Source organism: Lagenorhynchus albirostris, chromosome 11 (assembly GCF_949774975.1).
Source record: "Lagenorhynchus albirostris chromosome 11, mLagAlb1.1, whole genome shotgun sequence".
Lineage (NCBI taxonomy): Eukaryota > Metazoa > Chordata > Mammalia > Artiodactyla > Delphinidae > Lagenorhynchus > Lagenorhynchus albirostris.
In genome coordinates, this window is record NC_083105.1 from 25,595,473 (window position 1) to 25,667,561 (window position 72,089).

Here is a 72,089-nt window from a genome sequence, read left to right on the forward strand (position 1 = left end):
CAGATTCTGACGACAACGAGATTGGCGCGCGTTTCTGTCAACCAATTCGGCGCTGAGTGGCAGAAATTCTATGAAGGAGTAAGGACGCCCAGGGGATATTGTGCATCTCACTGGCTGGGAGGAAACACTGGATGCCCCCTCCCAGGCCCCGACGGCTACGACAGGTGCGAAGCCCGCCCCGGAGGAGCTTCTACTGCCCGCGCAGAGCCACAAGCGGCGCCGGGGGACGTCCATCCCCGGACGCCCAGTCGGAGCCCGGGCGCGGGTTTCCCCCTCAGGCCGGCAACCCACGGGTCCGCAGTCGCCACGCAGCGCGGCCCGCCCCCTTGGGCCCTCCGAAGGCTTGTGAGGGGAGGGAGGCGGGGTCAGCCGCGGCGTCACCGCTGACGTAGCCGCCCGACCGGGCCGCCGCCGCCGCCGCTGCTGCTGTAGCCGCGGCACCGGGGAGCGGGGAAGGGGGGCGTGGGAGACGAGCGCTAAGATGGCCGCTCCGGCTCGGGCTGGTGAGTGTGCGTGAGAGGCGGCTGCGGCGGTTGGCGGAGCGAGGCTCCCTGCTGGAGCAGAGATGCGACGGGAGCCCCCAGGGCCGGGAGGCACTTAGCGGCGTTTTCCCGCCGCGCAGGGCGCAGGGGTCCTGAGGGAGGGAGAGGGGGCTGCCGACGGACTGAGGGGAGCGAGCCTAGGGGCGCGTGGAGGAGGAGGTGGCGGCAGCGGCGGCGGGTCCGGCGAATTTAGAATTGGCGCCTCTGGGAAGTTAAGATGGGTCGAGCGATGCCCTGGCGGGTGCCGGCACCTCATGAGTCCCCAGAGATGCTGCCAGGAGCGGCGTCCCCTGTGGCCAGGGGCACCGCGTAACCACCCTGCGCTCGGCTGGGGGCGGGGGACGAGTTGGGAGAAGGGGCAAAATTGGGGGACTTGAGGGGATGCAGAGGGGGAGTTGTGCCCCGACCCGCGTGCCGGAGCGTGGAGGAGGTGTAATCGCGAATCTGATCGCGTATCTGATGCGGGCTGGGGCGCTCTGTAGAGCTGACACTGTCGAGATAAAACCGCATCCTCCTCCTGGCTCTGAGTGCCGCCAAGTGATGCTCGAAGCGCCCCTGGGATGCTTTGGAAGGGCGGTTCTAGTCCTCCATTTAGAAGGAATGTCTTGCCTTCCCTCCATTGATCGGGTCCCGGCACTGCCAGCACCTGCTGCCACTTAGAGACACTTGGGATTTTTGAATACCAGCTTTCTAAACCATTCCCGCTGGCCTTCGGGGAAGGAATGCTAATAGGCTAAACTTATTTGGGGGGCATAAAGAAATGTGTCAGCATAGGGAGAAGAAAATGACTGCTCAAGTTTACGAAATAGTAGGACTCGTCCTCTCCCCCACCCCCGCAATAAAAAAGAAAGTGAAACGTGGTAATTGTTTCGACTTCAAGTTTGAGCTGTTGTAAATTCTACTGGTAACTGGATAATTTCTTGCAGTTTTAATTTTGGAAGTTAAAAAATAAGCAAGCCTTGAGAGAGCCGCTTTATCCTCAAACCCCCGCTCCCCATTTTTAAGCCTTGTCAGATCCTGCGAGTAACGGGGTTGTGAAATTAGCATAGAAATACGACTTTCAGGCCCTGCACTTGAATTCCTTATTATCTGTTAAGTAGCTGCCTGTGGGGTAAAAGTAGGGGGGTGGTAATGTTGGGCCTGGAATTCCATTTTGAGTTGTCTTTAAAACCAGCTTTAGGTATAAACAAGGAAAAAGAATTGGCTGTTCACTGTGATCAAATTAGGAAAGCCAAGCATAAGTTAAGCACATGTTTATAGAATATTTCATAATCACAGTGAGATTCAGTACTTAGTTGTCTTGAAAGACATGAACACTTTGTATTCTTGGAACCCTAATCTTTTTAACCTTAATTTAGTGTCTCAGGCCATTTGAAAGAGATTTAATACATTTTGTCTCATTTAGCCTCTCTCCCCCGAACTGCCATTTCTCTAGCTTTTTGTGTCCTAGCCATTAATTTTGCAATGGGTAGCAGATTTTTCATTCCAGTATTTATCATTGTAGACTATTCATATTGAAATTTAGACACATTCTGATATTGAACAGAGAGTTCAATACATATACATGGTAGAAAGTTGAAGTGTTTTGACTGGTTTGATTGTGCATAAGTCTTATTTTTCGTTGAAAACATTAATGTCCCACATTTTTTTTAAGCTTAAAAAAATTTAAGTGATTGGTGAATCCACGTTTAGTGTAATATACAATGATAAACTTTTTGGAATATTTAAAATGGGAAATCCGTTGAAGATTTGGGTTAAATGTTTGAAGTATATTGTTTCTACCCAATTGTCTTTACCCCCCTTTTTCACATATTTTTTTTCTTGCACTCCAAAAAGAAAGAAATAAGGTATCATATATACCTCTACCAAACTTTTCCTCTACACACTTGAATCTTACTGAGTGTTATAGCATTGGTAGTACATAAGAGGATTTTCTGCTTGTTGGATTGTTTGAAGGCAGAGTCTGATTGTATTTTATTTGTAACCCTAGCACCTGACTTACTGCTTAACATGGAGGAAAAACCTCTGTAAATGTTCGCTCAATTGGGTTTTTGGATCATACAGAAGTACAGGGAAAGGCAACATTTTGGCATCTTGGTAGCAGAAAAAAACATGCTTTGAAGTTTTTCTCCCTCCTGGCAATGTTAGCCAGAAGGAACATTGCCAGATTCTAATGGAGTTGTCTAGTTGAGGGAGATTAGAGAGAGGCTGAGAGCATGGGCTTAGGAGTCTAATCAAGATAGGAAATGTATGCCCAATCATTTCCTGAGTTCAGTAATGGGGACAGTTTTGCCATTAGGCCCTGCCCAAACAGGTGACAAGTAACTAAAATATAAAAGGATTCTACCAATACTGGCTTCTGACAAAGATTACTATAAGAAGTACAATTGATTTTTCATAGCACTTTCAGACATCATAAACACTTTATTATAAGAAATTCATTTTTAATGGAGTTTTACATGCCATAGAAAACTAATTTATAGTCCAAGAATATACTTGTTAGGCCAAGTCATATATGTACTAGAATAACAGTCTGGCCATTTCACACAAAGTATTTGAGCTCAATTTACTAGACCCATGGTAGAATGGTCAATCTTTTTATGAATGTTTCCCCTATTGTTATGAAGTTAGCTGCAGTGGGTTGATGTAATGATAAATATTTTGGAACAAAATTGCCTGTGAATGAAATACTTGTAAGTTGTGGTGGGTGAGGAAATCAAATAATCTGGCAGCAGAACTTGCTTTTCCTTAAATGGTCGGTACTAGATACAATCTCTGTGCCTCAGGAGAGGCATGCAAGACTTGAAGAAGGCCCAGGGAAAGAGTATCCTTTATTGTTTAATGAGTTTCAAGCAAGATCCGGGTAATTATAGATTCTAGATCTCTAGAGGAAGAAAGAATAACCAGAGCCTTTCTAAGGATAAAGGAAAGGAAATACATCATGATTGACAAGGAGAGGTGCCAAAACACATAATAGGCATAATAGCATACCTAAGACGGAGGAGAGGGATTTTGAGAGCCCATTGTGTTTATTCATTCAATAATTTGTTCATTCAAAAATATTGAATCCCTTTATATGTACCAGGCACTATGCTTGACCCTTGGCATTTTATAAACATCTCTTAAAAGAGAACGGGGTACTATGGTGGTTCCGTGAAATAAATGGAAAATTGAAAACTGCTTATAAGGAGTGGGTAAGGTTTGCCGTAATTACTGTGGATAGTTATTTTCATTCTTATCCAAATGCATGTAAGGATTGTGGTGGTTAGTAATTCCTAAGGCCTACTTCCTACTGAAATTGCCATTTCCTCCTATCTTTTATCATGGAAAATAACAAATCTTCGTACTTTTAATAGCTTCTAGAGGATCTGTTTAGGTTATTTGGTATTGTTAAAAGAAAATAAGTTTTGTTACAAAAATTATCTTTGTTAAATAAAGGTTCAACATATGCCATCCCTCTTGGGAAGTCTCGGGAGAATTTTCTTTAATGAGATAAAGATAGTTACTGTGACAATTTTATTTAAATATTCTACTTTATGCCCAGTGGTACATGTTTTTTTCTTCAATAAGTATGTAATTTATGTAAGTATTTATATAAAATGTGCATACCCATTTCCTATGAAACAAGAGTTCATATCCCAGTTATGAAATGTTTAAAAATTGAACTTATTCACCATGTGGTCATTGGTATATAAAAACATTTTAACAAAAGATGTGTGGGAAGTGGCTGGTCATAGATAAAAGTAGAAAAGTACATATTGTGCCACAATTTGAAAACTCTTACATGCCATGTTCAGGAGTTTGAATTTATCATGTGGTCTTATAAGAGTTTTAACAATCCTTTGATAGTTGTAAAAACTGTGCCTATAAGACACACTAGGCATTATATAAAATGTAAATCTTATATGATGATTATTTGACTAAGTATAAACTATGAAAGAGGGAAGTTTCTTAATAGAGCATGATGATGTTATATTAGTGACTATTCAGATTTTAAAATACTCTTTCTAGAAATGTATATTAGCCATTTCCCTCATTTTATGTCACTTTTTAAAATAGTAATGTAGTTTGGCTATTTTTGTGTTTGTTTTTCATGGTAACTTCCAGACTTCCATAAAAACATTTTTAATGAGAAAAATCTGAAAACTATGCTACTAATTGCACTGATTAGAAAATCTAAATTACTTTCATATAACTGATCTCTGGTACCTAACCTCTTGTAGTTTCTATGCTTTCTTTCTAAGTGTCTTCTAAAGAAACTGAGGTGGAAAGTGAGTGGTCACCTGAGAAGGATCATTATATTAAAGATAACTAAAAGTTTATAGTGGAATGTTCATTTTCGAAGTAAAAAATTAGTTACCCTTCTAATTTTTCAGTGATTCTTATAGCTTTTAGTAATACTTATATTTGGAGCACAAATATTTATTTAAAGGGTCACTACATGTCATACCAAAATTTAAAATACCCCAATTAGGGTTGGGGAAGTATTTCTCAGTCTGCTTTTGTGTAAGATCTATTTTGGGCGTCTGGAAGCACGTAGGATGGGACAAGACACATGGTAGGCTTCGTTTAAGAACAGAGGAAGTAGGATAATGACATCACAAACTATCAGGAAACTGCCTTAGCTGGGCAAAACGGCCACTTGGTTAAGAGGAGGGGACAGTTTTGGTCACTGGTGATCAATGACTTTCTATTCTTAACCACTGATTTAAAAGACACAAAGAAAACTGAAGTGGGCCTGCAGTTAATACTAGTTGACTGTGCCAAGAATTTGGTAGCCTGAAACAGTATGGCTATAGAACCTAGAGGATCTTCATAAAGCCCTTACCTTTTCTTACTAAGGAGATAAAAGATGCTTGAGTAGTCCCTCCCTTACCACAGGGAACCTACCCAGCAGGTAGTTGGCAGAGTAAGGATGTGCACACAGATAAACCCAAGAATTCACATTTGGCACAATTCAAGCCTTTTAGGAAGTTAGGAGAGAAGATTTTCTTAACTAGAAATACTTTATGAAGGAGTTGGGCCTTGGAGGATAGATAAAATTTTTTAAAGGTGGAAGTGAGGGAATGAGGAAGATGAGTTTAGGAAATGAACTGGAGATTATTCCTTTTGTCTGGAGTGCTCATGACAGAGGGGTAATAAGATGAGATGAAGAAGATAGGCTGGAATCTGGAGAATTTTGAAAGCACGACTGTCAAATGTAAAGTATTTTTTTATTGCAGTATTTGAAAAACTGCCGTTTAGTGATTTGTGACCAGCATTTTCTTTTTAAATGAAATAGAATAGGAAATATCAGAATACATTATTTTTATAAGGATTGTTTGTGAAACTTTTGCTCCAGGTATGTGTGTTACATGTATACACACATTCACTGGAACCTGATGTAAAGTTTCTAAAGGAGTCTTAGTCGAAGTTAGAAATCCACTGCTTTACTTGACTATGAGGAACAGAGGATTTTAAGTACAAGCATTAAAGGCTCAAAGCAAACTTGAAGATTAATTTGGCGGGATAGTACTATGAAGGAAAGCGAGAGTCCGGATGATGAGAGACCAGGTTGGAGGTTACTGCTGTGCTTCAGAATGATTTGTCCATAATGAGAATGATAGTTCTGGAAATGGAAAGGAATCAAGACTTGGGGAATGATAGCCCTGCTATATATGACAAATTGAATGTTCGCATGGAAAAGATGGGAGGGAGGAATCAAAAAAAAAGTGTAAGATTTGTAGCCTGGGTACTTGAATGATAATGCAGTATCTTTAATAAGAGAATATTGGAAAAGCTAATTCTGTGAAGGCAAGATGTATAGGTAAGCTGAGTTGAAGTGTGCCTGGCACTGGTTCAGAAGGGCTAGGTCTGAAGATAAAGACTTGGTAGATGGCTATCTACATCTGACCATTGAACCTCTGCTGGTAGAAAGGGTTCATTACAAGAAGAGGTTTGAAGAGCCATTAAAATAGATTCTACAGTCCTCACTGTGTGGTAAGTATAAGCAGTTTTGTGCTGTCGAACCGTAACAAGTTAAATATTTTACCTGTAATCTTATTTGATGTTTGTGTGGATATAAACCTTTGACTATAAATACCATATCTAATAAGATCTTATGTTTTATTTCTCTTCTAGTCATTTTAGCTTTCTATTTTATAATTGCTTTAATGGTATGCTAACTCTGTAAAATAATTAGGTTTCAACAAGTCAAATACAATTATTTTGTAAACTTTAGAGATTTGCTGAAGGGAATTGTAAAAATAAAGATGCTTGCTCATTTATATGGCATGAAAAGTTTGAGTAGCTTGAATGGTTTTCTTTGAACAAATTAAATTTTTTATTGTCTTTAAGCAGTGAAGAATGACAAAGTGAAGCTTTCAGAATATTTATAAATCCATCTGTATTTAAAGTAAAGATAGCATATCTGGTTTTTAAAAAAGCCATTTCGTAGCTGTTAAGTGAAATTTAAAGTGTGAAACTTTTTAAAAATATGAGAAAATGATATAGGTAATTTTAATCTTTATATATAGATTTCATTCAAAACATCTTGACTATTTGTATATTGCTATTATATATAGATACAGGTAATATTTTACCAGAATCTACATGGGGGGGTACAAAAATATTTTGTTAACTCTCTATAAAATGAATATACTGCCCCAAATCACTTATCCTATCTGCTGGAGCCAAACAGAGCTAATATATAGCTTCTCAGCAGTGGATTAGCAAATGAAAAGAAGTGCTCTGAACCCAGTAGAGGAAAATAGGAAGTGTCAAGAAGTACTCCCATCCCCCTTTCTTCTCTTCCAAGCTTGTAGATCTTTGTGTGACGAGGCCCCTTTGGGGTACGCTAGTAACTGTCTCCGAGCTGTGGCCAGGCTTTTAGATCTTTGTGTGACCAGGCCCCTTTGGGGTACTCTAGTAACTGTCTCCGAGCTGTGGCCAGGCTTTTAGATCTTTGTGTGACCAGGCCCCTTTGGGGTACTCTAGTAACTGTCTCCGAGCTGTGGCCAGGCTTTTAGATCTTTGTGTGACCAGGCCCCTTTGGGGTACTCTAGTAACTGTCTCCGAGCTGTGGCCAGGCTTTTAGATCTTTGTGTGACCAGGCCCCTTTGGGGTACTCTAGTAACTGTCTCCGAGCTGTGGCCAGGCTTTTAGATCTTTGTGTGACCAGGCCCCTTTGGGGTACTCTAGTAACTGTCTCCGAGCTGTGGCCAGGCTTTTAGATCTTTGTGTGACCAGGCCCCTTTGGGGTACTCTAGTAACTGTCTCCGAGCTGTGGCCAGGCTTTTAGATCTTTGTGTGACCAGGCCCCTTTGGGGTACTCTAGTAACTGTCTCCGAGCTGTGGCCAGGCTTTTAGATCTTTGTGTGACCAGGCCCCTTTGGGGTACGCTAGTAACTGTCTCTGAGCTGTGGCCAGGCTTTTAGATCTTTGTGTGACCAGGCCCCTTTGGGGTACTCTAGTAACTGTCTCCGAGCTGTGGCCAGGCTTTTAGATCTTTGTGTGACCAGGCCCCTTTGGGGTACGCTAGTAACTGTCTCTGAGCTGTGGCTCCAGGCAGCAGAGCAAACTGGAGGTCTCTGGTGGCAGCAGCCTGGCTCTCTAGCTCCTTCTTCATTCTTCCCTGCCCTTCGCTTGGTCGTCCACCCCCTACTGGTTTCTTTCATAAATAGACTGAGCAAGTGGGCCCCCTACTCTAAAATATTAATCTCATGATCTGTCATTCCACCATTCTGGTTTCACTTCTTTGGATTTTTAAAAAGATTTTATCTGAAAGATCGCCTTTTAAAATGCAAATACCCCTGGGAGAGGTCTGACCTTAGTCCTCAGCTAACATCTTAATTATCAGTTAGTACCTAAGTTTGCCTTAGTACACATTTGCCTGAGGAGAACCCCTGGCTAAAAGTGATAAAACTAGAGGGAAGCTAGCATTTATAATATTAATATTAATAGTAGTAGTAGTAATACTATTATTATTATTATTATTATTGGAAGGTAAGATGTACTAAGGGCCATATTATTAAGTGCCAGGAATTGTTGTAAGTGCTTTACAAATATAAATTTCCCTAATTCCCTCATCAACCCTATTGATGTTATTACTACTGTTATTTTACAGATAAGAAAACTGAGGTATGTGGAACATAAGTAATTGTCTATGTCACGTAATAAATGCAGCCGAGTGTTAGACTCAGGCATTTGGATTCCTTAGGTCTGTTTTGCTGTGAGACCTCTTCCCTGCTATATTGCCTCTCAGAGAGATGGCATCTGATCAACATTTCACCCTTTTTACAATTTTGCATCAAATGGAATTATGCTATTTGATTATAGGCCACTTCCTGTTGAAGGTCAGGGCCTTGCCATCATCTAAATAGATTTTTTAGTAACAACTGTAATGAAATAGGAAAATTCCTTATAACTAAGGGAATGTATTTGCAGGATATAGAGAAGAAGGAAGTAAAGAGACTAGTCTATAATCGAGCACTATCTTTCCTATTTAAAACTTATTTTGGGGAATTTAAAAATATGGATTAATAAAATAATTTGTAGTCCTAGTACCCCGAGATAACACACACACACACACACACGTATGTATATATGTATATATCACATGTATGTATATATACATATACACATACGTGTGTGTGTGTTTGTATTCTTTCTAGGTTTTTTTTCTTTTGAGCCTTATTTTCTGAATGTTCTGCAAGGTGTCAACTCATACCACCTCTTTAAAATTTTAGAATGAAATAATTTCCCTTGAGTATAAATAAACAGCATTTCCCACTTCATCTCTACGAGAAGTTGAATTAATAATTATTGTCTATGACTTGCCAGAAACAAATGTTTAACTAAATTATCTCTGTGTTCTTTGTATGATCCTTTTTAAGTAAAAGTAGATAGAAGAGAACCCTAGATTCTTCACTTAATCTCCATATTGAGTCAGTTCTTTCAACCAGTGTTTGGTCAGCACTAATCTACCTCTACTCCTGTCTTTGCTACAGCTTTAATTTCCTTGTAATATCTGGAGCAGTAGAGTCTCCTTTAATTACTCATCCCTCCTCTAGATCTGCCGTTCAGGTCCCTCTGTAACCTACATATCTGATTGTGTCATTCTCCTTTATAGAATTCTTCAGTGGCTTCTTATTGCTGGTATGCCCTGGAAGCAGGATTTGAGGATGACTGGGGCAGGGAATTCTCCAGGTCCCAAGTAGCAGTTTAAAAGGGGAGTTTGGGATGTATGCTTGTTCCAGATGGCCACATCCCTTGACTCTGCTGACTCCACATAATGAGGGCCAGGCAGGGGCCCTCTAACGTGTCAGGTCTGGGCCCTCATTGTCTGGGTCTAAAGGCAGAGTGTGCTGCTGCTGTGTGAACAGTAAACTTTTGGTGGCAGCAAGGATCAAAGCTGGTAGAACATTTAGGAGCCTAATTGCAGTAATCCACTTGATTGTGGCTTGGTCCAGGGTGGTAGCAGTAGAGATAATAAGTAGTCAGATTCTAGATATATTTTGAAGGTAGAGCCAAACATTCTTCCTAAAGGATTGATGTGGGGAGAGAGAAAGAGAGGAGACAAGTATGATTCCAAGATTATTAACCTCAGTACCTGGAAGGATTTAGGGTAATGGAGCATATTAATCACTGATGTCTTACTTTTGCCATTGCAGCTATTGTTGAATGCTGGTTCTAATAAAATACTATATTTGACCAGATTTTGGGCCTCAGGAAATTTTGAGGGAAGAGAAGTGAAGTGTGTGCAGTTGTGAGGGCTGGGGCTGGCAGTCTTAAATCTTTATTCAGGAAACCCTGTATTTAAGAGTTAAGAAATTGGTGGTGGGCAGGAGTATCTCTGATTGCTAGGAGATTTTACAAAAAAGAGGTGGGAAAACCCAAAAATCAACCTTACCTTTGCAGTTTTCTTAGGGCCTTGGGCAGCATCTGCAAGTAACATTGAAATTCATACTGTCTTGCTGTCCTAAAAAATGGAAAGCATTGATCATGCTACACACAATGTTGTGAGTGCTCTGTATCTAGGTCCTCAGCTGCAACATAAAATTTGTGTTCAATTTATGTTAAATCAATGAAGAAAATGTTTTGTGATTCCCTACTTTTTAACTAGATTTCGTTTCACTCTTTTTAGGTTCAGGTAGCAGATGTGTTTCTTTAACTGATAAAGGAACAAGTTTCTGGGTCAGAATCACATTTGTTTTATTATGTTAAGTTTCTTTGGTGTGTGGGGTTTTTTGTTTTTGTTTTTGTTTTTTTACGGTATGCGGGCCTCTCACTGTTGTGGCCTCTCCCGTTGCGGAGCACAGGCTCCGGACGCGCAGGCTCAGTGGCCATGGCTCATGGGCCCAGCCGCTCCGCGGCATGTGGGATCCTCCTGGACCGGGGCACGAACCCGTGTCCCCCGCATCAGCAGGCGGACTCTCAACCACTGCGCCACCAGGGAAGCCCTGTGGGTTTGTTTTTTGAAATAAGCTTCTAATTTCAGATAATGCTTAGCCTGCCAGAATGTAGAAGTTCATTATATTGCCACTCACTTCATATTTTTCCTCTTTTTTCTTAATTTGCTTATACATCCTTGCACATTCCTGAGAGTCTATTCAAATACAAAGACAGAATGGGAGAATGCTTTTCTCTTTCCTTAAGGCAAACTGTCAAGTCTATCAAATCAGAGTCTATCGTTACAGAGCCATGAATTAAAGGTCATTATTGATTTACTAGTGGAAAGCCAAATTTTAAATGGTAGTTAATTAGACTATTTAGTATTTTTATTTAGTATCATTTAAATAAATAGAATGTAATATTGATTTGTTCACTATAGCTATGTGTAGATATTTATTGTTTACTGAGCATTTATATATCTCACAAAATATCTGAGCATACTATGTGCCAGATATTTTGTTATCTCAGTCCTTTAACAATTCTGTGAAGGTGGTATGATTTTCCCTGTTTTACAGATGAAGTTTAGAGAAGTTAGAATATTTGATCAAATCAGACATATAAACAGTGTGTGGCAGAGGTAGCTTCAAACCTAAGTGCTTCTACTTCAAAACCCATGCTTTTAACTATGATTATATTTTAGTAACTCCACTTAGGGCTCTCAGAATATAGACACTAATGAGATGTATTTGGGTCTTGCCAGTCCCAATTTTTAAGAAAATGAATATTTTTGTAAACTGCCTTCAGACTATTGGATAAAAGGGGATGTGAAAAGGGATTGCTACCCATTCTTTACCAGTAGATGGTGGCATAAAATTAAAAACAAAGTTTTTAAAAGGAACCATCAGAGAAAGTTAGGTGATGTGTGTGTGCTTTCAGAGCAAGGTGGATGAAAGATTAGTGAAGTCTAGAGTAAATGAAAAGTGAGAACTGCCTATGGTATTATGACAGGCAGCCCAAGTACTGGGAGCAGAGAGAGCAATTTTATTAAATTATTCCTGGAAAAATAAAATAATTCCTGGAAAAAATACCTTGTGAAAAAGAAAAATATTGGCTTTTTGTTTTTCTTTTATTAAAAATTGACATTGTTCTGCTTAGTTTTCAGATGCTTCAAATGTTATGAACAGAGACTTGTTTGGATTATGTGTTTCTCAGCTAGACTAAATAAATGCTAACAATGGATAAGTGCAAACACATTGGGCAGTTGCGGCTTGCTCAAGACCATTCCATCCTCAACCCTCAGAAATGGCATTGTGTGGACTGCAATACAACTGAGTCTATTTGGGCTTGCCTTAGCTGTTCCCATGTGGCCTGTGGAAGATATATTGAAGAACATGCACTCAGGCACTTTCAAGAAAGCAGTCATCCTGTTGCATTGGAGGTGAACGAGATGTATGTTTTTTGTTACCTTTGTGATGATTATGTTCTTAATGATAATGCAATTGGAGACCTGAAGTTACTACGAAGTACATTAAGTGCAATCAAAAGTCAGAATTATCACTGCACCACTCGTAGTGGAAGGGTTTTACGGTCTGTGGGTACAAGTGATGATTCTTATTTCTTACATGATGGCACCCAATCTCTGCTTCAAAATGAAGATCAAATGTATACTGCTCTTTGGCACAGGAGAAGGATACTAATGGGTAAAATCTTTCGAACTTGGTTTGAACAGTCACCCACTGGAAGAAGAAGGCAAGAACAATTTCAGGAAAAAATAGCAAAAAGAGAAGTGAAGAAAAGACGGCAAGAATTAGAGTATCAAGTTAAAGCAGAATTGGAAAGTATGCCTCCAAGAAAGAGTTTACGTTTGCAAGGTCTAGCTGAGTCCACCACAGTAGAAATAGTTCCTGTTCAAGTACCACTGCAAGCCTCAGCATCACCAGCAAAAGATAAAGTAGTATCTACCTCAGAAGATGTAAGACTAAAAGAAGCCAGTGACTCCTCTGTTAAACGAAGACCAATAGTAACTCCTGGTGTAACAGGATTGAGAAATTTGGGAAATACTTGCTATATGAATTCTGTTCTTCAAGTGTTAAGTCATTTACTTATTTTTCGACAATGTTTTTTAAAACTTGATCTGAACCAATGGCTAGCTGTGACAGCTAGTGATAAAACAAGATCATCTCATAAGCATCCTCCAATCACAGATACAGTATATCAAATGAATGAATGCCAAGAAAAAGAAACATGCTCTGTTCGCTCCAGACATCCAAGTTTATCATCAGGACTAAGCGGTGGAGCATCAAAGAGTAGAAAGATGGAACTTATTCAGCCAAGGGAGCCAAGTTCACAATACATTTCTCTCTGTCATGAATTGCATACTTTGTTCCAAGTCATGTGGTCTGGAAAGTGGGCCTTGGTCTCACCATTTGCTATGCTACACTCAGTATGGAGACTAATTCCTGCTTTTCGTGGTTATGCCCAACAAGATGCTCAGGAATTTCTTTGTGAGCTTTTGGATAAAATACAACATGAACTAGAGACAACTGGTACCAGGTTACCAGCTCTTATCCCCACTTCTCAAAGGAAACTTATCAAGCAGGTTCTGAATGTTGTAAATAACATCTTTCATGGACAACTTCTTAGTCAGGTATGGATTTTTAAAAATCTTATTTTCATCTTGGGGAATTCATAAAGTGAAGCCTAAAAAAATGCATATTCTCTGTATATCGAGTATGTTAGCACTAGTACTGTTGTCAGGTCAAAATTGGTCACTTTTACAATGTATGAAGAAGTCAGCTCACTCTTATAGTTGCTTCCTTCATGAATCATTGGAAGTAGTTTTACATCCATGGTATATTAAAGCTTTTTGATGGGGAGAGGGAATCAGGAAACAGAGCTTCTTAGGTTAATGATATTGCATTCGTTCTCTGAGGGATTGAGAAGAGTTTAATCCCACAAGGAACAGATTTGAAGATACTTTTTTTGCGATACGCAGGCCTCTCACTGTTGTGGCCTCTCCCGTTGCGGAGCACAGGCTCCGGACGCGCAGGCTCAGCGGCCATGGCTCACGGGCTCAGCCGCTCCGCGGCACGTGGGATCTTCCCAGACCGGGGCACGAACCCGTGTCCCCTGCATCGGCAGGCGGACTCTCAACCACTGCGCCACCAGGGAAGCCCTGAAGATACTTTTGTACTGGGAATGGATTTGGTGTACACTTGAGAAATTTCAGGGACCAAGGAGTAGCCCTGGAGGATTTCCTATAGAACCAAAGGGGGCAAGGTTTGAAAACTTTTAACAAGTAGGTAGCAAAATTTTAAGGTAAATAAATGTGATTTCATCTAGAAAGATCCTAAATGGTTTTCCTTTATTTTAATTACACCCGCAAAAATTTCCCTGTGAAAGTCAGAAAACCAGAATCTTCCATCTAATTAATGATTCTCTAGAATGAGTGGACTTGTTGGTAGACTATTACTAGACATCGGCTCTCTACTTTTCCAGAGCATAGAGCTTTAAAAAAAGTTTATTCAAAATTGAGTTATTTGTAGTGAAGTGGATGGACCTGGAGTCTGTCATACAGAGTGAAGTAAGTCAATATGCGTATGGCTGATACGCTTTGTTGTGCAACAGAAACTAACACAGTATTGTGAAGTAATTATACTCCAATAAAGATCTATTAAAAAGTTTATTTGCAAGAGGGATGAGATATGGGGATATATGTATATGTATAGCTGATTCACTTTGTTATAAAGCAGAAACTAACACACCATTTTATAGCAATTATATTCCAATAAAGATGTTAAAAAAAAAAGTTTATTTTTTAACTGAGGCAATTAGGCCCCTATACACATGCTTCTGTTCCTCAGTTCAACTTTCATGGTAATAATACCACCTTTTGTTTTTATAGCATACTTTTCTGGAATGTAGTTTAAATATTTCAAATGTATTTCTTAGGGAATATCTATGAAGTTTATTTCCCTTCATATTTCAGAAATGTATAGATTCTACATTGTGTCAATTAGCACATAAGAGTTGTGCTTCTTGTGTTGCATGCAATTTTATTTTTCCACCATCTTTCTCTGTCATTTTAAACTTTTTATGCAAAAGTTAAAATACACAATTATAAAGAAAATAATATATACCATATAGAAAATCTATATGGTATAGTAAATCTATGTAGAAGAAAAATCATCCCTTAGTACTATAACTCCACATAACCCACACATAAAACTATTAATATTTTGGTATATTTCCATCTAGGCTTTTTTTTTTCTTCTGAATATTTATACATATTTTTCCCGCTAATTGTATGGTCATGTTGAATTTACCTGCTTTTTTTCACTTTTTCATTTAATAATGTAAGGATTTTTCATAGTCATCAAAATATTTGATCATTCTTTTCACAACATTTCAGTGTCCATCATATGTATATACCATAATTTATTTAATCATTTCCATATTGTTGACTTGTAAACTGTTTCCAGACATCATTATAATGTCACGATCAATTAATACAGTTTTTCTAATGATTTCCTTAGGACAGAGTCCTAGAAGTAGAATTACTTTGTCAAAGATTAGGACTTTTGATACTTGGCTGCAAATTTCTTTCCAGAAAGTTGCCATTTTATATTTTGAATAGTGCGAGAGGGGTTATGTGCTTGTTTTTTCCTTTATGGATGAATTTTGAAATTAATAAAAATTGTTGTGCTAGCATTTTGCTTTCTTCGTTTCAATGTGTAATAAACACTTAGGAAACTGGTCATCTCAGGAGATTCAGAGGTTGGAATGCCCCGCCCCGCCCCACCCCCACACCAAATTCAAGAAACTGTTCTCAAAAGGTCAGACCATGGTCCTAGTGAGTCCCCAAACTAAACACCAGGAGTATTATTTTCTTTGTGTCATTGTGTTAAATCTAAAATCTACATTAAAATTGGCCTCTTTATTTTTGTTTGTTCCAGGAATATAGCTTTTATGAAAGAGTTTAGTGATATTTCGTATCACGTGTGGATTTTTAGATCTACAGAGTCTGTCTTCAGTTATGGGCAGTGTTTGTTGGCATTAAATCCTGCTGAATGCTTTACTGAAATTATTATTCTTTCCTTTTCCAGTTACTCTGTTTCCTACATAAGTTGTTAGAAAGGCCTCATATTCTATATGGTTCCTATATTTTGATGAGGATTTTAATGTAGTGATGTTTGCTTTAAGTGGGAGTATTTATATTATATGTATAATATTTATATTATATGTATATTTATGTTATATGTACTATCCTTTGAAATTATTAGTTGGTAGGGCTTCAAAATATATACTAAATATACCATATATAAAAATATACTATATTTTAAAATCTGTATATAAAAATATACTAGTAGTATTTTACTTGTATCATGGTTAAGAGGTTATAGGGATTTGGGGAGAGAAAATCAATCAGTGAAAGATGAGGAAGGAAAAGGGGCAAAGAACCTCAAGTCTAATAATCTAAACACATTAAATTAAATTTATATAAATATATATCATATATATTATATATGTATAGACGCACATACACACACACATATATATACACACAATGGGTATATAACTGAGTCCATGGTTTGGTTTTCTACTAAATTCAGACTTGACTAATGCCGTTGGAGCTTTTCGAATGCCTAGTAGTTAAAGCCCATCAATGCATGATGGGTTTACGGAAGAAAAAAATTATTCCCTGAAAATAATATAAAACAGATTATTCAGAATTCTGATAGTGCATCTTCAGAAGAAGAGCTAATTTACTGGCAGTGGCTTCTAGTGAAAGGAATAAATATTTTGACAGAAGGATTGTAATCTGAGAAACTAATATTTTTATTTGCAGGTTACATGTCTTGCATGTGACAACAAATCAAACACCATAGAACCTTTCTGGGACTTGTCACTGGAATTTCCAGAAAGATACCAATGCAGTGGAAAAGATATTGCTTCCCAGCCATGTCTGGTTACTGAAATGTTGGCCAAATTCACAGAAACCGAAGCTTTAGAAGGAAAAATCTACATATGTGACCAGTGCAATTGTAAGTAGAAGCTGTATATTCTCTTTGCTTTTCTAAGGTTAGCAAAGAGAAACACAAATGAAGGAAGCTGGAATAAATTCCTTTAGTAGCAGGTATAGAAATAAACTGTTAGTTTATCAAAAGAAACTTGGCTGGATAGTTCTACTTTTTAATTGGCATTTGTGAACTATGTGTTTGTTTTCCCTTATTGATGACATTAAAAATGTTTTGATCCTATAGTAAATTATAGAAAGAATTCGTAAAATAAGATTTAAATTTAATATGTGAGGGCAGAATAAAGTAGCAAATGGGAATAGTAAAAGGTAACCATGTTATTTAGTACTGAGTGAAATGTTTGCTTTATGAGTCTTTTTGCTACATATCAAAACATTGATATATAGATAATGTGTGTGTGTGTGTGTGTGTGTGTGTGTGTGTGTGTGTGTGTGTCTGCGTACTTATATAATAGGAAATAAGACATATAGTTGGACTGCTGCTATGGACTTTGGCTTCATAAAAACAAAAATTTATTCAAAAACCATCTACTGACTGTCTCTTCTATATTAGTAATTGTTCTAGTTGCTGTGGATAGACGTAAGACACTTTCAAGATGTTCACATACCTAATGGAGGAAACAGACAATTAAGATCTACTATGATAAGCTCTCTGATAGAGGCGAGCATAGGAACCCAGCACTGGGGGATGAAATAGCCATTTCAATTAAAGAAGCATCATCCTCCAGGCAACGGTATACGAAACTACATCGGATCTTCTGTGTCTTTATCCAGTTTCTTTATCTCTGTCGATGTGTACATGGCATTTTAGTGTTTATACTTTATATTTGCAGATATTCTCCTTAAGCTCCATGTCTGAAAAAATGATTCTAGGGCTTTAGATACTAAACTTATAAGGTAAATATAAAAGAAACATGGCTGTTCCAGCATTGAAAAAATGGCACATCAGTTGATCGTATTCTAGAACAACTTATACTAACATTGTTTTCTGTGTGCTGCCTAATATAAAATCTGTTAATTTATAGGAGCCTAAGATTTATAAGGTTAAAAGAAAATAAACCTTTATCAGATTTGTTAGTGAAGTGTTTTTTTTCTTGGACATAAATGTGAATGGTCCTAGATGCTTCCATCACCAAATCTGGGAGTAGAAAGATATGAATAAATGCAGAATATGGCTTTATAACATGTTTGTGTGTGTCTCCTCGGTCCACCAAATAAGGGCCTAAAAGAGCTGCCTTAATTTAATACATAATGTCAAATGTTTAAAATTATAATTCAAGGAGTTAACATCGTTTGTGTAGCTACACTTGGACCATATATTTCTGGATGACAATCCAAAGGTAGGTCTTTGACATTCAGCAGCAGCCTGATACCTGGATCTCAGGGGCATAGACCTGGAGGAAAGGCTTCTGGTAGCAAGAGGAGATGGGTTAGAGGACAGCCTCATGGTGGACTGATTCTACTTCCTACATAAGAAGCAGCTGCTGCTACGGCTGGAGTCGCAGTTGTTGTACAAGTTGAAGAATAGCTCCTGGACATCAAGAGCAAATTTTGGTAGCCAATGGCCCAGCCAGGACAAGGTCCATAGGTGGACCTCTAGAGAAGCAGGGGGGTAAACAAAAAGAATCCTCAGTTCCACTTGTTTAAGATTTGGTACTAAAATAGCAAGATACTGAGGGAGACCTCAGATGCTGAGCTAGTAAAGGCTTGCTTTCTTGGGCAGTGCTGGGGTGGATCCCCAGGAAGCAGGGATGGGTGTTCTTGGAAGGAAGGTCCCATGCCCCGGGGATCCTGATTAGCCTCAAGAAATGAACTGACCATGAAACTTTTTAATTAGACTCAGAGTATATTCAAGTATGTTTAGGGAGAGTTTTAACTTTTCCTGTTAGTTGGCATGGCCAAATCCATTTAAAAATATTATAGCACAGTATCATTCTGTTGCCTTATTTTCAGGATTATATTAAATCATGTACAGTATATATGGGGGATTGGTTCCAGGAGCGCCCACTTTTATACCAAAATCTACCGATGCTCAAATTCCATAGTAGGTCATCTATATCTGCAGATTTCACATCAGCGGATTCAACCAACTGCAGATGTAAATTTCGATCCATGGTTGAATCTGTGCATGTGAAACCTGCAGAGGGCCAACTGTACATGTATTGAAAAAAATAATAATCTGCATGTAAGTGGACCCGTGTAATCCAAGCCTTTATTGTTCAAGAGTCAATGTGCTTATTTGTTTACATGTCTGTATACCTTGACTAGCTCATAAGTTTTGTGTGTTTACATGATTCTAAGTGTCTTGAGGGCAAGGCCATGCCTTTATCTCTAACACAGTAAAATGCCTGTAATGCAGTAGATGTTTAATTGATAATGCATGTCTGAATTATTTTGAGTTTACTCAGCTTTTCCTTGTATCCTTAAATTTGCATCTCATTCTGTCTTTAATATCACAGCAAAGCGTAGAAGGTTTTCCTCAAAACCAGTTGTACTCACAGAAGCCCAGAAACAGCTTATGATTTGCCACCTACCTCAGGTTCTCAGACTACATCTCAAACGATTCAGGTTAGTAGTAGAATAAATTTTAATACTTGGCTAGATGACTTATCTACTTGTTTTTTTTTTTTTTAAGGGAAAAAAATTCTGTCATTGTCTCTAGCCCTAATCATAGACACCATGTTCAGTAACTCTCCTTGATTATCTTCCCTTGCAGAATGTATTGCTGACCCCTCGCATTTCGGTCTGCTAGTATCATTCTCCTTGTAAGTCTCTGCTTATAGTGTTTAATATTCAGCATATTTTAGGTATAAAATTTTTAAGATTTAAAAAAAAAATTTTAAGATTTAAATCTATAACTTGAGAGTATTTGATTTGAGAGTATACAGCATATTTTAGGTATAAAATTTTTAAAATTTAAATCTATAACTTGAGAGTATTTGACCCAATTGCTTCATGCTTGGAAAATATTTGAACAATGGTATAGCAGTTCAGTTCCAAGCAGTTAAAAACAAAAACAAAAAGCTTCAGTTTTCAGAAATATATTTAGATAAATTAGTTGGCAAATCTGTTGGTTAATCAAAGCATATGGATTCATACCTTGTAATAACCATGTTAACTTGAGAGTTTATTTTTCTCTTAAGAAATGAGAAGTTACTTTATGTGCTATGATTTGGAAACTATTGAGATCATGTTTCTTGTACATATTAGTTGTTGCCAGTTTCTTTCTTTTTTAAATTAAAGGAATACATGTTAAAAAAAAATTCAAACATTACAGAAGGTAATGTAAAAGCCCAAACTAAAAGTACCTCTTTCTCTCAGTCCCACTTCCCAGAGATAATCACTGTTAATGGAAATAATTGACTAAAGTTATTTATTTAAGCTGTTAAAAGTACAGTCAGCAGATACCATGTGAGTGCTTTTTAATGCCAGATGTTGTTTCATATTCTTTGGGGAATATAAGGTTGGATTCTTTTCTCAACAAGATTATAATCAGGCATGCACAGAAATAATGGTGAAGTAGAAATACCAAGTATCACAAACTGTATACAAAATGATTTATCAGCGCCTTGGAGGAGGGAGTTAGGCAAAATCTAAACATTCCCAAAGCCTCTCTAATGGCATAGAGGACTTTGTATAATTTAAATCTCAGTTCATATTTCATCTCTTTAGAGGACTTCCCTGACCATCCTATTTAAAAGTAGCACCACCCAACCTTCAGTGTCACGTTACCTACCCTATTTTTGCTTCATGGCAAAAACCACTATCTGCAATAGTTTATTATTTCTCTCCCCACGAACAGAAACTCAGTAATGACATGGATCTTGTCTTTTTCATTCCTATATTCCAAAGCCTAGAACTGAGTACATAGTAGATGCCCCAAAATATTAAGTGAATGAATGGGGTGTATACAGGAGGAGGACTTTAGCCTGAGAGCAACCTGAACAAAGGTATGAAGGAAGGAAAGGGTATATAACAAAAGTTTAGTGAAAAGTCTGGTGAGACCTGCCATGGTGTGTAAAATCAAGTGGAATGAAAACAGGAAGATTGTTAGGAGGTGAATATTGTTCAGGGCCAGGTAGCATGGAGAGGTGAGAACATATAAGATTCCATAAAGACAGCATTGAAAGGACTTAAATTTATGGTACTTAAATTGGTACTTAATTGGCTACTATAAATTGTTGAAGAACCTCCTGTTCTTCATAATTGACTCTTTAATCTGCCATTTAAAGCTCACCTTAATTTAAACCTATTTGACCCCCTTCCATCTTCTGCCCAAAACATTTTTGACGCTTCATGCCATATTTCTGATTCAGAGACCATTTTTATGCAGCCATTACCACCACATTTATCTCTTTCCTTTCTCTTCATCTATTCAAAAAGTACTATTGTATTTGCCAGTGTATACAATACATAGGGTATGTAAGATAAAAGGGAGAATGGGATTGGGGAGGGGCGCCCAAGAGCTTTTAAAAAGCATAAGAAACATTTCTAATACCTTAGAAGTTCCGATGTGTGTGCCTCCTAGTCCTATTCCTGCACCCTCTCAGAAGTAAACCATTATGAATTTTGGATATAGTGTTATCTTTTTCTTTATCATTTTACTGTATTTTTATCAGCAGAAAATAATGGGTACCCACCTATTGATAGAAATGAATTTTTTTTCTTTAATTTTTATTTTATATTGGAGTATAGTTGATTTACAATGTTGTGCTAGTTTTAGGTGTACAGCAAAGTGATTCAGTTATACATACACATATATCTATTGTTTTTCAGATTCTTTTCCCACATAGGTTATTACAGAGTATTGAGTAGAGTTCCCTGTGCTATATAGTAGGTCCTTGTTGATTATCTATTTTATATATAGTGGTGTGTATAGGTTAATCCCAACCTCCTAATTTCTCCCTCCCCCATATCTTTCCCCTTTGGTAACAATAAGTTTGTTTTCAAAGTCTGTGAGTCTGTTTCTCTTTTGTAAATAAGTTCATTTGTATCATTTTAGATTCCACATGTAAGTGATGTCATATGATATTTGTCTTTCTCTGACTTCACTTAGTATGATGATCTCTAGGTCCATCCATGTTGCTGCAAATGGCAGAAATGAATATTTTCTAATTAGATAACTTTTAGCATAATTAAATAATTTAAGGTTTGAATTTTATGGTAAAATAAAAGGGAGATAAAGTGAGAATGACAGGAACTTAGGTTAAGCAAGTCCCATTATTTTCCATGCTTGGTCTTCCATCTTTACTAAGATTAAAGGTACACTGGATACAGGATTTTTTTATACATTTAATAGGGAAAGATTGGGATATGACTTCTAGTCCAGCAGATGACATAATTTGCAAGTCTCACGTGACTTTAGTTCCATACCACATTTTACATCATACTAATAAGCATTTTCACATTTTTTTCCTTCATAAAACCTGTCTATATGCCCTTCTCCCTTCTCTACCTCCTGCTGTCTTAACCTCATGTTTTAATACTTTTTTAAAAAATTTATTTATTTTTGGCTGCATTGGGTCTTTGTTGCTGCGCACAGGCTTTCTCTAGTTGTGGCGAGAGGGGACTACTCTTCGTTGCGGTGCACGGGCTTCTCATTGTGGTGGCTTCTCTTGTTGCGGAGCACGGGCTCTAGGTGCGCGGGCTTCAGTAGTTGTGGCACGTGGGCTCAGTAGTTGTGGTTTGCGGGCTCTAGAGCGCAGGCTCAGTAGTTGTGGCACATGGGCTTAGTTGCTCTGCAGCATGTGGGATCTGCCCTGATCAGGGCTCAAACCCGTGTCCCCTGCATTGGCAGGCAGATTCTTAACCCCTGTGCCACCAGGGAAGCCCCAATACTTTAATACTATATTTTCATCTGTCTCTCTTTTGTCTCTGCACCATAACACCCCAAGTTGGATTATAATCTCTTGAAAGAACTAACATATATTACATTATTTTTCTCCTGTAGCACCAATTCATACTATGCATAAGATGCAAATATTGCTTTACATGCATAGACCCCCGTACTGGGAAGCATGACCAACAGATTGAGAAACTGACAGTATAGGGACATTATTTGAGTTTTGTCACTAACAGGTGTTATACTGATTTACACACAGGGAAGGGTCACAGTTTCTATTTTTTTAGTATGAAGAGCTCTGAAATGTTCTGAGGAATTAGAGGTGCCCTGTTTTGTTTTTTCTCCACCCCTGGCCAAGAAAGGTCCAGGTTATGTCTCCCAGGAACAAACTCTAGGTTCTGGAACATCCTCCTCAAAGTATGGACAAGACAGTAAGAATTAAAAACCCTTTGGTGTGTTGAATTTCTCTCTTCAAAGGGGGAAAATGCCATAGTGCCATATTTTTCTGAAAGTTAATTTTCTTCCTATACTGTCATCTAATTACAGAAGCCAAATAATTTATTTTACAACCTGACTGTACCTGTTTGGTAAATAAGCCTACATTCCTCTATTTATAGCCAACTTTAGCATTGAAAGGATTTTCTGTTTACACTATTTATTATATATGGTTGTACTCTACGCTGAGGCCTTCTATTATTATGAGTTTGGACCTAGTACGTGGTTATTTTCCCTTGATTTTGTTGATAATTTTACCCTGATTTGTTCGTAGGTGGTCAGGACATAATAACCGAGAGAAGATTGGTGTTCATGTTGGCTTTGAAGAAATCTTAAACATGGAGCCCTATTGCTGCAGGGAATCCCTGAAATCCCTCAGACCAGAATGTTTTATCTATGATTTATCTGCTGTAGTAATGCACCACGGGAAAGGATTTGGCTCAGGACACTACACTGCCTACTGTTATAATTCCGAAGGAGGTAGAGACGAGAAAAAGTGTTTTATCTTGGGTTAGACTTTTGGAAGCCAGAGTTCAGGCTTTCAGGGTTTCTAAACTGACCACTAAGTAATCTTAAGCAAAGCCACTTGACCTCTGTTTTCTTTCAAGAAGAATGCTTCTGCAGTATTGTTCATAAAAAACAGGGGGTTTTGTGCAGAAAATGGGATATTTTATGCAGGATTGTGGTAGTTTTGACTTATAAGAGCTGAAGGGATAAAATAGTAAGGATGGTCTCAGTAATTAAAGGTCAGAGAGTGGTAAAGGCACACTTCCAAAAGTAGATCCTCTGTTTTAACTGGTTTAATTCAGTTACTTTCGTTAAAGAACAAAGCATCTAACGAACTGGCAGATCACAGATATTTGGAACAAACTTTGAGTTCAAGTTCTAACATATAAAACTTTTACTTAATGCCTCCATGAACCTTAGAAAAAAGAGGTATGGACAAAAGGCCCCAAATAACCCATGAAGGCAATTAATTTAACACTACCATGAGTTGTACACTATTTGCTTTACAGTATAATTACCAGCAAAGCATGAACTGGTAAGATTATACCAGGAATTAAAGCTAGTGTCAAGTGAACCAATCGGTCAGATTCTGTAACTTCAAATTACTTCTAGGATAAAGGTAGATAATTCCAGAGTAACATACTGCCCAAGCTGTATTTCTAATTAAAAGAAATAAATTGGCTAGACTATTATTTTCCCTTTGAAAAAAGCTTAGCTCTCACTGAAACTGTCTTTAAATCCATGTTTTCATTTATACTAGAAACTTCTAAAGTTCCTTTGTAAACATTAAGATGTATTTCTGTGCTTCACTCTAGGGTTCTGGGTACACTGCAATGATTCCAAGCTAAGCATGTGCACTATGGATGAAGTATGCAAGGCCCAAGCTTATATCTTGTTTTATACCCAGCGAGTTACTGAGAATGGACATTCTAAACTCTTGCCTCCAGAACTCCTGTCTGGTAGCCAACATCCCAGTGAAGCTGATGCCTCTTCTAATGAAATCCTTAGCTGATCCAAAGACAGTGGGGCTTTCTTCTTGTGATTTGTATATATACTTTTTAAAGGGCTGACTTAATTTTGAGCTTCATTGTTTTTATTTTTACTTACTAATCAGTGCACACTATGTTTACATATTTTGTATCTAACTACAACAAATCTCTTTTTTACAGAGGAAGTTAGCGTAAGTATATGTGTATCAATGTCAGCAGGTAACTAAACGTTTTTCAAGTACTTGGGAGTTTTAAACTTTTAGTGTTTACCTCAGACTGGTGTTACCTCTTTTATATTTCGATGTCTTAATTGGCTCAGATCATGAATTTGTGCAATCTTCTACTGAAGAAGTTCAGGTGGCATCATTTTATACATTTCTTATTTATCTTTTATAGCTATTTTCTATACAAATTCTTATCAGACAGAATATTAGACTTTTTTCACTAATAGTCTTACCAAAAAAAAAAAAGGCATTTCTTTCAGATTTGTATACTGAAGTCACCTTTGCCCTCTAAAGGGAGTTAAACTACTACAAAGTGAAATATCAAGGTACCACTTAAATACTCACTGATCACACTCATTAATATTCCTGAGGCTTTGTGTGTTACAGGGCTCAGAACAGACATTATTTTGGTTATTGGAACTTCCTTTTTTCAAAAATTTATTAAGTTTTAATAATTGTTCTTTATTTGGCATAGTCAAACTGTATACAAATGAAGATGACAGCTTTATAAATAGCATGTTTAAATGACTTCAGTACTATGGACATGAAAACAATGCTGGCCAAGATTTATAATGATTGTCTGGCAGTAAATAGGTTTGTCCAGATTCTAATAAAGCAGTCATAAAAAAACTGAATGTAGCAAACAGTATATTATGATATAATACAAGTACAGTTCAACTTGGATATGAGTTCATTTTATATATTTAACATTAGATCTCTTAAAGCTTTGTACTATATTGTATCTTGAAATTTTTAGTTTAAAGGGATAAAAATAAGTCGAGGAGAAAAAATTGCATAGGACACACAAGATATTGGCATCTGGGCAAAATATTCAGTATCTCATTTTTCTAAATAACTAAAGCCTGGATTAAGTTACTCTTGCTAGGATTATGTGAATACTAAGAGCCTCTTAGATATTCAAACACTGGGCCCTTTTTTAAAATTAAAAAAAATTACACTTGCATTTTATTAAAAATATAGTATGTAATACTCTTTGCTCTTCCCTAACAACCTTATTAGATCTCTTTAAAGTCCTACAGCTGCTAATTTAATTTTATTCAGAAAGGTGAGAATCCATTAACCTCTATAGAAGAGCTATGTAATATCTTAGCTAAGTGTTAACCACTGAAAGATGATTTATCTTTTTTCTCAAGTGGGTTTTGCTTGCAGGTTGAAATCATTTCAGGCAGCTGATCGTGAAGTACAATGAGAATTTATCACTGAACAAATCATTCATGCCAAAACTACAGCTCGAGTATTAAATGGCTAAGGTTTAAAATCATTCATCTATTAAATACCTATGCAAGTTGTTACCTCAACTGTTAACATTATTATACCTCATTAAAGATTTACTGTGGTCAAGATACCTGAGTCTAGCGTTTCTTAATGTCAAGGATTACTTTATACTTAAACTGCTACACTTTTTAGTACCTAGTTTTAGTGGAACAGTTAAAAAACAACTCTGGAAGCTATGTTGTTTACAATGGTATAGTTGCTTGTTTCAGTACTTACTTCAATGTAAATACATACGAGAAAGTAGTAAGTGACTTAGCCCTTTACTTTTTAAATCCTTAAAACTAAAACCTATGGGGAGGCTCTGTGTTTCTGAAGTCGAGGAAGGGGGTACATGGGAACTCTGTACTTTATGCTCAGTTTTGCTACAAACCTAAAACTGATCTAAAAAAATGAAGGCTATTAAAATAACAAAACTAAAACCTAGTCAATGAACAGAAACTTAGATTTCTTACAGTACATCTCCTTGTGGACTTATACATTCTGCTAAGTTGATCTAACAAAAAACAACGTGTTTTGGTTGTAAAATAATTTACTAAAGGCACTATTGTTAAACATCAAGCTAATAATTTGTTACCAATAAGGTACATCATTGTAAACATGACAAAATGATTTCAAGAGATACATGGCTAGTAGGTGAACAATACAATTTTTAAGTAACAGCTTTCCTATTTACAAGATCATATCCCTTGCCATTCCGGGGCATGCAGTGATGCCACTGCTCCCAACTTGGGAAGGGAGCTTCAAGCTTATAATTGGTTTGAGATCACTACTGCTGAAGAGGTTTTACAAAGCTACAAATTCTTGACTCAATTCGAAAGTTCTTGGGTTTAGAAATCAAGATACTTTATACCTCCCACCAAAGCACATCAGAAAGGTATGGACTCAAAGCCCCAAAAGAGCTAGCTGGAGGGCGCAAGCCCTGTAACATGTCCAGGCGTGAACTGGTGAGCTCTGCTACTTGCACATCATCAGAGGAAATGGAGAGATTATTCAAAGGTAGCTACTGAACATTAGCACCATAATAAACATGGCTCATATAGCTAAAAACTACACTGTTTATCCCACAAGATAACATTTATAGCTCTAATATGAAAGAGCAACTTTTTAATGTATAATAAATGATTTAGTACACAAGTCAGGTTTCTTAGGAGAAAAATGTTAAACAAAATACAAACTAAACAGCATCCCAGAGGCAATCTTATTGTGCTAAAGCATATACAAATTAAGGCTTTACCCTGGTACATAACAATTTTGAAATTACGTGGGAACATTCCCAACGAATCATTTACACGAAATTCAAGCAATCTGCTCAAGAACTGTGGGGCTCAGTTCAAACAAGTATTAGGCATCTCACATTTAACTTCTGCACTTAGCTGCTATGAGCATCATTGTAACCTCACTTCCTGAAATACCGCCCATGTTGTTATGAATTCAAGCCAGTACAGGGACAGGGTGTTAAGAGAATTTGGTTCACTAATGAAAAAGCCTAAAAATTAACTAGAACAAGATCCAAACATGGGAAGTTCTCCTGTTTTTATTTGTGTGGTTTTAAGCGCCCTTTTCACTTACTAAGCTGAATACATTTCTCAATAAATAACTACCACTGGACAAAGGATCTAAAGGTTGAGATTTTAGTAAATCAAGGTTTTAAGTTGGTACAATGTTCCTACTAATATGTTTTAATTAGATCTTTCCAATGTCAGGAGAAAAATGAGACGAGGACTAATATGGTCCTAAAAAGAAAATAAAGGTAAAATATGCCTAAAGCTGTATATTAATTTATGAAGATTCTCCTCCCACTTTATGCATGTATAGATCTTGTTTTAGCCACTACGTCAGAAGAAAAGTTTCAGTGTGGAGGTCTACAATCCAGATAAAAGGCTCTACATTTTCCTACATTAAGCTAAACTATTTCCTGTACAGAATTATAACCACAGACATTGAAATATAGCTCTCAGATCTGAAAATGTCTTTATTTTTTAGAAAATGGATTCCAGGAAGGTTAAAAAGCAATACCAGAGGGTATAGGTGCAGAACTGGATGTAGTCATTCAAAGCATTCAATTAAGAATATGGCAATATAAATATCTGAAAAGCATCTCTTAGGTGTTTGAAACAAAATGTATTAGGTCATTCCTAATTAATTGGAGCTTTATAGCATTTCCTAGACAGAAGGAAAACAGTTAACAGTTCAAAGTCCTGAAAGCTTTTTCCTTGGTTAATTACATTAAATGGTTTGCCTTTGATCAAATTCCTTCCTTTTTAAACATGGATAAAAGTATTACATAGGTCCACTGTTAAAGACAACAGGTTGCAAATTAATTCTGGTATAATGTATTCCAACAAAGCTTAGAAAATAAAAGGTGTTGCGGTGGCTCTGGACTAAGTTTAATAGTCATCTCCTCTGCTGACAACTTCTTTACATGTTGGACGCAAAAGTATGGTATGTTCAAACTGCGCTGTATATGATCCTTTAATGTCACATAATGGTGGATATGGATCTACAATACCCAAGTCACACAGATTCTTCAGAGCCATCAAGTATTTACTTTCTCCCAAACGATCCAGCCATCTGCGGCAGAAGGCAAGGGTGCCAAAGTTTTCATTGATGACATTTAACAAGTGTTTTGTTCTTGGAAGCCTAAGACAAGAAAATCCAAGATTAATAGTTGGCTAAAAAGTTAGCAACTCATTTCCCTCATTAAGGAAAACTCAAACCAAAGCTATGACTTCACTTAGTAATTAAAGTTCAAAAAACTTTTTGCTGCCTCTTTCAACATTCAAAAACCAGAATGTATAACACCCAATTATAGATGGCAGATGAATAGGAGACCAGATGAAGGCTACCTTATATTTATGTGTCTATGCGTGTGTGTGTTAAATTCCAAGTACAGACTCATCAATAGTATGAAAGTGGGAATTTCCCTTTTGGGGGAAATTTCGGCAGTAAACTGAAAGACCTGAACAAAAAGTAGACACTTCAACCATCTCCAAAAAGTAAAAAAAAAAAAAAGTAAATAAAAATATAATATAGCAGAGGGAGGAACACTCCCAAATTCCTTCTACGAGGCCACCATCACCTTGATACCAAAACCAGACAAGGATGGCACAAAGAAAGAAAAATACAGGCCAATATCACTGATGAACATAGATGCAAAAATCCTCAACAAAATACTAGCAAACAGAATCCAACAGCACATTAAAAGGATCATACACCATGATCAAGTGGGGTTTATTCCAGCAATGCAAGGATACTTCAATATACGCAAATCTATCAATGTGATAAACCATACTAACAAATTGAAGGAGAAAAACCATATGATCATCTCAATAGATGCAGAGAAAGCTTTTGACAAAATTCAACACCCATTTATGATAAAAACCCTGCAGAAAGTAGGCATAGAGGGAACTTTCCTCAACATAATAAAGGCCATATATGACAAGCCCACAGCCAACATCATCCTCAATGGTGAAAAACTGAAAGCATTTCCACTAAGATCAGGAACAAGACAAGGTTGCCCACTCTCACCACTATTATTCAACATAATTTTGGAAGTTTTAGCCACAGCAATCAGAGAAGAAAAGGAAATAAAAGGAATCCAAATCGGAAAAGAAGAAGTAAAGCTGTCACCCTTTGCAGATGACATGATACTATACATAGAGAATCCTAAAGATGCTACCAGAAAACTACTAGAGCTAATCAATGAATTTGGTAAAGTAGCAGGATACAAAATTAATGCACAGAAATCTCTGGCATTCCTATATACTAATGATGAAAAATTTGAAAGTGAAATCAAGAAAACACTCCCATTTACCATTGCAACAAAAAGAATACAATATCTAGGAATAAACCTACCTAAGGAGACAAAAGACCTGTATGCAGAAAATTATAAGACACTGATGAAAGAAATTAAAGATGATACAAATAGATGGAGAGATATACCATGTTCTTGGATTGGAAGAATCAACATTGTGAAAATGACTCTACTACCCAAAGCAATCTATAGATTCAATGCAATCCCTATCAAACTACCACTGGCATTTTTCACAGAACTAGAACAAAAAATTTCACAATTTGTATGGAAACACAAAAGACCCCAAATATCCAAAGCAATCTTGAGAACAAAAAACAGAGCTGGAGGAATCAGGCTCCCTGACTTCAGACTATACTACAAAGCTACAGTAATCAAGACAGTATGGTACTGGCACAAAAACAGAAATATAGATCAATGGAACAGGATAGAAAGCCCAGAGATAAACCCATGCACATATGGACACCTTATCTTTGATAAAGGTGGCAGGAATGTACAGTGGAGAAAGGACAGCCTCTTCAGTAAGTGGTGCTGGGAAAACTGGACAGGTACATGTAAAAGTATGAGATTAGATCACTCCCTAACACCATATACAAAAATAAGTTCAAAATTGATTAAAGACCTAAATGTAAGGCCAGAAACTATCAAACTCTTAGAGGAAAACATAGGCAGAACACTATGACATAAATCACAGCAAGATCCTTTCTGACCCACCTCCTAGAGAAATGGAAATAAAAACAAAAATAAACAAATGGGACCTAATGAAACTTCAAAGCTTTTGCACAGCAAAGGAAACCATAAACAAGACCAAAAGACAACCCTCACAATGGGAGAAAATATTTGCAAATGAAGCAACTGACAAAGGATTAATCTCCAAAATATATAAGCAGCACATGCAGCTCAATAACAAAAAGCAAACAACCCAATCCAAAAATGGGCAGAAGACCTAAATAGACATTTCTCCAAAGAAGATATACAGACTGCCAACAAACACATGAAAGAATGCTCAACATCATTAATCATTAGAGAAATGCAAATCAAAACTAGAATGAGATATCATCTCACACCAGTCAGAATGGCCATCATCAAAAAATCTAGAAACAATAAATGCTGGAGAGAGTGTGGAGAAAAGGGAACACTCTTGCACTGCTGGTGGGAATGTGAATTGGTTCAACCACTATGGAGAACAGTATGGAGGTTCCTTAAAAAAGTACAAATAGAACTACCATACGACCCAGCAATCCCACTACTGGGCATATACCCTGAGAAAACCAAAATTCAAAATGAGTCATGTACCAAAATGTTCACTGCAGCTCTATTTACAATAGCCCAGAGATGGAAACAACCTAAGTGCCCATCATCGGATGAATGGATAAAGAAGATGTGGCACATATATACAATGGAATATTACTCAGCCATAAAAAGAAACGAAATTGAGATATTTGTAATGAGGTGGATAGACCTAGAGTCTGTCATACAGAGTGAAGTAAGTCAGAAAGAAAAAGACAAATACCGTATGCTAACACATATATATGGAATTTAAGAAAAAAAAAGTCATGAAGAACCTAGGGGTAAGACAGGAATAAAGACACAGACCTACTGGAGAACGGACTTGAGGATAAGGGGAGGGGGAAGGGTGGGCTGTGACAGGGCGAGAGAGAGGCATGGACATATACACACCAGCAAACGTAAGGTAGATAGCTAGTGGGAAGCAGCCGCATGGCACAGGGATATTGGCTCGGTGCTTTGTGACCACCTGGAGAGGTGGGATACGGAGGGAGACGCAAGAGGGAAGAGATATGGGAACATATGTATATGTATAACTGATTCACTTTGTTATAAAGCAAAAACTAATACACCGTTGCAAAGCAATTATACCCCAATAAAGATGTTAAAAAAAATAAAAATAAATAAAAAAATATAAAGTTTACCAATGGGAAAATACTAAGAACAAAAACCTAGGAATGCCAGCAAAATGATAATCTCTGAAATTATTACGCTTGTTGGAAACTGGATATGAAGTGAATACTTACATCATTCTCATCTCAGTTAAAATTTTTAACAGGACAATTTTTCTGCTGAATTATAGAAATCCACAGAACTTAATTTAGGCCATAGAACTGTGCATTTATGAATGTGCCACTGTGGATGTCCGTCACACTTTTTAAAATGCTATTAACTGGGAAGAGAAACTCATCAGTCATATAAAAACTATAGTCTCTCACCTTATTGGCACGTGTCCAACATCAAAATTTTTCATGTAATGTGAACATTCCATATCATCATGAACCACGCCTTTTCCTGTGCTACCAAAGGTTTCAATGGCATATACTTCTCCTTCCTAAAAATATATATAAGGGTCAAGCGTAGAGAAGAAAAATTCAGAAATTCAGAACTAATTAAAATTCCCATCTCAACTTCAGGCTGAAGTAGTCCCATACCTGGCAGTCCTTATCTACCTTTTCCTGCTTTATCTCCTTAGCACTTTTGGTCTTTGTGTCATCTATTAAAATGTTAAGTTTTACATGAGCAGGGAGTTTTGTTTGCTACTAGTGAATACATTCCAGTGCCTACTAAAGAGACGGGCACCTACGAGATGCTCAGTAAATATTCACGAAGTGTTGAATGAACCTTTGACATGCCTCACTTCCACAGCTGACTGAGCCCCAGTCTGACCAGACACAATCTGCACACTCACACAGCCCAATTCCTGTCGGGGTGAGAATGGATGGCAAGTTAATTTTGCTCAACATACTATATACTCAACTACTACTAGCTTCATAGTTTGGTAGGAAAAAAAAAGTCAAAATGCTTCACAAAAGAACAGTGTTAATGGCATACATACCTCCATTCTTGTTGCCTCTCCTCCTTTCACAATGGGCACGGTTTTCCCAGCATGTATTCTATATGGTCCAATTGAATGGCCATTTAGATTACGGATTGGTTTCACTGGCATAACAGGGAAAAAAAAAGTTATTCAGGGTCTCTAAAAGCACAAACAGGTATGGCTCTATTAAATAACCCCACATTAAGATAATTAAATACAAACTGGAAAACTACTGGGATACTGCAATGTTACTGATTAAAAACTAGAAGGAGTAGGGAAAATGATGGGAAAAGAATAAACTATGTGATGAGGACATGATGGGTGGGGGTCCATCTAGGGAGTTATTGTTAATAAAAATAGTCATAAAATATCATGTATATAAGCATTACAAACATGAAAAATATGTATTTTCATGGTTATGGACCAAAAGGTAATTTGAAAATGAGGATTCTGTGTCAAAATAATAGAAATAAAAAACCTTAAATTTTATTATTACATCAACATTTCAAATGTTAAAAAAGAAAATCTAAACAATCCCAAGGTCCTGGGATCACTGACAGAATAAACAAATTGTTGAATACATTCACACAGTGGAACACTTACTCAACAATAAAAATGAAAAGCTACAGATACACTGACCTGAAATAAACCAAATGAGCAAAAGAAGGCACAATTATATACATACGGTGCAATTCCATACACACACACACACACACACACACACACACAGAGTTCAAAATTAAGCATAATTAAACTAATGTTTAGGGATGCATAACAGATGGTAAAGACAAAGAAAAGGAAATGCCAATCCTTAGTACTGAAGATAGTGGCTTATTAGAAGAAGGCTTCTGTAATGTAACTGAGAAGGAGTATATAGAATAGGGGGGGCTTCTGTAATGCTGGCAGTATTCTATTTGTCAAGAGGTAAGGTTAGGGCTTCCCTGGTGGCGCAGTGGTTGAGAGTCCGCCTGCCGAGGCAGGGGACGTGGGTTCGTGCCCCGGCCCGGGAAGATCCCACATGCCGCGGAGCAGCTGGGCCCGTGAGCCATGGCCGCTGAGCCTGCGCGTCCGGAGCCTGTGCTCCACAACTGGAGAGGCCACAACAGTGAGACGCCCACGTACCGCAAAAAAAAAAAAAAAAAAAATCTAGCCTACATTTCAGCCATCCTGAAATAAATCCCCAGGTGTCTTCTTATCAGCTACCAGGGTAGATGACAACAATTCCCACCAGCTAGCTACCACAGAATTCCTACCATGAACAGGTCATTTCCCTTGTTTTTCCTCTTTATGTTCCCAATTCCCAAGAGATAAAGATGAAGCAGCTGATCTAAAGAAAGAACTCAACACTATCTTGCAAAATTATTTCTGCCAAGGTCACAGACATTTCAAAATAAGATGCATTTTTAGAGAACATACCTTGATATGTCTTCCCATCTATTTCAACTTCGTAGGATTCCATAACTTCTTGGATGGCCTCACCAACATCACATAGACGGACATCGATTCCAGCACACTAAAAACAGAATCATGTATACTCTGTTATTCAAAGTGCAGAATTTTACAGCAACTTAACTTCTTAATATCTTAAAATAAGGGACAAGCAGAAATGACTTCCTCTATAAAAGCCTTCCATACACTGTATTACAATAACCCACTTAAAACCCTAAGGGTGGTGGACCAGTCTTACATAACCCAAACAGGCTATAAAGTGCTCAAAATATGTTGAATGAAATGGCGCTTACAGTTCACATACCTTTATTCCAGTGTTAGTGGCATCTTTTACAGCTTTTAATAATGTATCATATTTGGGATTAAAAGTGACAGTAAAAGCGCAGTCAATAATCCTACCTGAAAGAGAAAATTTGTCTTTAAGTTTACTTATCAGCTAGTCAAATGATCTACTTTATAGTATCTACTCTATTAATTAACCTTGCTAGTTAACAGCAACATAAAATGATGGGCTCAGGGGCTTTCCTGGTGGCGCAGTGGTTGAGAGTCCGCCTGCCGATGCAGGGGACACAGGTTCGTGCCCCAGTCCGGGAAGATCCCACATGCCGCGGAGCAGCTAGGCCCGTGAGCCATGGCCGCTGAGCCTGCGCATCCAGAGCCTGTGCTCCGCAACGGGAGAGGCCACAACAGTGAGAGGCCCGCGTACCACAAAAAAAAAAGAAAAAAAAAAAAAAAGATGGGCTCAAATGAAGGCAGCACATCAAGTACCCAGACAGCAATCGTAATCAAAGGGGAAAAAAGTGTAAATAAGTTATACAAAGGTTTTGAAATGAAAAAATTAATTCCAGGGTTGGTATATACTACTTCAAGACAGCACCAATTCAATATTCACCCAGGCAGTTATAAAAAATATATAAACAGAAACAAATCAAAGTGAGAAAAGCCTGGGGAACTAAGGAACAGCACGGTGGACAGAGAAAATGTATAGGTCCACAGGACACTAACCATCAGACTAGCTTCTCCAATTTAGTAAAACCTCAGGTAAGTATTTAAATCTAAGCTTTGCTTTCTCACCTGTTAAGTGAAAGTAAAAGGTACTTACCTAACAGGGTTTGGGAGAGAATATAGAAAAGTTAACCATTATATATAAAGGTTGGTAAACTCAAAGGTTCTAAGTAAATGCTTTTTGTTGTTATATGAATAAAAAATGTCTACAACAATGAACTGAATGAGATGTAAGATTCTATTTTTCATGCCTTGATACAATAGGTAATAAACCTCAATTACCCAACAGTTTTCACTGTACTCCACTAAGTAGGATGCTTCAAAGTAAATCTCAAAATCTACCTCAACATAGCTCTACTGAAAAGTGAGGCATCAAGAAGAAAACGTGAGAGTTCAGTATCTACAGCCCCACCCAACAGGGACAAGACTAGAGTTTTCAGGAGGAGGGTGGAGTGGGAATTATTTCTAACAACTCACCACTTATATGTGTTCCAAAGTCTATCTTACAGATGTCATCATACTGTAATACTGTTGTGTCACCAGCATTGGGAGTATAATGGGCAGCACAGTTATTCAGAGAACACCCAGTAGGAAATGCCAGGCCTGCATTTAATCCATTCTCTTTTATTAACTTCCGTGAACAGTCTTCCAACTTTTCACTTAAAAAAAAAAAGGAATTTGTTTACTTTTATGTTCCTACCCGTATATACCTTACAGTTCATCAACTCCAAAAAGTTTACTACAACTCTTAAATTACTTTCTGGGAGTGATCTGAGTACTTTCTGCATGTGACTAAATAACAGTCCTTTGACGTTATGAACACAGTAGGTTCATCTCTAAAAAATAAAGAGAATTTAATTCCACTAGAAATCTGGAGAAACAGAAAAACACGATCCACTTTCAACCTGATTTACCAGGAAATAAGACTCTTGACTTAGACTAATTTAAATGCTGATTACGTTTTATTTTCTCAATGCTGCATGTTTTGAATATTCTTGGGATCAGAGTATTAAGTTGCCCTATAGCTTATTATTTCTCAAGGGGAAAGCTGGAGAAATAATTACTTTTATTGATTTCTTCATTGCATTATAAATGTTTTGTGTCCCAGAATTTTAATTTAATACGATTTACTGGATAGCAAAGTAACAGATTTCCAAACAGAAAATAAGAATCAGTAATGTGTACATTTGTACACATGAGAGTACATGAGTACAAAATAGGGTGAATGAAGTTGCAAATGTCCTCTTATGGTTTCCTCATTACATCGACACTACAAGAATTTAGAAGGTTATTTCTAGAACCTTCACTTAAAGTTTTTTGGCAAAGCATTATATAATGAAAGCCATACATTACAATTGGAGAGTTAGCTCTAAACAATTTCTTTTATCATGTTCTTACAAAAACATATCCCTTTTACCAGATTTCTATCATTGTCATCCCAGGCTTGATCCAGCTCATGACATATTTTCTAACTTGTCGATGTGCTTCTGCAGCTTCTCGAAAATCGTTCCAAATCTCTTCACTAGCTTGATCTAATGCTTTCTTTTCTTCACTTGTAGTTCTCCAAGCAGCTGTTCGCCTTTATAGTATGCATAGTATAGCATTAGTCATTTAATAAACAGCAAAATAAGCATAACAGCTGAGAGATAAAAATACACTATTTTGGACAAAAAAATTACATACTCAGTTTCTTTTATTAAAAGTCGGCAAAGTTTCTGAAATACAAGTACCCACACAGGTACAACCAAACCTAATCAAGTTAAACCTTTTGTAAGACTCTTAGAAAAAAAACAATCCTCAAGTGAGATTTTATTCACAGTCAGAGGGACTAATAGCCTACACCACATAAAATAACACAAAAGTAGAGAACCAGAAAAATCAGAAAAGAGTCCTAGAAACAAAGCAGAGGGGAGGAAAAAAAGTCATCCTTCTCCTTGAGGTAATATAAATTTTAAGGATGCACCAAATATTAACATTTAACTTCACCAACAGGGCAAGTACTAATCCAAAGACTTGACCTGGCAACCTGCATATACCTTTCTCAAAACATAAAATATTATGTGCTTTCACAGGATTTTTCTAATTGTATATATATTAGAGGTAATCTTCCTTGAAGGAGATGGCTCATATTTTAAAACTGCCAAGGATAACAAAGATTTTTATATTCAGTATTTGCAAATGAGAAGATCTACTAAGTCCCTTTTTAAGCAGTACATTTCAAAAATAATAACTGCTTCAAGTGAAAATCTTTTTTGAAGTTATAGCTTTCACAGATTCTTAAGCAATACTGAATACAGAATTCACAAGTCAGTGATCACGGAAGTATAAATTACACTTAGTATAAAAGTGATGCCTTCAAGAAATAACTCTCATTTGCCTCAAAGACAGTGGTCAGCAAACTACAGCCTGCAGGCAAATCCAGCCTGGCACTTGTTTTGTAAATAAAATTTTTTTGCAACAGGACTTCCCTGGTGGCACAGTGGTTAAGAATCCACCTGCCAGGCTTCCCTGATGGCGCAGTGGTTAAGAATCCACCTGCCAATGCAGGGGACTCGGGCTCGAGCCCTGGTCCGGGAAGATCCCACATGCTGCAGAGCAACTTTAGCCTGTGCGCCACAACTACTGAGCCTGCGCTCTAGAGCCCACGAGCCACAACTACTGAAGCTCGCGTGCCTACAGCCCGTGCTCTGCAACAGGAGAAGCCACCGCAATGAGAAGCCTGCACACTGCAAGGAAGAGTAACCCCTGCTCGCCACAACCAGAGAAAGCCCACATACAGCAACGAAGACCCAACACAGCCAAAAATAAATAAAATAAAATTAATTAATTAATTAAACAAAAAAAGAATCCGCCTGCCAATGCAGGGGACAGGGGTTCAATCCCTGGTCCAGGAAGATCCCACATGCCGTGCAGCAGCTAAGCCCGTGAGCCACATCTACTGAGCCCACGTGCCACAACTACTGAAGCCCGCACACCTAGAGCCCATGCTCCGCAACAAGAGAAGCCACCGCAATAAGAAGCCCGTGCACCGCAACAAAAACTAGCCCCCACTCGTTGCAACCAGATAAAGCCTGTGCGCAGCAACGAAAACCCAATGCAACCAAAAATAAATAAACAAAAATAAAACTAAAATATAAAAAGTCAAAAACAATTTTTTTTGCAACATAGCTATGCTCATTCATTTATATACCATCTATACCTACTTTCATGCTACAACAGCAGAAGTGAATTAATATTCAAGACCTGAAATATTTACAATATGACCCTCTATAAAAAAGAGTTTACCCAACTGCTTTAAACTACAGCCCCTCAAGTTAATGCCCCAAAATGCTTTCAGAGTTTCTCTGCGTGTCAGCATCAAGTTCATCATTATTACTTCTTATTGCAGCAGCTACCTGTGCCAACATCTACTTCCTCTGATTTGCTACAAAGGCCCAAAGGAGCTGTCCTATGTGAAATTGAGGGTATTTAAGAGTCACAGAGGCTTCTATAGCTTATTTACTGTTTAGAAATATATTTTGGATCTATCTACTGCTGTTATTAGAAAACTGAAATATTATCAGTTTAAGGTCAATTTTAAACCCCTTACATACTTAAATGTGTTATCAATTACTTTTATAGGAATAGTAAAAACTAAGAGGCAACTTGTAATCAAAGTATTCAAACAAATACCCTCAGAGCAGAAAATAACAGGATAAGATCCTTTAAAAAGTATATTCCAGGGCTTCCCTGGTGGTGCAGTGGTTGAGAGTCCGCCTGCCGATGCAGGGGACACGGGTTCGTGCCCCGGTCCAGGAAGATCCCACATGCCGTGGAGCGGCTGGGCCCGTGAGCCATAGCCGCTGAGCCTGCGCGTCCGGAGCCTGTGCTCCGCAACGGGAGAGGCCACAACAGTGAGAGGCCCACATACAGAAAAAAAAAAAAGAAAGAAAGAAAAAAAAAAAGTATATTCTAAAGATGTGACTCAACCTTTTTCAGCTGCAGTACACTTATAGTTGCTCGCTCCATGCTCGGACAGACAAGCCATAATCTCCTGACCTCTAGTTGTAACTCTAGCCCTGTCTCTCCCAAAAGTCCAAAAATCTTTCCTGAAAACCAGGAATCCAAACATTCTAAGAATAAATCATCTTAGGCACAAGAGTACTAGCTTTATTCTCAGATCAACCTTTAAGCAAAATAAATCACAATTCTTCATCTTTTACATGGTCCATAATCCTGGCACATATACCTACAGCCACACTGACAGTAAAGTCTGAAAGCACCTTCTGCTTCAAAAGCCAAAGATTTCTGTGGAAAGTAAAAATACCAGCTAATATTTACTCTAGGGTAGTAAGATAAAAGACTATGTCCACAGGGAACTGATGGATATTATGCATGTAGGGATGTGAAAAGGGAATTGGTCATTATCAATTCCCATTTCTTCTCCTCAGTCTAAACCTTAAGATTCTTCAAATCGACTTCTTATAGGTTAAAACATAAATGTAGGGCTTCCCTGGTGGTGCAGTGGTTGGGAGTCCGCCTGCCAATGCAGGGTACACGGGTTCGTGCCCCGGTCCGGGAAGATCCCACATGCCGCGGAGCGGCTAGACCCATGAGCCATGGCTGCTGAGCCTGCGCGTCCAGAGCCTCTGCTCCGCAGCGGGAGAGGCCACAACAGTGAAAGGCCCGCGAACCCAAAAAAAAAAAAAAAAAAACCATAAGTGTAATTAAATTTCAAATGCTATTTGACATTTTAGAATCAGAACATAATAAAGATCCCCAATACTAAAATCAATAGATCTCATGACTATCTTACACTCCTGAAGGTTGAATGGCTCTTTTTTTTTTTTTGGCCTCAGGGTGGCATGTGGGATCTTAGTTCCCTGACCAGGGATCGAATCCACACCCCTTGCAGTGGAAGCAGGGAGTCTTAACCATTGGACTGCCAGGAAAGTCCCTGGCTAACTCTTAGAAGCAGTGGATTCTTCAAAAGATTATGGAATGTTCTGCATTGTTAGTAAAGAACTATCAATCAACTGAATTAAATAAATTATTTTGCTAAGTCTTGAGTTCAAGTTGAAAATCATTAGTGATATTCAAGAGCTTACTGTCAGGGTCTTTAATTATAATTACAGGCCCAAATGAAAGATTTTGAAGGAGTCTTCCCTTTACCTAAATTTGAATTTTTGACAGTCTATTTAACAAAAATTTATAAATAAGATGAAAAAAATCATTCTAAGTCATACCAATTATTCCAAAAGGCAGTTAAACTGAGAGTCAGGTGAGGCATGCTTTAAAAAAAAATTATGTCTGCAAAACAAAACTATCAAAACAACTGCTTGAAAAAGAATCTTTATAGGAAGTGTTTATAGAATATATAGGGACTTCCTTGGTGGTCCAGTGGTGAAGAATCCACCTTCCAACGCAAGGGACATGGGTTCGATCCCTGGTCAGGGAACTAAGATCCCACATGCTGTGGGACAACTAAGAGCACACGCTATACTAGAGTGCCCACGCGCCGCAATGAAGAGCCTGCATGCCACAATGAAAGATCCCATGTGCCACAACTAAGACCCAATGCAGCCAAAAGTAAATAATTAAATATTTTAAAATAATAATAATATAGAGTATGTAAATTCTTTGCACCTCTTTGATATTTCTGAGTCTTTTTAATATTTCGTCTTTACTGGTGGATGTATTAAAAGCAGGAAAATATAAGTAAAATCAAAAGATACAAAGGTATCTATTAATTTCTAATAGTCATAAATGTTTCTGAACTCATTGCACAGATAACTTAAAAGTGATTATAAGTGCATTCCTAAAGCACTATATGACACATTTACAAAAACCATTTAAAATGCATACCTATAAAAAAAATACATATCTTTAGCCCAGAAATAATTAAGAATGAGGCAGATATGACACCAATTCCTTCCTCTGGAAACTGGTATTTAAAGAGAAAAAAAAGGGAACTCCCTGGCGGTCCAGGGGTTAGGACTCTGGGCTCTCACTGCCAAAGGCCTGGGTCCAATCCCTCATTGGGGAACTAAGATCCCACAAGCCACGAAGCACGGCCCAAAAAAGAAAAAAAGAGAGAGAGAGAGAAAGCATGTTTAACTGCCTATAAGAAAAAATTATAGTTGATCCCCAGCTGGTAAAGGAAAATTCTTTTTATAGAATAATGTCAGCAAATAAATGTAGAAGGCATGACAGAATTAGAAATTCACCATTATTAAGTCCTCACAAAATAACTGATAAAGCAAGGATCATCAATGGATATTAAAATAATTAAGTGAAAGGTTGTTAAAAAAAGGATTTTCCAACAGTACCAAAGTATCCCACAGATTACCTGGAAACTGCAAAAAGAACAAAGTACCTTTAAAAAAGAAACAGCTGGCTGTCACCACATTAACCAAGTGATCAAATACAGTAAAATAGTAGACAGTAAACAGTGGTTTTAAATCACAGGCAGAATTAAGGAAATTTTTACTTTCTTCTTTTTGCTTATCTGTGTTTCCTAACTGTCCTATAATGAACATGCATTGCTTGTAAAATTAACAAGTATCTCAAAAAATTGCCTACTGAATTTAGAAATATATATCAAGAATTTCAAAATAATTCTTTGTTCTATTTCTAGAGATCTAGAAAAAAGGAAAAATCAGATTCAATTAACATACCAAGATGTTCATCACAGAAATTTTTCTAGTGGCAAAAAATTGAAAACAGTACTAATGTTCAAAAATAGGGAAATAGCTAATAAAGTTATGCTAGATACAGAACAGCATTATAGCTATTAAAATTGGTTTCAAAAAATTTTAATGACACAGGAAATGCACACAGAATGTTAAATTTTTTTAAAGAGCAACAACCATCCTAGTAAAAACTGATTAAAAAAATCATGGATTTCCACACGTAAGGAAGATGTTCCTAAGGAATGAGATATTTACATTCTCAAAATAATTTCCCACAAATTACTAATTACAAGAGGAAAAACAATAACGATATAATAGAGAAACTGGTTAATACCTTATCCAAGTGAAAGAAATTGACATCATGTGCCTTAATATTTGACAACCCTGAAAAGGACACAGTATCTACTTATCTAGTAACCCACCCCAAAATGCACAACCTACTCTCAAATACTTCAGAAAAACAGTATGTGTACAGATTCACCAATATAACATTTTTCCACATTTGCCTTCTATCTTTCTATCTCCCAAGGAGAAAATGGAGTGTTATTTGTATATTATACATAATATAAGTGTCATATTCCATTGAGATTAAGAACGATAAAGCAAATGTGACAAAATGTTAAAGATACTCTGAGAAAGGTATGCAGGAGTTCTGTGTACTAGTCTCACAGAATGGAATTACTTCTGTTAAGTATGAAATTACTTCAAAATAAAAAGTTAATAAAAAGTTAACATAATGTACTCAACCTGGGTGGCAGTTACACAGGTAAGTTCTATGTAATAATTCATGTAATTTTCAATCAAGGAAGGCAAGATACAAAACTATATTTAATACTTTACCAAATCCATAAGAATATTGATTGTAATCTATTTGCAAGTAGTCAAAACTGATTATATGAATCTCAAAAAAATTGAGATTTATTAAAGAACAAACATAACAACAGTATCTTAATTTCTTTTGTATTTCTCCAGGACAGCACACAACATTGCTTTCAATATTTAAGAAAAGTATTATCCCAAGAGATATTATAATATATAATTAATATCTTCCTGTATTGTTTCAAAAATGGAACTTATTCCACCTATACAATGTTCAGTTTGCATTAGAAAATGATAGCAAAAAGGAAAACGTAGTTTCTAAGATTTACAAAATCTCAATTATTTTTTCTTGTATTAAACATTACTTCAAGTGTTCCACCATATTCATGTTGTTAAAAATATTAACAATGGGGCTTCCCTGGTGGCACAGTGGTTGAGAGTCCACCTGCCAATGCAGGGGACACGGGTTCGTGCCCCGGTCCGGGAGGATCCCACATGCCGCGGCTGGGCCCGTGGGCCATGGCTGCTGGGCCTGCACGTCCGGAGCCTGTGCTCCACAACGGGAGAGGCCACAACAGTGAGAGGCCCACGTACGGCAAAAAAAAAAAAAAAAAAAAAAAAAAGTTAAAAAAATATATATATTAACAATGTGTTAACAAGTATAGGAAATCTATGGCTTTCTTCCCCTTTAGCAATAAGAAAACAGAAATGGAAATGGGAATAAAAATCTCGTTCACATCAGTAACAAAACAATAGAACACTTAAGAACAAACTTAACAAAAAAGGGACAGGACCTACATTTAAAAAAAAAATCAGAATAAGGTGGAAAATATACGACGACAATGGAGAAGTCAATGTGATACAACTGTCAGTTTTCTGAAACATACATAAATATGATGTGACTCCAATAAGAAAGGCATTTTTCTGTGGATATGTGTATTAAAACTAAAAATATGACCAAAAGTATCTGAGAAAAATAAAAAAAGAACTGTTTGGTTGGGTTGTGTGGCAGAGAAGAAACAACTGATTTATCAAACTATCAAAATAAACAGTATTAGTATAGAAATAGACAAATAGATGAGTGGAACAGAATAAATAATACAGAAATTGGTTCCATTATATAAGGTAACAGAGTTCCATTATATAAGAATAGTATATGGCAAAAGTGGTCATTCAATTAAATAGAATGAACTACTTAAGAAACAATTCTAGCACAACTAGCTATCCATTTGAAAGAAAGTAAAATTAGCACCCCCAACCTTAGACAAAAAATTCTAGACCAATTAAAGATGTAATAAAACAAAAAATAAGAGTTTGAGAAAACAGAAGAGACTGCTAGGAACCCAGAAGTACAAAATATGAATATATACTGTTATATAAAATCTTTAAATGTCCATCAACAGAAAAATGGATAAAGAATATGTGGTACATATATACAACGGAACATTACTCAGCCATAGAAAGGAACGAAATTCGCTCATTTGTAGAGACATGAATGGACCTAGAGACTGTCATACAGAGTGAAGTAAGTCAGAAAAACAAATATTGTATATTAACACATATATGTGGAATCTAGAAAAATGGTACAGATGAACCAGTTTGCAGGGCCGAAACAGAGACACAGATGTAGAGAACAAATGTATGGACACCAAGGAGGGAAAGTGGCGGGTGGGGGTGGGATGAATTGGGATATTGGGATTGACATGTATACACTAATATGTATAAACAGATAACTAATAAGAACCTGCTATATATAGCACAGGGAACTCCACTTCGCTGTACAGCAGAAACTAACACAACATTGTAAAACAACTATACCCCAATAAAAAATAAAATAAAAGTATAATCTTTAAACTTCTGCAAGAGCAAAAGAATAAAGACAATAATCAAAAGATGCTCAAAAATCACTAGCAATCTGGGAATCATAAAGTATTAATATATTCTTTGATTCAGCAATCCCACTCCTGGAGAACTATCACATAATAAAACTGCCAGCACATAAGGAGATATATATGTGTATTCCCAGACACATATATGTATTTATACATATATATGTATATACTTAAGAGAGACCTTTATTGCAAATGCTTTATAACAGCAAAAAAAACAACTGGAGGCAAAGTGAATGCTCATCAATTACAAAATGGTGGAATAAAGTACGGTATATTCATGCCACAGATTATGAAGCCATTCAAAAGAATAACAGAGCTATTCTGATTAACTTAGAGGGACTTCCAAGATGCAGCCCTGATGAGAAAGGCATGGAGGAGGAAAGTGCGCCTACGATTCTGTTTTTGTAAACAAATAATGACCAAAACACTCTCCTTACACAAACAGAGATAGATGTACACATACATGAGCATAAAACATATGGAAGGCTACCTGCTAGGTGGTTACATGGGTCGGGAAGGAAGAGGAAACAAGCAAAAAAAAAAAAAAAGATTATATTAAAAAATAAGTGTCATCACATCATATGTACTATGAAAATTTATGTAATTAATATAAAACTGCATGTTTGTAACACTTTAAAAATAAATGTTTTAAGACAGGGATAGTGACTGATGTATTCAAATTCAAACAAAAGATGCCCATGCCATAAAATATAACATCATGTTCCTTTCTAAGTTTAAAGAAAAACAACGATGTCTTTACAGGTCAAAGAAATAGTGCTACAGTAGAAGCTTTCTTAACCAACTATTGCAACCACTGGATTAACCAATGCTCCTGATCCCTCTGTAAACCATATAGACCAATGCCCACTGTAGTCTGAATACTAGTGGCTAGGTTCCTGTTTTGAATAATAATAATAATAGCAGTTAACACTTACCTAATGCTTACTATGTGTCTATCACTCTTCTAAATGCTTTACATATATTATTCCTCACAACAACCCTATGAAGAGCTCATTTTATGGATGAGGAAATGAAAGCACAGACATGATAAATTACTTGCCCAAGTCACAAAGCTAATAAGTGTTAGAACTGGGATTCAAATGCGGAGAGTTAGGTCCCAGCTTCCAGGCTCTTAACTAGTCTACATAATGCCACTTCAAGTGTCTGCTAACCAAATAAAATGCATTCTTTCAGAACACTTCCAAGAATCAGGTTATCTGTGCCCAAACCTGTGTAAGTCATCTGTACTTGTTATTGTAATTATGTAGTTTAATTATACATTACATAAAAAGAATTGTTTCTATGAAAACTAAATTGACTACTCAGAGGAGTTTCAATAAAGGCAAGTCGTCAAAAAATACTTCTGTCAAATGGAACTGTAAATGATTTCAGGAAAAAAAACAATGTAGGTATAGGCATCAGCCACAGATTACTTAGTTCTTACTGTTCACAGAAACTCAAAATGGAACAGACCAGACAATGCATTATGGATTCAGCCCATGGAAAAAAAAAAAAGTGGAGTTCAATGCAATCCATGCTCAAAGATCAAGAATGATGAAAAACAAATGTTTGTTTTAAGTTAACTTTTATCAATAAAGATTAACCAACTACTGGTCCCAATCATTTTGGATAAGAGGGCTTCTACTGTATCTTCTCTGCAACAAATTCATAAGCTTTTTTATTAAGGTAGTGGAGCAAAGTCCTAAGAAAAATCAAATCTGCTTTATTGCTAAACTACAACTTTCAAAAGTCAAACTGGAAGTTATTTTATGATCCTTACCCATCTTGTGTGGGTGGGTACTCGCATTCTTGTCCTTTGGGAAATACACCATTAGGATACAGGTCACATATTGGAACTGAGGGAGGGTCTGTTTGAACTTTTGCTGTGAGATACAAATAAAGCATTAACTTCTGTAGTTAAAAACAAAATTAAGCAGTTAGCATTAGTTTTTCTCAGTTCCTAATTGTTATTATATGTCCTGACTTTAAGGAACCTCCCTGGTATCAATTTACAGTTCAAAACAGAAGATACTTCACCACAATAGCCACCTCCTGATTTATAATTAATTACTTGGGAATAAAAATATTCAACTCCTCAGAACTCCATTATGTATTTAAACAGTATATGCCTTGGCACAAAGAACACTTCTAATGTTTTTGTCTTCATTTACTATACTGGAAATGGAATAACATACAGAGGCTGGCTTTCGCAAATAAAAATCAAAGAAGCAACAAGAAAATAAAAAAGAAATCCTATAGCGATAAAGTAAAAATATAAAGCTATTATGTTTAATAAAATAGGTAAAAAACTTATTCCAAGGGTATATTATGTATAAAAGTTAGTATACATAGTATGTATATTATGTATACATACATACTTAGTATGTTAGTATGTATACATACCCCAGGGCTAAAAGACTTTAGGTAGCCATATACAAATTTCCAGATACTTGAAAAAAGTTACAGTACTTAGCATATGTTTTTTTTTTTTAGCATATGTTTTAAGGACACATTATTTCCCAAACTACATTCTAAGACACCAGTGTTCCAAAATGCTTTTTAAAAATATTTAGAGATGTGTCTTCTAAAAATCCGTTTAAATGCGTAAGAACTAGTTCTTATATAGTTCTTATTCTACAAAGAACTTTCTTTTAGTAACAAGTGCTGTATCCAAGGAATGTCAGGAGGTTACATAAGACTTAATTTATGCAATAATATATGACTTTCAATGTATACCTGCAGCATGTAACAACTACTGAGTTGAAGTGTGTGGTTTTCTTTTGATTTTTACCAGTCTTATGGGTTTTTATCTGAAATTTTAACACATATTTTAGATTTTTTTGTTCTGCAATGGGAAATAAAAGGATGCATATAAAGAAAAATTTGACAATTTACTGAGCCAAATCATTTATCTACAGAACCATTTTTTGGTTCCCTCTTTTAATCTGAATATTCAATATTTCACAAACACCCACCGTTTTCCTCTTTTTTATGTAATGCTTAGAAGTGTTCTACGGACAAATAAACTTGGGGAATGCTGTTTTAGGTTCCTCCGAAGAGGGAACGTTTAGAATTTGAAATCAAAAATGACCTTAGAGGTCATCTAATTTAGTTTCACACTCAAATCCAGGAATCCTCTAACACCCCTGACGGATGGCACTAAGTGCCTTACAGCGGAGGCAATCACTATTCCCAAGCTAAAATACATTCACTTGGGGAGAACTGTAACTGTTAGAAAGCTCTTCCAACACTAATTCCCTGTTACTTTCATCTGTTAGTTCTACTTTACTCTTTGCAGTTAAAAAAAATTTACTTTTCATTTCTACTGCTTCCTTCCTCTCTATGATGAGAAACCACTTTAAGGGATGCGGTTCTTAACACTTTCACTCATATTCATCAACCTTGTCAGTGATCCTTTTAAGTTGGTACTAGAATTGACTTCTATTAATAGTTCAAATAAGGTACAATTAGTATAATACACTGTTGATTCTAAAAATCCTACTGCTACTGAAAGGTTAAGATTCCTAGCTTTTTGGTTCTCACTGTATAAGCACTCAAAATCCTTAGGATTCTATCACCTTATACTAACTTTATATATGCTTATTTAAATTTCAGCTTGTTAATATTAGCCTATTGTCTCAGTTTTCTTTTGAAATCTTGATTTCTGTCAACCAAAGTATTATCATCCTCAGCTTTATATTTCATCTACAAATCTAATAAAGATGCCTTTTATATTGTCCACAAATTATTAAGACAAAATAGTTAAAGGACTCAAGAAGTTCATTAGAGAAAAAATAAAGAATTTGTCATTGAAATAAATTGAAGCCTAGCCTTTACCACTTATTAGCTGTGACTTGGACAAATGCCTAAATGTGCCAAGCCTCAGTTTCCTCATCTACAAAATGAGGAACTAGATGAAATCTTGGATAACCTTTGAAACTTATAACGTACTATGTCCAAGTTATTATCTAAAACTATGAATAATTATAAATATCTGTATTGCAGTTATTGTTAACTATCACTTACAATTCTCTCACTTTATAGATGAGGAAAATGAGGGCAGTAAACTGCCCCTGATTACAGTATTTGGTTTATTTCATAAGTGATTTATGACAGCCTACACAAATAAGAGACATTCAAAGCAAATCAGAGAGCAAAAATCAAAACACAGAAAGAACCTAAAATAGAACCTGAAATAAGGCCAATACAAAACCAGATTTGGCTCTAAATCCTCTAGTAGCCAATATCCAAAAAAAAGGCTAGGTTATTTGCATAGTTCATGGTGCTTCTGCAATAAAACACATTAACTACTCAGGAAAAGCACAATTATTCTTGATACTAAGACCAGAAAAAAAAGGGTCTCTCAAGACTGCTCATAAAGAAATATAATGAACAGTAAGTTCAACAACATCCTCAGAGGAGGCACAACAAAGGCTGATGGCATCATAATAAAACATCTGTCAGTGGAAGAATTCTACCAAGGGCAAATACAAAGCAGCCTCTTAATGCTCCTCCCTGCTTATCTACCTTCATTAGGAAGCAATTTTAGAGTATTTGGAGAAATAGATCTTTCTCAAGCCGATCTCAGGTAAGACGTCTCACAAGCACACTATGAACAATTTTTGAATGGAAGGAACATGACATCATAATACCTGGAGATTCCTGGAATGCAAGTAATCTGTGCTCATTAAATACAGATTATGCTAGGGGCAGAACTGACATCCTGAGTAGAAGGATCTAACCAGGATAGATGCCTGACTAGAAAGAAGGCTATTCCATCTCCACCTAGAGACATATCAGGGGAATGGCTGGCAGAGCCAATAGCTTTCTTAAAAAATAATTTAAGTATTTCAACCCAGAGATAAAAATGAAAGTCAAACCCTCAATATTCTCATTCATAAAATTTCAGCCTAAAGATTTTAAAGGAAGGTTTAGCCAGACACTCAATGGACCCCAATAACCAAAGGGCATCCAAGATTAGAACTTGTTCTGATTCTCAACCCAAACTTTATTCCCCTTAGTCTATATACAGTCTCCTTAGTCTATGCTATACAGTCTCCCCTTAGTCTCCCTAAGAGCTTCAGGTCTATGAAGATGTTTGGTTATATCGTTTATAGAAATAAAATACAAGTAGGATCATATATTAAGTGAATCTGAAATACTACAATACATGTTATTAATAAAAATTCACCATACACACAAATTTTGAATAATGGGACTCCTCATTAAATATTCGCCAAGAATCTCATACTATCAAAACTGGCAGGTGAACTGCAAACTATGTTTATCCTATTACCACTTGGTGGCATTACTTTAGTCATCACTGACAAAACTATTTGAATTATTCAAATTTTAAATTATAAAGTTTTTAGGAACTCATCCCTAACATGCAGTAAAATACAACAAATTTATTATTAACATCCCCTGGCTGAATACAGCTAAAGAAAATAACAAGACTCTTAAACCAAAGTACTTGCCAAATAGCTGTGAGTTTCACTAAATTCTACCTCCATTAAGCCTATATTTATTTCCCTAACATATACCAGGATCTTAAGCAACTTCAAATCTACTCTTCAAACCTGCTGGTTAATAAACCACTTCTAATTTGGCAAGTAGGATTAACTAAAGACACTAACGTCCTCTCTTCTTCTTCTTCTTTTTCTTCTTCTTTCCAGTTGCTGCATCTCCATCACCATCTCCATCTAAGAAAAGACATGTCAAGTTCACTTAAGCCTTATAAGCAGAGGGACGAAACAAGCACAAGCAGACAAGTACACAAACACACAGTGCATCTTAAATAGCATACGACAAAGCTGACCCAATACTCTTAGAATTTTGTATACTGTTAGCTTTAAGTATCAGAATTAGACTTGTGCAATCAAAAGCACTAGTAAACTTTACTTTGACTTACTCTATTAAAAGAATTGAGATATTTTTAAGAATAAAACATGTATTAAATAACATCTTTTTTTTTAAAGCAAAGAAAAATAACTAGTGTTACTGAAATACCTGTAATAATGATTATATGACTTCATCTGAAATAATAATAGTTTATATATGCTTTGCAGTTAAACACCTGTATTTCATGACCTCATGTGATCCTAAAGCAACCCTATGAGGTAACAAGGAATGTTTAAGGACATGCCCAAGATAATCCTAACAGATAAATAGCAAAATTGAACCAAGAATATCACCTGATTCCTAATCCAGTGAGAGGTAAATGGGGTCTCATATTTTAAAATATCTTTTCCTGGGACTTCCCTGGTGGTCCAGTGGTAAAGAATCCGCCTTCCAGTGCAGGGGACGCAGGTTCGATCCCTGATTGGGGAACTAAGATCCCACATGCCGCGGGGCAACTAAACCCGTGCGCCACAACTAGAGAGAAGCCCACACGCCCACACGCTGCAACGAAGGGCCCATGCGCCACAATGAAAGATCCTGCATGCCTCAAAGAAAGAAGATCCCGTGTGCCGCAACTAAGACCAGTCGCAGCCAATATAAATAAATAAATAAAATATCTTTTCCTGCATAGTTGTTATTAGAGAAAAAGAGTTCTCCTTCTTTCTGGATCAAATTGTATACAAAAAAATTTCTACTTCTCCTAGGTTCATAGTTTTCAGATTTTCAAAAGAACCTGATGACCAAAAATAAGAACTATTTTAAAAAAACAGCTGGCAAAAGAATATACAAAATAGCCATGATCTGCCTGTCGGTTTTCATAACAACTCTGCTTGAAGCTTAATGACCATACACTTAAACTTTGAGAAAAAATAAAGAATACGATTATGACCAAGATTAAACAGTGAGTTAAAGTATTTTAAATAAAGGTATCAAAAATAGACATAAGTGTCTGAATTTCTAAAAATGTTGCTCAATAAATTTCAACAATCATTTCTGAAGTATGCTAATCTACCCACAAATAACTAAAATAACTAAGAGCAAATAACTAGGATATTCACTAAGCTTATTTTGGTAATCATTTTATGATGTATCTAAGTCAAATCATTATGCTGTATACGTTAAACTCACACAGAACTGTATACCAGTTATATCTCAATAAAACCGGAAGGAAACGAATGAATAAACAAACGAAAGACGGGAAAAAAACTGCTCAAAAGCTCCCTCAATGAATCATCTTATGAGGCCAGTTTGCACTGTTCACTTCACTTTGTCCTGCCCCAAAATGGTCTCTTTTGTTTGGTTTTAAGTCCCATTCCTTCCAATGAGCTTTCCATCAGCATTCAGCCCACAATTCCACCTCCAAATTTCAATAAATTTTATTGCAGATACCAGTATATCTTTCCAACTCTATATTTTGTCTCTCCACAATAATCAGTTTTCCTTTAGAAAAAAGATATTGAAATATTAGCTTTCCATCCTCTCAAAGACTTCTCACAACAGTTTATTTTATTTTTTTTGCGGTACGCAGGCCTCTCACTGTTGTGGCCTCTCCCGTTACGGAGCACAGGCTCCAGATGCACAGGCTCAGCGGCCATGGCTCACTGGCCCAGCCGCTCTGCGGCATGTGGGATCTTCCCGGATTGGGGCACAAACCCGTGTCCCCTGCATCGGCAGGTGGACTCTCAACCACCGCACCACCAGGGAAGCCCACAACAGTTTAATAGTACTGGTTGATCCTGATTATCAAAATGAATTAGGAAAACAATGAACCCAAACTGGAGAAAACTAAATTCCTAAATATTTGATATTCCTAAAATCTTCTTTAGTACACTGAAGATTCCCATTCTGACAAGCAAAATTTCCTCCTTCAATGTCAAGAGATTCATATAACTTTGCAGAGGTGTAATGAAACAAGGCAGGCACTGTCTTCAAATTAGCACTGTGATTGATATTCTACACACAGTGGGTCAACAGCAACCTATTATATTACCTTGAATTTACAAATACCTTTCTTGTTAAGAGTTCAAAATATGTTTATAATCTGAAGCATAAACCAAGGCAGAATGGACAAGAGATTTGCTTAAGGAAAAGGAAAAGCTAACTATTCCCTTGAATCTGAAACCAAGCAGGACCCTGTAGGGCCTTCTCAGGGACAGACCCCAAGTCTCCCACCTCTTTTGTAAAAAAGCTTTAGACTCTTAGGCTTTCCCTGAGTTCCAAAGAGCAAATTTAATCAGAGACATGAGAAAAATGCAAAAACAAAGGAAAACAATCAAACAAAACTAAATAATAATAGTTTGTCCATTAAAAACAAAGGACCTTTGGTTTTTCCTCAAGGGCTACAGATAATATCTTGAACCATATCCTTGAGTTGGTTTGCAGATACTAACCCCCCCAAACCAGGTGGAAAAAGTTAGCTGTATGCTGACCACCAGCACACAGACTCCAGATCAGTTGAAACCAGAAAACTATAACTGAGATTCCCAAAAAGTCACCCTGTTACTGCACAGCCAACCAATCAGAAGAATGTCCACAAGCTGATCAGGCACCTGGCAACCCTCACCTCTAATGTTGCCTTTAAAAACCCTTCTCTAAAAGCCTTCAGGTCTCTTGGGCATGAGCTGCTTATTCTCCTTGCTTGGCATTTTGCAATAAACGCTGTACTTTCCTTTGCCGCAACCTGGTGTCCGGGTTTGGTAACAATTCTTGGCATTTTTTTCCACTAAATTTGACTGTAAGCTCCTTGAAGGCAGAGAATTTATCCTTCTAAAGGAAAAACAACTGCTCTGCATTATCCTAACATGATAAAGTACAGCACGTATTTGTTGCTAAGGACTGGAAGGCATAAGCCCAAGCTGGCAGTTCTTGAGGCAGAACAGTAGATCATAGCAATAGATAATTAAGAATGGGGAAGCCCTATCTCCTCTTCTGCCAAAAGAGGCTGTAGAATAAAAATAGTTCTAACTAATCACTCCCTCCACTGTCTTACTGATAGCATCAATTCCTACAATTCCAAGAGTTGTTGTCTTTAAAGAAATCTTTGGCAAAAGCTCCAAAATACCACAAGGATCTGGGGTCAGGAAATTCATAATAGATTTGATAAGCACTCCAACATGCTCCTTTGACAAAAAGGGAAGTACCTTTGATAGAGTAAAAGGAATAGACTTGGAATCAGGTGCTAGGTTTGAAACTCTGGCTCTGTTATTCTACACAAACTAGCTGTGTCACATTGGGCAAATCATATAACTATCATTTCCTGTTTGCTTGGTTTTTGTGAGGGTAAAATGAGAATGGATGAAAGTATCCTAAGATAGTGCCTAGTACATATTAGCTGTTCAATAAAAGTTAGTTAAATAAACAGGCATTCAATTTTATCTTATTAATACCCACTACTCGGCCTTTTGTTAAGTACATTTTTAAAGTTGAGATCTGTGTTATTTGAGCATTCAACATATCCAACTTTTAAAAGAGTTGCTAATAACTAAATACATTTTCCTTTTCATCTGTGACATTGAGGCTTTAACATCAGTTAAGTAAAACATCAGAGAATATTGGACTATAAGGACAAATAAGCAACTTTGGTTAAAGAATGTCATATTTTCTTGCTTTCCTAACCACAAAAATCAAATTAACCATTTACCTTCATCGTCATCAACTCTTTCTTTCTCTTCCAATGCTTGTCTTTCCAACTGTCTTGCTACCTCATCAACCGAGGCTCCTGATTCTTTATCAGGTTCCTGTTGCTCTGCTGATCAAATATAATAACATAAATCAAATCTAATAAAGATCTTCCCACTAAAATATGTTCTAAGGATTCTAAAAAACATGTTAAGTCTTCCTGATAAATGTTCATAAAACAAAAGCAGAACATTACTTGAAGCAGAATAAAATTTATTTAACGAAAAAAAATATTCCATATCTAAGTGGTACTGCCCATTCAACAAAATACTCATTACACATTCTCTGTGCTAGGAGTTAAACTGTAAGTTGTTCTCTACCCTTAAGTAGTTTTAACTTTTTTAAAGTATTTAACAATTAGACTACAACAAATAATTTATTAACCAAGCAAGGACTTAAGATGGGCCATAAATGCTGAAGGCCTTAGTAAGAGGATTTCTGTGGGGTCCTGGGGGCTTCAGGGGTTCAGGAAGAAATTGTCAAGCCGGGCTGGGTAAAATAAAAATAAGTAGGAAAAGACATTCCATTACTAAAAAAACAAACTTCTCCAACAGCTAAGCACAAGAGCAGGCCCTGCTGTAGAAGTAATAAGAATGTAGCTATATGAGTAATATGTATGCGTAAAAAGAGGTAGTATTACCATGTAGCACATAATGAAGTGACATGCTGGCTATGCAGAGAATTCATCCTGAGAGATAGAACTGTTAAAGATATATTAGGGTCAGTCTGCTAAACACCTTAAAAGGACAAACTGAAGAGTCTGGATTTCATCTGAAAGCCAGGAACTGCCACCAGACTATATCCTGGGATTCAATTTTGCTCTGGAAGCATCCTAGCCCCTACAGCTCTCCCTCTTCAACTCCCATCTAATCAAAACTTCAAAAGGATACAGGTTAACCCTCTCTAACCTCTCTCAACTCCACTTTATCACTTCTGGCTTCTCCACTGTCCTCTCACTCTTTCTGTGGCTGATTTTAACAGTACAAGTAACTCTTCCTAAAACCAAGGCCTTGATGCAACAAAAACACTGACTTCTCACAATCAAACAATTAAGTTTCTAACTCATAATATAATCCAACTGAAAACTTTCAGCTGTTTTCCTTGCCTTACCAGTAGATTTAGAAAAGCTCCATTCGGACCCACAGAATATCCTACCCAGACTGCCTACAAGTGGCATCATAATCCAGGCCTAAAAGCCCAAAAGCTTGACTATACTGTGGGATTAGGCAGGTGAAGAGTCGCACCACCACACATCCTGCTATTACTACTCAGTAACAAGAGCGCGTGGGTATTCACACACATACACACACACCCCAAAAGGGCTGCGCGCCACACAAATCTCTCCGTAAACTGGGATGGTGGGGGGAGGTGCTGCTGAGGCGCTAAGACTCGGTTACTCCACCCCCAACCCTCGACGAAAATATGTCCCACGTTGCTCCAGCAAGGAGGCGGCAGTATGGGTCAGAACCAGATTTTTGAGAAGGAGGCCAATCCGCGAGGAAGGTGAGAAGGCTGGGCCCTGGGCACGGCTTCAGGTCCGTCGCACCGTCTGCGTGGGAGCTAAGCGCCGGCAATGCAGGGGCTCCGGCCCAACGACCCCACAGAAGCTGAGGCACCCTCTTCTCCACCCCTCCCCCACCAGGTCCCTAATACCACGCGAGGAGCCGCCTCTCCCCGGGGCTGGAAATCTGCAGCTCGGCCCGGACACACGTTCAGTCCTGGGAATCAGTCCAGGATTCTAAGTCCCTAGTCTCTGTCAGCCCCGCCGGGCCTGAGTCGAGCCGTTCGGCCATCCCGGCGGGGACTGGGAAGACATAAAAACTCCCTTTACCTGTGGCAGCTCCTTTACTCTTCTTCTTCTTCCGTCTTTTTTTCTTGGCCGCCTCCTCAGCCGTAAAGGCAGCTCCCTCCTCCCTGTCGTCTGGATCCAAGTCGCCATTCAGGTGGCTCCCGCAGGACGCTGCCTCCTCCACACCCGCCATGTTGCCCAAGAGAGCGCGAGGAACTAAGACAGGGCGGTGAGGGCCCGCTCCTTCTTCACCCACCTACACCAGCGACGCCGGAAGCTGCTCTCGATGGTAGGGGCGCGGGGAATGCTGGGACGGTGGAGGACTCGACTGTGAGGATTTCGCGTGGAGCTGGGCCGGGCTCGTCTCAGGCGGGCGTGGCTGAGGAGGTCGGGAAAACCGCGCGAAATCTGACCACACCCTCGTCCCGCGCCTCGGGTAAACCTGCCTGCTAGGGTCAAGTTGAATTCCCGTGCCTGCCCTATGGACAGGCGCTGCCCGCGCGCGGGAGAGGGGCCTCTCGACTGGAACCGGAAAGTTTTATATTCGTGGTTTTATACAGCGCACCGGAAGCGAGGAGAAGGGCGAAAAAATGCCTTCACGTGTACACACTTCTTTTTTATGACTCAAAAGGACTGCGTTTTTATTCACAATTACAGCTCACGGTGAGGCTATCCAAACACTTAAGGAGATGTACCTACAAAGGGGCCTGACTGAAGAGGCAGTCAGAGGTTAAGAGATCAGGAGGCGTCTATTATTAGAGAAGCCAAGGAAAGACAGCGTCTCAAGGAGGAGGGAGTGATCAACTGCGTTGAGTGCTAAGAGGTCAAGTAAGAGGATGAAAAATGCCGGATGTATATATTATAGTGACATGGAAACCACTGGTGACCTTAGAAAGAGCTATTTAGGTAGAGAGATGGAAGCCAGATTAGAGAGTTGAGGAACGAGAGGAAATAGAGAATCTCTTCATCTTTCAAGTTTCAGCTTAAATGCCACTCCCTCAGAGAATCCTTCCTCAACAATCTATATCAGGCCCTGCTCATACAACCACGCATTGAATTCTTAACTTTTTTTCATGGCAATTTGTAATTTATTTGTGTGATTATTTGTTTTATGTGTGTCTCTCCAACTACCTTGAGCTCCATGAAGACAGGAACCTCGCCTGTTTTGTACTCTTATTCCCAGCACCTACCTCTAACCTAAAGCATTGTAGGAGCCCAGTAAATACTCATTGTATAAATAGCACTTAAGAAGTGCCAAGTACTTTACATTCATTATCTCATTTAATCCACTTTTGAGTTGGGGAAATTAGAGCTAGAGAGTTTTGGTCACTTGCACCAGGTCATACAGGAAGTAAATAGCAGAGTTAGAATCCAAACCCAAGTAATCAGGTGCCAGAAATTTAGTAATTCTGTATTGTGCCTTCCCAGTTGAAATTCCTAATCAGTTCAATAAATATGTATTGATTGTAGACTAGAAGTAATTTTTCTTGGTGGAAGATACAAAAGTGAAAAAAAAGTATCCTCAAGAAAGTTTGGCATTCAATGAGACATATAAATAAATAAGAATAAAATAAAATGCTAATACTTTCCTTACAACATTTATTATTTTCTATTCCAAGTTAGTCTGTCATAAAGATGAAGATTTTTAAAAGGGTCTAAAAGGTCTTAAGATTGGGGGCAAGAATGCGGCTGTCAACCTCAGGAGGAATCAAAGCTCACCCTGGTTGTGGTGCAAAGCTACTGCCAAAAGCATCCTTATAACTAAGATCTGCTGTATGAAAAATGCCTTCATGCTTTGTTGTGAATCTTCCCAGTTCCACTATAAGTTCTGGGAACACTTGGGCCATGGCTGCTACCTCAGACCCAGTCCAGTAGACACAGGATCCTAGAGGGTCAGTAGATAAATTTTGACAAAGGGTGTTTGAGGTATAAGTTGATCTACAGAATTATCAATGTCAGAATTTGTTCAATGAAAAAAGTAATGCTAAAGTGCACTGATAACACAAAATACTGTTTCTTTGCTGCAAAGGGATTGTACTCTACTTTTCCCCCTTTCTTTCCGAAAAGACGCAAGAAAATGAAACTTTCAAGGTAATAGTAAAAAAAAAAACCATATCTTGACAGTACGGTAGTGAATATTTGCTGGATGATAATTTTCCAGGACACTGCAGAGTCTGAGATAACTGAATAATTATACTTAACAGCCCATCACTCCTTATTTTCACATTTTTCTTCATTTGGTTTTCTCTATAAGAGGAAGTTGAATGGGGTAAAGGAATAAGAAATGTTGAAAACTTAAGTAAGAATCTAAAAGAAGCTGTATTAAATATAACTCAATACCAGCATAGACAAGAATATTTTTTCTAGCTAATCACATGAAGTCATTTTGTCTTAGATGGTTAACTAGATAAGCAGACAAAAATAAGGTTTTTTTCCTTAGAGAGAGACTTTTCCTATTGTAAAATCAATGTAATAAGATATATTTATTATTTTGTCCCAAAAATGTATTTTTGGTGAGAAAATATTAATTCCAAACTGAGCAACATAATTAGCCTCCGCCTTATTTTCTTTGAAGTCCTTGGTTAGTGGTGTGGCTTAGGACAAATCACTTAATCGCTCCAAATTTCAGTTTCCTTATTTGTAAAATGAGGATAATAATAGTACCACATCATAGGATATGGAAATTAAATTTCAAAATGGAGAAAAAGCACCTGTGACAGCACAACACTTGACACAATAGTGATATGTGTTAGCCAACATTGCTGTTAATAAGCCATGCTCTTGAAATTTTTCCATTTGTGTGTATTATATGATGGCCTAAATATCCTAAGGCACACATGTCTTTTGTGACCTTTGGCAATGGGTTAACAAGAAATATATTAAGAAAAATATGGGAAAGCTTGTTTGCTTGACATTAAGGGAAATACTGAGGATTTTTTTCCATATCTTTATGGTTTAAAAAGTGCTATATAACTATTTTAAAATGTATAGATGATATGGCATAGATACAGATATATAAATACAGTCACACTGGGGGTTAGGGCTTCAAAATATGAATTGGAGGGAGGGAACACAATTCAGACCATAACACAGACCTTGACGAATGTCCCCTTGGAGAAGGGGCAGGGAATTGCTCCTGACTGAGAGACCCGGATAGCTGAGGTGCATATCAAAGGAATGATTTCAGTGAGCCCAGACTCTTGCATCTTCCCATACGTAGAAAAACACTAAATTCCTTAACTTGGGATATCTCGTTTTCTTTCATTAACAGTAGCCCTTTGTTCCGACTAGTGGTGGTGGTGCAAAAACTCCCATATATCCTGGCTGCCCGCTTTTGATCTTTGGAACAGTTTTCTCAGCGTTTATCTGAAAGGCTGTCTCCTGGGCTTGAAGTCCTAAGAATGTCTGCCGAATAAAACATAACTCTCAACTTTTAGGTTGTGCATTATTTTTCATTTGACAGTGGCATGTTTAGGGGAAGTTCTTGCTGAGGAGTAGGTGAAGTGAGACCAGATTGTAAATAGCCTTCTATGCTACCCTGAAGAGTGGCTTTTATTGTAAGGTCTCAAGGTGATATGTGACAAGGGATATTTAAAATTTAATATTTTAAAAAATGCTTAAAATATACCACGACAGACATGTCCCCAGCATGACAATACAATGAATAGTACTGTGTAGCCATTAAAAGCCAGTAAAATGATATTGATGTAGATTCTGTGGATAAATGTATATGGTTGTATAATACATACAGATGTCTGCAAGCTAGGGAAACGTGGTCATTTTTGCTTTGTGAAAGATCACTCTGATGGCAGTCTAGATTCTAGGGCAGTGGTTTCCATCCAGTAAATAAATGTGTTTTATTTTAAAAGCCAAATATATTTAAAGAACTGTATTCTATTCTGAGAGTATGATACTTGCTAGTTTTTGAAGTTGAACAGTCTTTTAATAAGTCTAAAATTATTAGTATGAAATAACAGAGTAGAGGATGGTTTCTTGTGCCCTGAAAATTTTTTGAAAAAGGGGGGCCCACACCATGTCTGTTCTCAAAACCATTTTTTAAACTTTTATCAGCAGTGATATCCCTAAGTCTGATGGCTTGTATTCTAAAGAAAGAAAAATTGGAAATGGCAGAGCCTGCTAGTAGGGGAAACTTGCTAATATGTTATTGTTGATAACAATATTGATGAGAACTTATGTGAAGGCTGTTGGGGGCTAGAGAGGAGAGACTGGATTGCAGAAACATGTCTAATTTAGAATTAAGAGAACTTAATGGTCCATTGAATATGGAGAGGGAGGAGTTGAAGATGACACACCAAGCCAGGTTTCTGGCTTGGGTTCCCGGATGGATAGCGGTACCACTCCCTGAGATAGGGAATAAAGGAGGAGGAGGAGGTCTTGGAGGAGACGGAAGGGAAGATAAGCTTTGGGCATTTTAAGTTTGAAATGCCTGCATGGCATCCAGGCAGAGATATCTGGTAGTAAGTTAGAAATATGGATGTGGAGATATAGACATGAGAGTCATCAGGGCTTGGGTGTGGTAGAAGGCTTAAGAATGAAGTACTTCAGGGAAAAGGATAAAAAAACGAACACAACCCAGAGGGACACTAATGTTTGGGGGTTTTGTTTGTTTATAAGAAACAATGGTGGGAAATTCTGTAAAGGAAACCACAAAAGAATGTTAGGACAAGAAGGAGAAAATACTTTAGAGAATAATCACGTGGAAGTAAGGAGAGAAAAAGGTTTTACAAAACAAAAAGTTTGGTCAGCTATATGAACTGCTGAATAAAGATCAAGTAGTACAAAGTCTTAACTAGACCATTGATTTTAGATATTATAAGGCCACTGGTGGGACTTCCCTGGGGGTCCAGTGGTTAAGAATCCACCTTCCAATGCAGGGGACACGGCTTTGATCCCTGGTCGGGGAACTAAGATCCCACATGCTGCAGGGCAACTAAGCATGCACACCACAACTAGAGAGCCCGCATACTGCAACTACAGAGCCCATGCACTGCAACTACTGAGCCCACGCTCTCTGGAGCCCACACGCCACAACTAGAGAGAAGCCCATGCGCTGCTACTAAGACCCGATGCAGCCCAAAATAAATAAATAAATAAATAAATTTTTTTAAAAAAAGAAGGCCCTGGTGACTTTAGAGAGGTCAATATCATGAAAGGGCACAAAAAAAGGATTCTCACAAGAGATTGGGATGCACTATCCTAGACACTAGCTTATAGAGCAAAGGATCCTTTTATCTCAAAACTACTTCATCAATGACTCTTGCAATGCTCTCCTCTTTTGTTCTCCTGGAGAGTGCCTTTCTTGAAATTAAATGTGACTCCCTTGCCACATTCTCTTCTGTAATTCTTTACCTATTTTAGTTCTGTCCAAAAACATCCTATAACTTTTTATCTTACAATATATTATTATCTCCTTTTGTAACTGGAGAATAGTTAGATCCTTAATGATAGAACTTCTTTATCTTCCCCATAGTATCCAAATATTTAGGCTGGACTTTGGGAAACACATATATGGCTCCAGGCAATATTCCTATAGCCAAGATATCAGGAGTACTATTGCCCACATGGAACTTACAAGTTTTCATTGACCAGGGCTACATGGGAATCAGTGTCCAGGGTTTACAAAAGAAGATAAGAGCCACATGAAATACTGGAGGACAAATGACAGTACCATTCACAGGCTCTCTCTATCCATCACTCCAGTTAATGATTCCCACTACTTATTAAAGAATGAGGGTTATTTTAGTGTTGAAGGCAGAGGTAATTAGAGTTGAACTAGGAATATACTATGACTGAGGTTGTAATATGGAAAAGGGTTAGACAGAGGTTCTCAAACTTTTGGACACAGGACCCTTTTTATACTTGAAAAATTACAGAGGACCCCACAGATTTTTTGTTTATATTATACCATAGACTGAACATTTGTTTTCCAAATTTATATGTTGAAACCCATGTGATGGTGTTTGGAGGTGGGACTTCTGGGAGTTGATTAGATCATGAGTGCTGTGCCCTCATGAATGGGATTAGTACTCTTATGAGAGATCCCAGAGAGCTCCCTCACCCCTTTCTACCATGGGAGGACACAGTGAGAAGACAGCCGTCTACAAACCAGGGAGCTGGACCTCAGCAGACATTGAATCAACTTGACATTGTCTCCCAGTCACTGAGGTTTGGTTGATTTTGGGCAGACACCTGCCAGGACTCCCAGGAGCAGAGAATCCCTAGAGCTCTCAATCCTAATATTGCTTCACATTTGGTGAAGACAATGAATTTTAAGAAAAGTGGTAAATGCCGCGAGGGAAATGTTTCCGGTACCTGAAGCACTGTCAGCAGACTTTGCTAATGCCGCTAAACAAGCAGTGCTACCAGACACCTGAGCATGGAATGACTTCATTCAACCAATAATTGTCATCTTCCACCCACAGGTGTACAGTCACAGCCAGCAGTACAGACTTGGTCCCTGCCCTCCAAGGCTTCAAGTCTGTACAGAGAGATTAAGAATGTATGCCATTAATCAGTGGAAAATAAGGAATAAAGTGCTGTCGGAGCAGTATAGATAGATAGAACACTGAGGAAGTTTTGAGGAGGGAGAAATTTTTTTAAAGGACTTTTTAGGAAGCCTTTGAGTAGGGTCTCGAGTGATGAGGAGAATTTGGATACTGGGTCAGGGACCGTAAATATTTACTGAACACTTACTATACACTAGGTACCATGCTAAACAGTGTTCTTGCAAGATTTCATTTAATATCCAGGACACACCTAAGGGGTAACAATATTTAATCCCACCATGCCCTTCTCACCCCTAAAGACCCAGCGAGTAAGCAGCAGAACAGGGGCATGAAGGAGGGATGGTGCAGACAAATCAGAAGAATGCTAAGCAGTTTGGTTTCACTGATGCTTAGAATGTGGAAGATAGAATAGGCAGGGTTGGGACCAGATCATGGAGGGCCTTGACCCTAGGCTAGAATTGGGAGCAAATAATGAAGTCCAAATCCTTTAAAATTTACAATGATAAAGCAAGCAGGCACTGTGTGAGGCAGCTCTAAAATGGCTTTCAAGTTTGTTGTAAGAAATCAAAGCCCAATCATCTCATATTTAAATGTAGAATTATTTTTATGGCTCGGTTATACAAGTTGCAGTGACATTTGAAGAGATGAATATCAATTCAATAATGGCCTATTTCTGCAAACCCTAACTGAAACTTTTAAATCTACAGTTGGACTCTAAATCTTGAATTAAAAAACCATAAAGTCTTCACCTAACCCAGCATTCACCTACTCCAGTATTCACCTAGCCCATGAATTAAAAATAAGCTCCATGCACAAGAAAGCCCATCTGATGTGCAATCGTTGTTTCATATGGTTTGCATGCTCTAGTTCAATTTCCAGCCCAATCCTGTGCACAGAGGACACCTGGTAGAGGGACAACAGTATACGATCCTGATAACACACTAGCAGAGCATACTAGCTATGAGATCTTCAGCAATCATGTACCTCTCTTAGCACACTAGCTGGCACATTGGAAATTACTCAGGGATGCTCAGAAGGCGTCTCCAGGGGCCCTGATGTTGATACACTCTGTGTTCCCCTGTGAAGGCAAACATGGGGATAGAGAAGTAAGTGGTCATGGGAAAACAAGAGAGTATCACTGAGACTGGAGCTCCTAGCAGCCTGTTCTTTACAGGGTGGGAGATCAAAGCCTTAACTCCAAACACATCTGATGTCTTTGATGATAACTCCCTGCCTCCTTCTCTGAGCTCTCTGCTACTGTCCAGCCACTGGCAAAGGTGGTATTGTTGCTCTTTGTGGCTCATGTTGCATACAAACCATACATGAAAATGTTCTCTTTTTTTTTTTATCATTTTGCTCTTTGGGGTGTAAGATAGCTAATTCTAGAAATAACATTAATACACTTGAAGAAAAACAAAGGGAGGCTTTGCTGACCTTTTTTGAAGTGTTAGTAACTAAGATATCGTGGTATTGGCACCAGGCTAGTTAGACCAATGGAGCAGAATAGATAGCCCCAAACAGCCCCATACACATATGGAAACTTGATATATAACAGAGATAACATTACAAACCAGAGAGGAAATAATGGCCTATTCCAAACGTTGTGCTACAGCTGCTTATCTATCTATCTATCTATATTAGATTCCCAATTCCCATCATAAACCCCGGGTAGACTAAAGAGTTACATATAAAAAGCCAAAATAATAAAACATTTGGAAGAAGCATAAGGAGAATATCATTATCACCTTGAGGTAGAAAATAAATTCTTAAACTCAAGAAAAAACCCCACAAATATAAGGGAAAGGGTGGATAAGTTTAACTACATTATAATTAAAGTCTTATGTACAAAAAAAATGCACAGAAATTTCACTGCAGCAGTTTGTGATAGTGGAAAATTGGAAACTACCTAAATGTCCATTAACAAGAGAATGTATAAATTGTGGACAACTGCTAATTTGTTTTGAGCATCCAGCCTCTGAACCTACTTTCCACCTGAGGGGATTCCCCTACCTGCTGAAGCAGAGCGCATTTCCACTCTAGATGCCAAAAATGCCAGATTCTTGCTTTCTCAGTCTCTTCTGAAGTTAGGGTCCAGGCACATGATTCAGGCTCCACCAATCCCAAGAGCCTGCCCCAGACTTTCAGGCAGCTGCAGAGGCTGCCCAGACCCCCTTTAGGTGGGAGGAGCAGCTCCAGTGGCTTCCAGAAGCTGCAGTGGCTGTAGCTCTCGTAGCCGTGTCCTGGTCAGGGCCGGCAGTGCAAACTGTAGAGTCTCTTCCACCACAGCTGTGACTGTGTTGTCCCCACTGGATGTTTTCCCCGGCAGTGAAGCCTGCAAACCTGATTCTTCCACCCTTCCAAAGGTTTTCTAAGTTCTTGAATAAGTTCCTTTATTTTTGTTTATTTACTTAAATTAGTCAGTTTTTTTCTGTTGCTGACAGCTAAAAATCTTAACCCTGATAGATTATGGATTATGACATATTTGTATAACATACATGAGAATGGCATATACCAAGATCAGGGTACAAAGTTGAGTGAAATCAGGCAAGACTCCTTGGAAATTTTGGTTATATCTAAAATTATAATAATGAAAAAAATGGGGAATTCCTTGCCGGGCCAGTGGTTAGGACTCCACCTTTCACTGCTGAAGGCCTGGGTTCAATCCCTGATTGGGGAACTAGTATCCCACAAGCCATGTGGCGCGGCCAAAACTATATATATATTTATAGCAAATGTAGTAAAATATTAAGATTTGATAAAGCTGGGTAGTAGTTTGTTTTATTATTCTTCATATTTTTTGAATATATGAACTATTCCACTACATGCACACACTAGCATACACACATATATATAAACTTTTACTATAATGAGTACACAATTGATCAGAGCAAAAATACTCTATTGAAATTATCTGCCTCTCTTTCCATAAAAGAAGATCCACTTCTAAGTTGGCCTGTATCTAAATTCACTAATAAACATTATGCTGAGAAAGGGGAAAAAAAGACATTGAAAATAGATCTGGGGGGGCATTAAGGCAAGTACTGATATACTGTCTTATATTTGCAAGCATGGATTTCCTTATGACAAGTAAATATATAACCATCATTATGTAGAAATGTGCTTCTATCGAGGGGAGACATCAAGACATATCAAAAAGTATGACTTCAACAAACATAATTGGGTATTTTTCACATTTATTAATACTAAGTTCCTCAGGTTCAGGGTAAAGATAATGAAGTCAACATTGAATAATTTAATGATAATAAAAAATACTCTTCTAGCTACCCCGGAATGCCAGTTTTAAGCAACTTTTTTTAAAACAAACTTCAGCATCTTTTAATAATTCTTTAAGCATAATTAAAATGCACAAAACTTGATTTTTTTTCCCCTAAACAAAAACTTGGTTTTTTTTAGCCACACGGCATGCAGGATCTTAGTTCCCTGACCAGAGATGGAACCAATGTGCCCTGCAGGGGAAACACAGGGTCTTAACCACTGGACCACCAGAGAAGTCCCACAAAACTTGGTTTTATAAGCCTCATAACTTCCCTAGAACTTTTGTGGAAATGTGAACTTACCCCTACATTACAGATGTTAATACTGAGGCACAAAGGAGTCAGAAAATTTACAGTCACATTGAGAGTGACAGATCCGGATTTAGCATTCTGATTTCTGTTCTGGCTATTGGGTTACATGTCTTATCCCCTCTATTAATAGACATAAATCAACTCAGAAGTATGCTATAGGTATTTCATCTTCAGAAGTCAGTGAGGCAGCAGTACAATAATAGAAAAAAATGCACACTCGTTCAAAGTCCAGCTCTCATTTACTACTTGTGTGTTTTTGGTCAAATTATTGAATTTCCCAAGCCTCAGTTTCCCCATTTCTAAGAGGAAATAGTAAATATCTTACAGACCAGCATTCTTCTTACATTGTTAAACTGGAATTAACATTCTATTGTCATTCTTACTGAACATTCAGCTCCTCACTGGAATGACAACAAAGTGCATCAAACCCAAGGGCTCTGATATCCTCGGTGTGGACAGTGCCTGCCCACCTCACCACCCCGTCATGCCTGGCAACTAATAGACAGTAAATGTTTGCTGAACTGATCAGAAATGGCAAAGTCAGAATAAGATCAAGAGAGTGCTTACTGCGTTGCAACGACTGTTTACCTGTGATATCATTTGATTCTCAAAAGAACTCTAAATAGCTGTCTTTCTGCATATGAGGTTGAACACAGGTCAGTAACTGAGATGAAGGACAGTTAGTCACTTGTCCAAGGTTACTCGCTTAGGAAGTTGGTGGGCTGAGGTTCAGACCAGGCAGTCTTACACTAGGACCTGTGCTCATAAGCACCACAGCATGCCATATAGCAGTATGGAGTAAGAAAATCAGCAGCTAAGGGAAGCAAGAGTGGAATTGAATGAGGTGAATGGATTGGGAGGAATGGTTCATATTAGCATTTCAGGAATATGTGCTTGGGCTTGTGCGGGTAGGAGGTGTGGAAGGGGCTTCGTATGTTTGCCCAGCAGGAATTGTAGAGGCCAGTGCAGCTGATAAAAGAAGCCATTCCTGGCTGAACGCTTTTAACAATGAGGAAATAATTCCAAAACACTGTCTACTTGGATATAATCAGTCCAAGGAGCATTTTTGACAGCACAGTTCTATATATTCATTAAATCAGATAACCAACATTTACTGAGTTCCTACAAATGCTGGAGCATGTGACAGGAACTAGAGGTAGAAAAATGAATTAGACTGATTTTGTCCATGAGGGAAAGACAATCCAGAGAACAGACAAGCACAGCACAGTGAATTGAGTGATGGATCAGAAGTGTGAACAGAACATTCGGGCACGAAGTGTCTTATAGGACCAATAAGAATTAACTTGGTAGAGAACATTTCCCACAAACTGCATTTTGGAAGGCATGTTGGAAAAATGCATGTCGGAAGGCAAGAGGATAAGAAATTGGAAGATGAATTTAGGAGACTGGAAATAAATCAGTATTGGGGGGTGCATGTTGAAGGAGCTAGCAGCTAGAGGTTCATGAAAGTCTGATTGTGAGATCTAATAAGGAATTTGAACTCTCCTTGACGGTAAGAGCATTCATTAAAGGATTTTAAGCAGAGAAGTAACATGAAGACATTTTTTATTTTAGAAGGATCATTTTGACAGAATGATCCAGAAAATTTCAGACTGACAGGGAGGCCTGTTACTACATTTTACCAGGTGAGAAATGATCAGGCTGTGACAGTGGGAGGGAAAAGGATGCTGAGTATGAGTGAGAATTAGAAGCAAGACTCTATAAAATTTAGTATGTTGAGTGAGGGAAGAGTTTAAAATGTCTCTCAGCTTCTCACATGGACAATTAGAAGAATGGGCAGTGCCCCTTGTTGAGATAGGGAATTCAGGAGGAGAAGAAGAAATGTCTGTCATCTATCACTGCATAACAAACCCCCCAGAAACTTAGAATCTTAAAGCAATGGTCATATGTTTGCTCATGACCCTGCTCAGGACTTAACAGGGATGGCTTGACTCTGCTTCAGGTAGCACTGGCTGGGGAAGGTTGAGTACAGCTGGAGGATTGAAGAACAGCCTCATTCACATGGCTGGCAGGTGGTGCTTCTGCCATTTGGGAGCTCAGTTATGGCTGCTGGCCAGGGGTCTCTGTTCTCCTCAGGAGGGCCTTTCCACAAAGCTGCTCAGATGTCCTCACACCATGGGGTCTGTGTTTTGAGAAGGAGTGTTCCAAGAGGTGAAAATGGAAGTTGGAGATCTCTGCAGTTACGCAGTATGTGATTAGTCAAAACATGCCGAAGGCCAGACCAGAGGAGTGGAAATAGACCCCCATCACTCGACGAGTGGCATGGCAAAGGGTTTATAGCCATCTTTAATCTGCCATAACAATATTTGAAGAAAAAGATGAAAAAATTAGACTGGGAATGCTGACTTGAGGTACCTGAGTGGCATCAGAATGGAGACATCAGGAAGTAAGCAATTCAGTCTACAGGTCTGGCTCTCAGAGGAGAGCACTAGCTTTGGAAGATACTTGGTGTAGACACAAATAGTTAAACTTATGGGTTACCCAAGGACTGTGTGAAGAGAGTGAATGGTGGGAGGCAAAACTGGAGATTTTAGTACAGGAGCTATTTAGAGGCCAAGTAGAGAAAAGGCGTGCATGACAAAGACTAGGATGGAAGACAGAGAAATAGGAAGAAAACAGAAGAGAATGGGGCCACAGAAGCCCGGGAGACAGAGAAAAAGGTACGATTCAAAAATTTTAAATGCCACAAAGCGGTCAAGTAATAAAAGAAACATGGAATTGTCCACTGGGCTTGGCAATACAGAGAGAGGTCTTTGGTGGCTTATGAAGGCATTTCTAATAGAGTGGTGGGGATAGAGTCTGGAATTTTTGGTTCAAAGATACAAATACTAATGAAGGGAGCAAAAGATTTGTTACTTGGGATTTAATATCTTTACAATTTTTTCTTTTTTCCGTGTTGTTTGGATTCCTTTCGATTGATCAAATACATCATCTCTGCATCTAAATTTACTGGCAGCAAAAGTCCACTTCTGGTTCAAAGTCACAATGTCATCCCAGGAATTTTTTTGGTATGTGATTTGATATATATAGCTCTTTTAAATGACTGTTGTGTATGATGCTTGCCAGACTTAGAAATAATTCACAGAGTGCACAGTAGGCTAGTAGGAATGCAGAAATGAATCAGCTTGAATCACAAGCTTCTGTGGTACCCCCGTGACTGCAGGTCTTCTTATAACTGTTGGATTATCCTTATCATTACTCTTAGTGAAGTTAAAAATTGGATACCCTGTTAACACTGAGGTGGCCAAAGGGGGAAATGATAACCAATTCATAAAATTATAAAAATTTAGTAAAATAATGTACGTAAAGTGCTTGTTTCAATTCCCGGCACATCATGGACATGTAATAAATGTTAATTCCCTTCCAGGAATTTTTCAGTTCAACAAATGTTTATTGAATGCTCTGTGCCAAGCACAGTATTGGGAACCGAGGATACAAAAATAAAAAAGCCACAGTCCCTCCTGCCATGGATCTTCTAGTCCAGTGGACAGAGCTGCAGCCTAAGGCTTCCTGCGAAGTGTGATATGTGAGCTAGGCTCTAAAGGTGGGAGGGATTTTGATAGAAAGAGGTAGGAAGAAGGAGGAGGAGAAAGAAGTTCCAGAGAGAAGGAATATTATTAGTAAAGGTAAAGGTTTGGGGCACAAGGTACCTATAGATCTGATTTTTAGTCCTGCATCTCCCATTATAACCTGGGTTAATCTCAACTGGTAGAGGTGAGGACTGGATTAGATCAGTAGCTCTCAACCCTGGCTGATGCCTTAGGTGCATGAAAAAATAATGATTTCTGGACCTTGCCCTAGAACAATTAAATCAGTATTTCTGTGGGTGAGACCCAGCATCAGTATTCTCTTTACATCAACTTTATTATGATATATTTTACATACAATATAAATGCACTCACTTTAAGTGTACAGTCCCAACAACTTTTGACAAATGTATAGACTCATGTAACCACCTGTATAATTGAGATAGAAAATATTACCATCACCTCCCAAATCTTCTTTTGACTCTTTAGCTGTAAGTCCTTCCAACTTCATCTCCAGGCAATCACTGATCTGCTGTCACTATAGATTGGTTTTCCTTTTCTAGAATTTCATCTTAAAGGATTCATACAATAAGCATTCTTTTGTCTGGCTATTTGGGATATCGGTGCTTTTTAAAAGCTTCCTTATATGATTTTAATGAGAAGCAATGAACTGGATGATCTCACAGGACCCTTCCAGCTAAAAAAAATACCATGATTTCATCTGCTAGTCTACAGGCACTTTATAAAAGTTGAATTTTAGGAGTAACAAACATGACTGCTGTTGTAATAATTATGATGTTGCTAACACTAATATTTATAGGCAAAGAGCCTCTTACCTTAATATGAAGGTAAGCCAGTTTGTTGCAAGTGTTAAAATGACAGTTTAGACAAGAGAAAGAGACTTAAGACAAATGAGATGGAACAGAGGCTGCATCTGTACATGTCTTTTGAGATATATACCAAATAGAGAAAGCAAAGGTAGCTCATCCACTGATTTCACTACGGTAAAGGGAATAACTTCCTCAGATTTCAACACACATATGCACACACAAAAAATCTGTTTTCAGTTTTCAAAATACACATCCCTGTCACTATGAACAATGAACAATGAATGTTACTCTGTGATCGGGAAGTCTTCCCACAGACCTGGCGGGTGATCAAATGTTACCCTGCTGCTGCAAGCCTGTTTGATCCTGTGAGTCTTGGTAGACTGTGCAAGCTTGGTTTATAGTCTGTGCTTCCTATAAATTTACTGGTAGCTTAGAAAAAAAAAAAAAAGCAGTAGCACAATGAAAATGTATGTCTGCCTTAAGTTGCACTCATCTGTGGCATCCAAATCAAAGACTTGTCAGCTGAGGTCCTCCCAGTTCCCTGTAAGAGAATATAAACAATTACTCATGATCACCTAAAACAAACAGGTTCCTATTCAAACACTGGTTCTCAGTATCTGCCTTTCAAGCCAAGAGCAAGGCTAAGGCCTCAGCCTGCCTAGTTGACTGTCCACTGGGTGACAGTGTTGATCCGTCTGAAATAAATGTGCTTTGTCTCTGGGCCAGCAAACTCTGGGAAAGACTGGAGCCAGATGGAGTTCTGAGGGTTTTGGGGAGGCTCTGCCTTTCTTCAAGAGCAAGGCAGAATGGTTCTGTTTTCTTTATCTTTCAAGAGAAAATGTGAGGTGAATAGTTCTGATGTTACCATGTTGGGCCTGGGTTTCTTTGGGCAAAGCAGTACAGAGAATGGATGTGATTGTCCATAATAAATTAACCTGCATTTTCCTGACAATTTAATGAAGGCAGAAAGCTTGCAAAGAGCATTGTGAAAGCTCAGCTGAAAATTCGTTTTAGCATTTTGCTTAAATGCATTAAGATGGAACAATTCTTTACCCAAGGTGTTTATTCTAATACAAACATGCTAGGGTGTGGGATGTGCATTACCCAGGGCTCTGAAGAGGGACAAAATTGTCTTCGTGGAATGTTATTTCCAAATTGCCATGTCATGGTTTTTCATTATTGTATTTTGGACATAAGTCCTATCTTCAAAATGAGAAATAGATAGGAAATAAACACTGTAGTAAGATTCTGTGTAATCAGCAGAAATGATGGAAGTGTGTGATGATAATGCAGTAGAGGAGAGGGAATGATGGAACTAGTCATATCCCCATTTTAAAAGGACAAGACAGGAAGTGAACTGAGTGCTTGCTTCAGAGTGCTTGCTTAAGAGGGTTGGTCTGAGTAATTGTTTGTGCTCCACTTTCAGCCCCCAAAATGGGGAGGATCATGATT

The 72,089-nt window shown here is 37.8% G+C and overlaps 2 protein-coding genes across 4 annotated transcripts; one reads left to right on the top strand and one right to left on the bottom strand.

Moving 5' to 3' along the window:
* The first annotated feature begins 446 nt into the window (after window positions 1-446).
* On the top strand, window positions 447-26,369 carry USP44 (ubiquitin specific peptidase 44). Of its 2 annotated transcripts, none has more exons than XM_060164721.1 (6): window positions 447-503; window positions 12,069-13,560; window positions 16,762-16,957; window positions 19,410-19,518; window positions 23,562-23,767; window positions 24,610-26,369. In XM_060164721.1, exons 2-6 carry the CDS (start codon window positions 12,139-12,141, stop codon window positions 24,804-24,806), a joined length of 2,130 nt encoding a protein of 709 aa, XP_060020704.1. In that variant the 5' UTR covers window positions 447-503; window positions 12,069-12,138; the 3' UTR covers window positions 24,807-26,369. The 2 variants fall into 2 exon arrangements, with proteins under 2 accessions (XP_060020704.1, XP_060020705.1); XM_060164722.1 differs by lacking the exon at window positions 24,610-26,369 and adding an exon at window positions 19,667-19,715 and having other exon boundaries at window positions 23,562-23,698.
* A 445-nt stretch (window positions 26,370-26,814) lies between these two features.
* Window positions 26,815-56,434, bottom strand: METAP2 (methionyl aminopeptidase 2). 2 transcript variants are annotated; one of them, XM_060164724.1, is made up of 11 exons: window positions 56,188-56,434; window positions 54,319-54,423; window positions 50,414-50,479; window positions 46,558-46,660; window positions 36,813-36,974; window positions 35,873-36,054; window positions 34,695-34,789; window positions 34,358-34,454; window positions 32,960-33,063; window positions 32,340-32,455; window positions 26,815-28,943 (listed from the first exon to the last, which is right to left on the bottom strand). In XM_060164724.1, the coding sequence occupies exons 1-11, from the start codon at window positions 56,336-56,338 to the stop codon at window positions 28,691-28,693; spliced, it is 1,434 nt and encodes a 477-aa protein (XP_060020707.1). In that variant the 5' UTR covers window positions 56,339-56,434; the 3' UTR covers window positions 26,815-28,690. The 2 variants fall into 2 exon arrangements, with proteins under 2 accessions (XP_060020707.1, XP_060020706.1); XM_060164723.1 differs by having other exon boundaries at window positions 54,319-54,426.
* Window positions 56,435-72,089: the final 15,655 nt, after the last annotated feature.

What these genes read in the sequence shown, in the direction of transcription:
- USP44 (XM_060164721.1), top strand. Translation starts at nt 12,139, where the DNA reads ATGCTAACAATGGATAAGTGCAAACACATTGGGCAGTTGCGGCTTGCT. An exon ending in CATATGTGACCAGTGCAATT is followed by an intron (nt 16,958 to 19,409) that starts GTAAGTAGAAGC and finishes TTAATATCACAG; the next exon opens with CAAAGCGTAGAAGGTTTTCC. An exon ending in CTGTTATAATTCCGAAGGAG is followed by an intron (nt 23,768 to 24,609) that starts GTAGAGACGAGA and finishes GCTTCACTCTAG; the next exon opens with GGTTCTGGGTACACTGCAAT.
- METAP2 (XM_060164723.1), bottom strand. Translation starts at nt 56,338, where the DNA reads ATGGCGGGTGTGGAGGAGGCAGCGTCCTGCGGGAGCCACCTGAATGGC. An exon ending in GAGTAAAGGAGCTGCCACAG is followed by an intron (nt 54,427 to 56,187) that starts GTAAAGGGAGTT and finishes ATATTTGATCAG; the next exon opens with CAGAGCAACAGGAACCTGAT. An exon ending in GTTGGACACGTGCCAATAAG is followed by an intron (nt 28,944 to 32,339) that starts GTGAGAGACTAT and finishes TTCTTGTCTTAG; the next exon opens with GCTTCCAAGAACAAAACACT.